Raw genomic sequence first — 72089 nt, forward strand, 5'->3', positions numbered from 1 at the left:
AGAAAATATTGCAAATCTATTTCTGTGGCAGCAGAGAAAGAGATTAAAAAAATACTAAATTCATATAATTTGGAATAAGAGAAAAGGAGAAAAAGTGTAGCTTCAATATTCTAAAGCTATATATACTTTTAAAGGAAGGGGTTCACCTAGCTAGCTACCTAGAGAACAAGATACATCTAATCATTGATCAATCAATTTATTTAATTAGACATCAATTTATTTATTTAATTAGACATCACATAAATATCTTTATTTTTATCATATATATATATATATAATATTGATAGAATGAATAAGAAGGATATAAGTGGCCAGGTTTAGTATTATCATCCGGTTGGAATAAGCTTGACTAATATATATATATATATATATATATATATATATATATATATATATATATATATATATATTGAAAGAGAGAATAAGAAGGATATATGTAAGTGGCCAGGTTTATTCTCATCAGATGGAATAAGTTTGACTAAGTCCACGTATATGCACTCCTTACCACAACTATACATATATATATATATGTTGTAATCTGAGCTAGCATATAATAATATTATTATTTCTTTGTAAAAGAGGATTGACGATAATAAAAGATGACAAGAGACATTTAAATACAATGACATAAATATATAAAATAAGAGAAAAAAAAATAAAAATTTCATAGAACACGAAAATTAAAACAATAACATATCGACATTCTCAAAATAAATTGATGATTTTCTTAATAATATTTATCCCTAAAAACTGAATAGTGAGGAAAGCTTAAAATTTTATTTTTTTATTTTCTAAAACTTTTGCATTAATTCCCTTATTTCTTATTAGTGGGAATCTAGTTATTTTGTGGTTCATAAGGAAACGAGTCATTGCTCTTTTCTTCTTTTTTTTCTTAGACAATCTCTATTCATTTTTTTTTTTATAGTATAGAATATGAAATTCTCATGCACACACCAACTTGCTTAGGTCCTGATGAATCCCACATTCTCTTCTCCAAATTAAGCATTATATAAACACCATTTTCCATGTCCAAATTCTTCACACCACCAATTACTCTATCCTTTTAATAATATAATCAATCTGTTTCTCGAGTTCATAGTCGAGTACTCAATATATACATCATGGCTTCGAGTTCAATGAGTTCAAGAAGGTCAACATGGACGGCCCAAGAGAACAAGCTCTTCGAGAGGGCCTTGGCACGTTACGATACCGAAACACCCGACAGGTGGCACAACATTGCTCGGGCCGTGGGCGGCGGCAAAACTGCAGAAGAGTGCAAATCTCACTTCCAGATTCTTCTAGAAGATCTCTACCAAATCGAGTCCGGCCGTGTTCCCTTCCCCAATTACATGCAGTCATCATGATCATGCTTAGTCAATTTTAATGAACAAGTCAATCCTGGTCATTGAGAAAAGCCCCCTAATTACTCCACCACTAATTCATCTCCTTTTATTTAATTAATCTCTATTTAATGATCTAAGTTGTGTGCGCAAACTGCATGAGCTTTCTCAATTTCTTAAATTATTAATCCCTTTCAACACTAAGAATCTGTCTTTCAGCACGATTTTTATTATCATTTTCTTAATTACAACATTTAATGTTATTGTTAGTTTATTCCATGAGATATATATATGTCAATCGGGTTGATTTGATAAATGATTTGTTTTTTCTTTTTAATTATAATAATTACTAGCTTTATGATAATCTTCACTCATTTTCTTCTTCTTAATATTGATATTGTAAATTTACCGAAATCTATGCAAGTTCATTTTAGTACGACTCTATGTAACTTTATTATGTGTTCCTTTTCTTTGTTCCTTAATTTTTCTTTTAAGAGATGAAACTTTCCTTTCTCACTTCGTCGTGGTGACGATAATGACTGAATGGATAGAAAACAATTTCATTACATAAACAAACAACTAAATAACCATATCCTAATAGATAACATTGTAAATTCTATATATGGAGGCTACCTCTTTTTTATTTATAATTTTTATTTTAAATCTTTATAATATAATAAAAATAGAAAATTTAAAAATAATGACCTCGTCTAGAATCAATATTATGGGCCAGAAAATATTATTACCGGCGCATAGTGGCTATTTACCGTCACAAAATTTTGTGTCAGTAAATAAGTTTATCGGCACAGTGGTAAATATTATTACCGACACATAATGACCTTTAACCGACACTGTTTTTATTTGTCAGTAAATATATTACCGAACATATTAGCCTTTCACCAGCACAATATTACGAGTCGGTAAATATTCTTACCAATGCAATTTTATGTGTCAGTAAATATGGTTACCGTCTCATAACAGCCTTTCTTGTCATATAAGAACCCATTACTGGCGCAATTTTATGTGTCAAAAAATATGTTAACCGCCACATAACAACTTTCCCGGCACATAATAACCTATTATCAACGTAGTTTTATGTATCAGTAATCATGTTTACTGTCATTTTACCGGCATATAGTAACCCATTTCCGGCACAAATATATGTGCCACTACATTCACTTACCCGTATATTGGCCCTTCTACCGACACAATATTATGAGCCATTAATTATTACTGGCGCATAATGGTTCTTTACCGGAGTAATGGTATATGTAGGAAACTTATTTTGCCGACTCTACTTCAAACGGCACTATGTTAAAAAACGGTAAGAATTTTGATACTGTCGCATATATGCGTCGGAAAACTATGTCTTGTGTGCCGGTAAAAATTCAGCCAGGTGTAGTGTGGTTGCACATGAAGGAGAAGAAATCCTCCTTTCTGTTTGTCTTCCTTGATTTGAACGAATTTTTAAATATTCACCATTTTGTCATGTCCGTACAGCATTTGTTAATATTATTGGCTAAATTATTCAACATCATATCTTTTATTTACTATCTTTTATTTACTATGAACACTTTAAAATTGCATGTCATCAAGATGCACCAATGAAGTTCTATGCAAAAACTGGACGCTCTTAATTTTTATCAATCAGTTTTAACACCAGGAATCAGTTGTCGGTCTCATTATGTCTTTGCTTAAAATAGAGCCGGTAAAAAAACATTATGTCCGTAAAATACTAGACAAAGTTAAAGCTGCTAGGCTAGTTCTTGGGGACAAAGAAGAAGAACTTATATAACACCACCACAAGTTGAAGAATGTTCTTAGGCATGGCTGGCTTCAAGGTAAGCCAACAAGCCTATGGGTTAGGGAAAAAATAATTAAATCTAAAGTCCATTAAATCTAAAGTCCACCTATTAGATAAAAACATTTTTTTTCTAATTTATTATTTAAATGATTTATAAATAATTTATCTATAGGTAAATCAACTTATAAATGTGAAATATTTGTTAAAATATTTTTTTTAACATGTCTAGGGCAACTAATAGCCAGGGCCAGCAACACTGTGCTTAGGAAGAGCACATATATAGCCGTTCTATTATTCCCTGTAAACTAATGTCACAAATTTGAAATCAGTATCAATCAAAGATAACAAGTGTTATAATTAACAAATAAAAGTCTTTCTTCAAATCTCTTTTTAAAAGATAAAAAATAGCATTATTTCATTATCTTTGTGAAGTACGCAAAAAGTTTTTTAAAATCAGTAAAAAAATTTCGGTACAAGTCATAACAGTATGTAATATAAATTATTCAGTTACAAACTCAACAAATATAATAAAATCGCAAACACTTGTGATTTATAAGGATAAATGCGACTCTGCACAAATAACAAAACATCAATCAACACATAAAAAATAGGATTGTTGAGCCGGAAGAGTCGTCATTGACTTCATTATAGGCTCGTCAACTTGTTTTTTAGGTGTACTTAACTTCTTTATGCATTTTGCACAGATCTCTTTCCGCACACAATTTTCTTTTTCTTTCCATCTTTTCTCAATCTTTTCGATTTGTTTAATTTGTTGGTCGACTAACTTTTTCAAGTGTTAGAATTGAACTCCATGACCAAGATTCTCAAATTGTCTGGCCTCAACCATCCACGTCATCCATTCTTGAGTTCCAGGTAATTGAAACATACAGTTGAAATGAGTCATTAATACGAGAATCAACTGTTATAAACCGTTGCTAATACTAAAGCCAGTTGCTAAAAGCGTTAGTAAAAACTCTCATATAGAACCTAAATCCTTCTTACATGTGCCATTAAAAGTTACCTACACAATTTTCTTTGAAATAACAAAAATAAAAAATAAAAATATGCAAATCTATCTATTTATGGGGTAGTATTCAAATATTCATCATTAATTTGGAATAAAAGAAAAGGAAGAGTGGACCCTAAATATTCCAAAGCTATACTTTCAAGGGGTTTACCTAGCTCCATAGCTATACCTTTTAGAACAAGATTCATCTAATCATATCATCAACTTAGTTTGGACATCACACAAATTTCTTTTATTGCTCATCTTTTATATATATATATATATATATGGTGAAACAAACCAATGCCACCAATCTAAAACAATAAAATCAAGTCACTATAAATATATATATAAACTAGTGCCACCAATCTAAAATAATAAAAAATAAGTTACAGTAAAAAATCAAAACAGACAAATGAAATACCGTAACTTAATATTTACGTGAACTATGAAGATTGGAAGAAAGAAAAACAGATTTCAGCACAAAGAAAATTATGATTAGTATCGATCTTGAGCTCTTTTGACATGCATGTATTGATTATGTTTTAATCTTTTGTTTTGTTTTTTTTTTAAGTTTTATATGTAAAAAAATCATGTCACAACTAGGTTTGTATTGGTGAATATTTTCCTTTCTTATTCTTGTAATTTTCACGAGACCGGGATGAATGAAAAAACGTCTTACTTTTTTTTAAAAATATCATAAAGTTACTATTATTAATTTGATAATTATTGATGAGAAAGGAGGAAAACTAAGGAAGGTTTTGGGTAGTTGTGAAGTTTAGATTGAAACGGATGATATGGAAAAAGTACATATTTGGGCTGTCATTTCGATTATTTTCTAATGCACTAACTAGTTGGAGAGAAATCGTGAAAACTTCAATGATCGTAGTCGTCCGATACATATTATTTTTAATATTATTATTATGACTATTTGTAATTTTCGTTTTGGAAAGCCATGCAGTAAAAACAGTCCGAGAGTTATTCGTTCTTCTTGAGGATCTAGGAGCTCGATAAGTTGTTAGGTAACATTTTTTTCTCATTAATATTTTGTCGTTGTGTGCTTAAATGATTCTTATAATTTTTATTATACATGGGTCATTTAAAAGAAAATTATGTATAAGGAAATCAAATATGAAGTAATGTAATAAAGGTTTAATCGGTCCAAACTTTGACTTAATTTGGAGTTGATTTATACACTATTATTTTTCAAAAACATTTAGCACAACATTTAAAAAAAATATATGTTTGTCAGTGAAAAGTGGAAGTATAATATGTTTCGTATTTGGATTCCAAAATCTGAAATGCTTGAAACAATCTACAAAACTGCAAGAAAATAAGAACACAAAAGACACAGATTTATATTGGTTCACTCAAAATGAGCTACACCACTTCAACCGCCACCTAATTTCATTACAAAGAATAAGGAATATAGAGGTTTGTATCATATTATTTATCTCTAGAATGATGTATTTTTATGTAAAATTCTTAACAATAACATAGTTATAAAGTAACATTCATGTAATAAAACTTAAATAACTCTTGGTCGGGTTAAGTCCAAACTCAAACACAAACCCAATAAAATTTAATTAACTTCGAATGAGTTTATTATATAGCCGACCTCATCCATCTTATATTTAGTTAGGTTTAAGGACCAGGGAGGGAGTCACTACAAAAAAAAAATTCAATTCTCCCTGTTTTTTAAATGTATTGGTGGGAATGTAGTGATTTTGTGTTCGGTAAGGAGACTATTCACTTTGATTCTATATATCCCTCATCTTATACTCTATATCTATTTAACTTTTTGGATCAAATTCTCTCGGTCGATCCCACTTGTTCAAATGAAGCACTATATATAGAAACACTTGTTGTCCAACTTCAATTCACAGCTACCACCAAATATCACTTAATTAAATCTTTATCTCTATTTCTTTCTTTCTTTCTTTAATTCTTTCAACTATATGGCTTTGTTGAGTTCGAGAAGGTCAACATGGACGGACCAAGAGAACAAGATATTCGAGAGGGCTTTGGCTTACTACGATAGTACCCAAACACCTGACATGTGGCACAACATTGCCAGGGCTGTGGGTGGTGACAAGACGGCAGAAGACTGCAAGTCTCACTTCCAGCTGCTTCTGGAAGATCTCTGTGAAATCGAGTCTGGCCGTGTTCCCTTTCCCAATTACATGTCATCATAATCCTAGGACTCAACCTTGCTTGATCTGAAGCATACACGAAAGAACATGTCTGGTGAAGGCTTACACTACTTTGCCCACCTCTAATATTCACCTACTTTTTTTAATGTCTATTTATTCTAAGTTGTATGCCCAAAATGCACCCTCTTAATTTCTTATATATTAACACATTGAACTAATCAGTCTTTCATCAATCCACATTACTTAATCATATTGTGAATAACATGTTTTCACTATCCATTTTAAGTCAAGTTGCCACTCAATATACTACATTGTTAGAATACTTTAAATTTTAAATTTTAGATAACTAGTAAAAAAAATTATATATTAATAATAAAAGAGGGGATAAGAGGAGCGAATTTGAGAGAGGGAATGATGTGTCACTATATCACTAGTTGGAAAAAGAATAAAGGGTGAGGATATAATGAAAAAAGAGAAATTTTGTTATTTTTTAGGCCAATCAGATTACGCCACGTCATTCCCTCTCCAAAATTCCTTCTCCCAATCATTTTTCATAAAAAAAATTAAAAAAATTAAAAAATTATAATAAACTAAAATTAATGTGTAATACAACTCTTCATATATTGACTTAATCTTTTTTATTTCAAAAATCACAATATAAATACGTAATGACCATTAAAATGATAAAAAAAATTAAAAGTGAAAACAATTTGTAAGAAGAAATGGCAATGAGAGTGCTCAACATATCATAAAACCATAGCATAATCAATTCAGACCCAAATCAATTTTTGTCAAATTTGTCTCCATGTTACTTTTAAAAAGAAAATTCTACTCTCCCACATGGTATTTTTATTAGATATAATTAAAAAAAATAGATAAAAAATTGAATTCGAACCGAAAATCAAATTCGTAAATATTTAATTTTATTCTAATTTGGTTTGGTTTTCGAATAAACTTAAAAAAATAAAAATTCAAAGAACCCGAACATTGAAACTCAAATAACTCGAAAATAGAACCGATAAACACTCTAGATATTGTGGGCTAATAAAGTCAATAATTACATACAAGAATTATAATTGTTTCCTAAATTTAACAAAAACAAACTACATATATAAAATGTATGGCATAAAAAATGAAGTCATAAACACTAAAAATAAATATCCATCTGTCTCATAGTGCTCAGATTTATCTTGCGATCATCATAATTCATACTGCAATTAAGTTTATGTTTCTTTTTCAAATTTGAAATTATTATTATTCGCCTATTCTGGCGCTCCTCTAAGAATTATCATTTCAATTATGTTGAGCTCTATTCTGTTCATATTAGTATAATTTCCGAACTTCTTTAGTAGATCCCTCCATGGGAGATTGGCCTTCCTAATCAAGCGAAAATTCACTCATTTTGTGTGCTTTCTATTGTACGTGGAGTATCATCGCAATCTTTATCATTACAATCTTCCATGGTCGCGTTCTCTCTTGCTCGAGAATCAATGGTTTAGTGGAAAAAAGGGAAATTGGGACTTCAACCCGACTCGCAACCTCTTCTGCCTCTCTAAAAACCTCCATCGGTGACTTTTCTTTAATTGTCTACATTTCCATACAACATTCCATTTTGACTCAACTCTAGTTTGATATTCCAAGCTACCCGTATTATCCACAATAAGGATTTTTGAGGGATCCATTTTAATATTGTAAGGACAACCTCAACTTGCAATTGTGGAAAAATCATTTCTGAAATAGAAGAGAAGTTGAAGAAAAAATGCCACTACAAGTTGAACAATATGTGTAGGGAGAGGTTATAGGCGTATTATCACTCCTTTAAAATGTTGGGCATTTGGGTCAAGCCCAATTAGGCATTTAATAAAACAAGCAAAAACATAAGAATGCTGCTCATTCTATTACTTCTAGAGAGAGAAGCCATTCTGCAAAGAAAAGAAGAAACAGAGGAAGAAGAAAAGAAGGAGGCAGTAGATCTCTTACATTTTCACCTTTAGGTTCCAATTTCTTGTTGTCTTATATCTAGACTAGCTTGAGTCTAAATGAAATTGGTTTTTCTCTGTTTGTATGCCTCAATTTTGGGTTTAAAGTTGAGAAGAACATTTGTATTTATTTCTTGCTTATAGTGAAATTTGCTAGTTGGCCCCGTGGTTTTTTTACCCTCCAGGTTGAGAGGGTTTTCCACGTAAATCTGGTATTGTTTTGTTCTGTGTTTGATCTTCTGTTTTAGACTTGAATAACCTGTGCATTTACCCATCTCACATTGCTAGATTACAATATAATAGTAATCTTCATTTCAAAATTCCCAACAAGTGGTATCAGAGCTGTTAGGTTTATTTTGAAGAGTGCTTTTGTAGGTTGAGATGGAAGGCAATAGCACAATGAATCGGTTGACAAATAATAACTGGCAGATTTGGAAATCCAAGATGGAGGATATCCTTTACTGTAAAGACTTGTATGAGCCGGTTGAAGGAGATAGTGCGAAGCCAAAAGATATGTCTGACAGTGATTGAACAAAATTGAACCGGAAAGTAGTCGACACAATTAGACAGTGGCTTGATGATAGCGTGTACCACCATGTAGCAAGTGAGAAAACTGCACATGAGTTGTGGAAGAAGTTGGAGTCATTGTATGAGCAGAAAACAGCAGGTAACAAAGCGTTTCTGATTCGAAAGTTAGTAAATCTGAAATTCAGAGAAGGTGCAGGTGTTGCTGAGCATTTAAATGAGTTCCAGAGCTTGATTAATCAATTGTCAGTGATGGAGATGACCTTAGAAGATGAGTTGCAAGCTTTATTGCTCTTGGGATCATTGCCCGACAGTTGGGAGACATTGGTTGTGACAGTCAGTAATGCAACTCCAAATGGTGTTCTTACTATGAGTATAGTTACTAGCAGCTTGTTCAATGAGGAGACAAGAAGGAAGTCAACTAATACAAATAGTGCACATGCCCTTGTCACAGAGAACAAGGGAAGAGCTGAATACCGATAACAATCAAGAGGCCATAGCAAGTCCAGAGGCAGATCAAAATCTAAGGGAAGACAGTGTTATCACTGTGGTAAAGAAGATCACATAAAGAAAAATTGTAAAGCCTGGAAAAGACTTCCTTTTGAAGACAAAAATCAGAAGAAAGATGATGAGATCAGAAATACCACAGCCATAGTGACTGTAGATGATGTAGTAATTCTTTCTTGTGAAAAAGAACAATATCTACATGTAGAAAGTCACAAAGGAGTTGAGTGGATACTTGATACAGGTGCTTGCTATCATGCTACACCAAATAGAGAGTTCTTCATGACTTACAAGGCTGGCGATCTTGGTACAGTGAAGATGGGTAATACTAGTCACTCGAGCATTGTGGGTATTGGTGATATTTATTTGCAGACAGAGCTGGGACATCAGTTAACACTGAAAGATGTGCGACATATTCCTGATTTGCGTCTAAACTTGATATCAGGTGATGCAATAGACAAAGATGGATTCAAGCATTATCTTGGTAGTGGAGAATGGAATCTCAGTAAGGGATCAATGATTGTAGCAAAAGGGAAATCGTGGAACTCCTTATACAGAACCCGTGTGAAGATACTCAAGAATGGGTTGAATGCAGTACAAGCTGAAAGCTCTTTAAATCTGTGGCATCAACGTCTCGGCCACATGAGTGAGAAAGGCTTACGAATTCTGATGAGGAAGCTTCACATTCCCTCAACCAAAGATGAGGTTTTGGATCTATGCGACTACTACCCTTTTGGTAAGCAACACAAAGTCTCTTTTAGTAAAACATCAGAAAGAAAACAGAATGTGCTGGACTTGGTTTATTCTGATGTGTGTGGTCCTTTTGAGGAGGAGTCATTGGGTGGCAATCGATACTTTCTAACATTTATTGATGATGCATCTAGAAAGGTGTGGGTTTATTTCATGAGAACGAAAGACTAGGTATTTAATTTCTTTCAAGAGTTCATGTCATGGTAGAAAGAGAGACAGACAATAAGCTGAAATGTCTTCGCTCTGATAACGGGGGAGAGTATATTTCCAAGGAGTTTAAAGCATATTGTGTAAAATATGAAATTCGACATGAGAAAACAGTGTCTGGAACTCCACAACACAATGGTGTGGCTGAGAGAATGAATCGCACCATTGTAGAAAAGGTGAGATGCATGTTGAAGATGACAAAGTTGCCAAAACAGTTTTGGGTAGAAGCAGTTCGCACAACTTGTTATCTCATAAACAGGTCACCCTTTGTTCCTTTGATGTTTGAAATACCAGAAAGAGTATGGTCTAAGAAGAATATTTCATACTCGCATCTAAGGGTGTTTGGATGCAAAGCATATGTGCATATTTCAAAGGAGCAAAGATCCAAGTTGGATGATAAAGAAATTCCATGTATTTTCCTTGGGTATGGAAATGAGGAATTTGGGTACAGATTATGGGACCCAGAAAAGAAGAGAATTGTTAGATGCAGAGATGTTGTGTTCTTCGAGGGTCAGAATGGGATAAATCCAGAAATCATTGAGAAGTCAGAGAGAGTTGATGAGTCCATAGAACTCATACCAATTCCTTCACATGTACAATCTACAATAACAGATGAAGATGAACATAATGAAGAAGCCACTGAGGAAACCTCTGACATGAATGGTAATAATGATGATGAGACTGTTTATGATGTTCCTGAGCAGGGGGAGTAGCATCATCATGAGGAGCCAGAAGAGACCCCATTAAGAAGGTCTGAAAGAGAGCACCAACCTTCTAAAAGGTACCCTTCTTCAGAGTATATACTACTGACAGAAGAAGGAGAGCCAAAAAGTTTTCAGGAGGCACAAGTTCAGAAAGACAAAGTTAAGTGGCAGAATGCAATGAAAGATGAGATGAAGTCATTGCAAGAGATGGGCACATATGAGCTGGTGGAACTTCCTAAGGGCCGAAAGGCATTGAGAAAAAAATGGGTGTTCAAGATAAAGAGAGATGAAAATGGAGAAATTATGAAGTACAAAGCTCAACTTGTTGTAAAGGGTTTTGCACAGAAACAGGGCATCGACTTTGAGGAGATTTTCTCACCATTGGTAAAGATGACTTCCATTCGTACAGTGTTAGGTCTAGTAGCTAACTTAGACCTTGAGCTTGAGTAACTTGATGTATAAACTGCATTTCTTCTTGGTAACTTGGAAGAAGAGATCTACATGGTGCAACCAGAGGGTTTTGAAGTGAAAGAAAATGAGAACATGGTTTGCAAATTGAAAAAGAGTCTACACGGTTTGAAACAAGCTCCGAGACAGTGGTACAAGAAATTTGACTATTTTATGATGAGTCATGGGTACCAGAGAACCAAGGCAGATCCGTGTGTTTACTTCAAAAGATTTTCTAATGGAAAGTTTTTGATCCTTTTACTTTATGTTGATGATATGTTGATTATAGGACATGATGTTGAGAAAATAGCAATGTTGAAGAAGGAGATGTCCAAGACATTTGATATGAAGGACATGGGCCAAGCACGTCAGATATTGGGAATGCAGATTACTCGTGACAGAAAGGCTAAGAGACTTTGGTTGTCACAAGAGAAGTACATTGAAAGGGTGCTTGAAAGATTCAACATGCAAGGAGCAAAGGAAGTAAGTTGTCCACTTCCTAGCCATTTTAAATTGAGCAAGAAGATGTGTCCATCAACAGAGAAAGAAAATGATGAAATGTCAAGTGTTCCATACTCCTCAGCTGTAGGGAGTTTGATGTATGCAATGGTTTGTACTAGGCCAGATATAGCGCATGCAGTCGGTGTGGTAAGTACGTTCCTCTCTAATCCAGGAAAACAACATTGGGAAGCAGTGAAGTGGATTCTTAGATATCTAAGAGACACTTCCAATTTGTGTTTGAGTTTTGGAAATGGTGAAGCTGTGTTAGAAGGTTCCACAGATGCTGATATGGCTGGAGATCTAGATCACAGAAAATCCACTTCGGGTTATGTGTTTACTTTTGTAGAGGGAGCCGTGTCATGGCAATCCAAGTTGCAGAAATGTGTGGCTTTATCAATAACAAAACAAAATACATTGCAGCAACTAAAGCTGGTAAGGAGTTATTGTGGATGATTAGATTTCTCCTAGAGCTTGGTATTCAACAAGAAGATGCAATTATTTTCTGTGATAGCCAGAGTGTCATAGATTTGAGCAAGAATGCTACATATCAATCCAGAACTAAGCATATTGATGTGAGGTTTCATTGGTTAAGAGATGTAATAGAAAACCAACAGATGAAACTGAAGAAAATCCACATGGATAAGAACCCATCAGACATGTTTACAAAGATTGTTCCAAAAGACAAGCTCGAGCTCTGTTGTCGGCTTGTCGGCATGAATACCAAGTGATGACTTGAAGATCGGTGTACCTCTCTCCGTGGGCTGGAGGGGGAGATTGTTGGGTCTTTGGGTCCAGCCCAATTAGGCATTTAATAAAACAAGCAAAACCTAAGAATGCTGCTCATTCTATTACTTCTAGAGAGAGAAGCCATTCTGCAAAGAAGAGAAGAAACAGAGGAGAAGAAACAGAGGAAGAAGAAGAGAAAGAGGCAGTAGATCTCTTACATTTTCACCTTCAGGTTCCAATTTCTTGTTGTCTTATATCTAGACTAGCTTGAGTCTAAATGAAATTGGCTTTTCTCTGTTTGTATGCCTCAACTTTGGGTTTAAAGTTGATAAGAACATTTGTATCTGTTTCTTGCTTATAGTGAAATTTGCTAGTTGGCCCCGTGGTTTTTTTACCCTCCAGGTTGAGAGGGTTTTCCACGTAAATCTGGTGTTGTTTTGTTCTGTGTTTGATCTTCTGTTTTAGACTTTGATAACCTGTGCATTTACCCATCTCACATTGCTAGATTACAGTATAAAAGTAATCTTCTTTTCAAAATCCCCAATAGAAAAATCATGTCACAAATTTGAAATCAATCAAAGATGACCTAATTGTCTTATAATTAACAAAATAAAAGTAATTCTTCACTGCGTATAACAAGCTAGATAACATGCACTTCAATCACACAAGTTTTAGTCCAAATATAAAGACATGGTAACTAAATGTTAACACAACCAACATAAGATTATATAATAAATCTTAAACCTACAGTGTCGCTAAGTATGTAAACGTACAGTCGCTAATACGAGAATTAACTACTAGAAAAACAGTCACTAATAATAAAATCGCTCAAATACTGCATAAATACTACATAATAAGCAAAATCTAATTCTGGGCAGCAGATAAAAGAGATATCTTCCTAATATTCAAATCATTTCATTAATTTGGAATAAAAGGTGCACCTCAATATTCCAAACCTACATATATACTTTAAAGGGGGTTCGCCTACTATACCTTTGGATATAGAACAAGATTCATCTAATCATGATCAATTTAATTACACATCAAACAAATACCTTTTTTGCATGGTTTCGTCATATATCTTTAACTGGAATAAATAAAAAGAAAAAGGTGCACCTCAATATTCCAAAGATATACTTTAGAGGGTTCACCTAGCTAGTCCCATTTTGAAAACAAGATTCATTTATTATCAACTTAATTAGACATCACACAAATTTCTCTTTTTCTCATCAAATATATAGAGAATATGAAGGATATGCCTCAATTAATTAATTGGACTAGCTAACTACGTATATGAACTTCTTACCACAACTATATATGCATATGCTAGTGCACATACCATTAAATATTTTAATCTGTTTCTCAAGATAAATAGATGGTTTCTACTTAAAAAATTTAATAAGAAAATAATTTTTTAATAATATTTAGCATGTCGGGATTGTTGTTCACACATTAAACATTATTATATATATATATATAATATATATAATATATTCTCTTTTGTTTATTTATATCATATTACATTAAACTTTTTCAAAAAAAATCTCTCTTATTCATTTATATCATATTGCATGAAACTTTTTCAAAAAATAAATTAAATGCCTATTGCATTAATTCCCTTATTTCAATTGTTGAGTTTTGTCCTCCTAATTAAAGAGACCCAACTTGGTGTGGGCTTTATTTAGGCCCATGGTATATAATGTAAATGATACTTATTTATTTATTTAGGTTAATTGGATTTTGTGAACAACAAGATAGATCAGAGCAAAAACAGATTTAAGAGTTTGAATTAGCCGCTGAAGAAGATTTCTATTTGCTAGAATTTGCACCGTTTGATCGGCTTCAAACGTTGACAATTTGTTGGTTATTTCTGAAGCTACTTTCTAAACCGTGAAGATCTGTTTTCTAGGTCTTCTAAATCAGTTGAAGTAAAACCAGAATTGCAAAATTGATAAGGTTGTGCTGCATAAAGCCGTCAAATACAAAAATATAAGAATATTAGTTATACTTATTTCATAAACTCTTGTGTCATGTAGATTTCTAAATTGTAAACCTCATGTACTAACTAAATAAGAATTCTTGATCAATTTATATAATACAAATTAAGTAATTTATGAGTGTTACATAAGTTATAACTTGCAGGCTTAAATTTAGGTGCCACTAGCTAATGGAGTCAGAGTTGGACAAGTTTGACAGTTCCAGTTAGCAATTTATTTAGACAGCTTCATTTGATTGAACCAAAATTCTCTTCGGACAACTTATAGATTAAATGACATTAATTTATTTTAGCTAATATCCCACATGTAGACCATTACCTTTCCACCTATAAATAGGTTTGATGTTTTTCTTTCTCAATCATCTCATCCAATCTTCTTTGAGTTAATTTGGATATATTGTGTTTTACTAGAGAAAGTAGAAACATGAATTCAACAATAATTACTTCTATCGGTTTTGTTATTTCTCTTTCTTTTCTCTTTCTATTGCCATTTCTAGCTATCCCAACCTATGGGGCACATTTGTCTCCAAAGTTTTACGCAAAAACATGTCCCAATGCCCTTAACACGATCAGAACGAGTATTCATCAAGAAATTTCACGTGAACGTCGCATGGCAGCATCTCTCGTTCGTCTTCATTTTCATGATTGTTTTGTTCAGGTTGCTAAAATTTTTAATGTGTTTTTGTCTTAAATAAAAAAATCCTTCCATGCAATATTCACATTCATTAATATTTATGTGATATGTTATCTTATAGGGTTGTGATGCATCAATCTTGCTGGATGAACAAGCAACCTCTACCAGCGAAAGAAATGCATTTCAAAACAAAGATTCTGCTAGAGGATATGAAGTTATTGATGCTGCGAAGGCCAAGGTTGAGAAGATATGCCCCGGAATTGTTTCTTGTGCTGACATTCTTGCCGTAGCAGCACGAGATGCTACTGTTGCTGTAAGTAAAGGCTTGACATTAATATATTTGATATAAATCATATAATACATATATGAAAGATTGATGTTGGTATTGATCATTTTTCCTCAATAACTAGGTGGGTGGCCCTTCATGGACGGTAAAACTAGGAAGAAGAGATTCCACTACAGCAAGTCGTATACTAGCCGAAAGAGATTTGCCACTTTTCACTAGTAGTCTCAAGGAGCATATTTCTAATTTTGACAAAAAGGGGCTCAGTGCTAGAGATTTGGTGGCATTATCAGGTTCACATACTATTGGTCAAGCACAATGTTTTACCTTCCGTGACAGAATATATAATAGTAGCCAAATAGACGTAGACTTTGCTCGAAAGCGTCAACAGAAATGCCCTCGTAGCGGGAACAACGGTGAAACAAACCTAGCCCCTCTTGATTTAGTTACACCTAATTCTTTTGACAATGCCTACTTTAAGAATTTGGTTCAAAAGAAAGGTCTTCTTCAATCAGACCAAGTACTCTTTAGTGGAGGATCAACTGACAAAATTGTTCTTAAATACATCAAGAATCCTTCGAAATTCAAAGCAGATTTCGCAAAGGCCATGATAAAAATGGGAGACATTAGTCCTCTCATGGCTCCGAAGGGTGTCATTAGAAGGATTTGTAATACACTAAACTAGATACTCATGTCCCTTTGCATAGTCCTTTATATATATATGCAATTTGCTTATCTTGTTAATTTATTTCATTTGATATAGTGATCCTTCATAAGTGTTCGATCATTCACACAAGTGTATATTCAATAATAAGTTTGTTTATGTGGTCTCTTTTCTTGTTATTCAATTCAGTGTAAATTGCAATACATAAACTATGAAGCAATTAGAATGTCTATATATCTATCATTTGAGAGTTACTTGAGTTGTAAAATGAATGGAGTTTAGGTCGTGTTTGTTCAATTATTAGTGGTTGTACATAATTCTTTTAAGTCAACATCATATTGTGATGGTTTGAGTGAAGATTTGGGTTCTTGTTAAGAGGTAATAACAAGTTAATGTTAGATTCTTTAATTTAGATAGTTATTCTAAGTCTATAATCTTAATACTCTATGTGGATAAATTTGTTGGGTTTCGTTTGGACTCCCAACTATGAAAAAGGCCCAATAGTGGTTCAAGTTCACTTTTAATTTATTAAGGGTATTATAGTATTTTAAAGGGTTATGTTATAACATAATTTCTCTAGTATTTAAAAAACGGCAGCTTTCATTAAAAGAAGAAGTCAAAAATTAAAAAAGAGGAAGAAAGAGGAAATCTTTTAGCAGATTTTTTCATTTACAGTCGCGCATGATTCATCAAACTGACGATCGGAGATTCAAACGTCGGATCAAGGTTTGGACGTCTCAAAGTTTGTTTTTTTGGGGCTTAAAGGTTCTGCCTAATTTGAGTTTTTTTATTTGACTTGTTTGGGACCAAAAAGTTGTATCTTTTTGGTTATGCCTTTTATCTTTCTACGCTATTAAAAGGTTGTTATACCTTGATTGTATTCCCGACTCTGATTATAGTGAAACTTGAATTGGACGTAAAATCTCGTGGTTTTACTCATTGATTTGAGGAGGTTTTCCACGTAAAAATATCGTGTGTCCATTGTGTTGTTTATTTTTGCTTTTACTTGTGCTTTATTTGCTCCTAAGTTTTTCAATTAAGTAGGGAATATAATATGTTTTTTTCCCAACAAGTGGTATCAGAGCTTAATTAGCTTCTTTGGACTTGATTGAATTATGGAGATAAACACAAGTAGAATGACTTTACTGAATGTCTCAAATTATCAAATTTGGAATGGAAAGATGAAGGATATGTTATTTGTTAAGGCTTTATACTTACCCATTTTTGGTAATGAGAAACATGCATCCAAATCTGATGAGGAATGAAATTTTGAGCAAGAACAAGTATATGGTTTTATTCGTCAGTTTGTTAAAGAGAATGTTTATAACCACATCCAACATGAGACAAATGCACAATCTTTATGGAATAAACTTGAAAATTTATATGCTTCAAAGACTAGAAGTCATAAATTAATCTTGCTTCAGAAATTAATTCATTTGAGATACAATGATAGAACTTCTATGGTTGATCATTTAAATGAAATTTAGGGTGTTCTTGATCAGATGGCATGCATGGGAATTAAGTTTGAAAATGATGTTTAAAGACTTTGGTTATTGACTACTCTACCCGATTCATGGGAAACGTTTAAGGTTTCTCTTTGTAATTTTGTTGCTAATGGTGCAGTAACTCCACAGATGGCCAAAGGTGGTGTCATGAATGAGGAATTGAGAAGAAAATTTCAAGAGTCTTCGATAAATTCAAATGTGTTGGTTACTGAAAATAGGGGGAGACAGGTGAACACGAGTGGAAAAGACAATGTGAGACATAAGACTCGAAGTAAGTTCCAAATCAAAGTACAAGTCAGGTGAATGTTATCATTGCGGTAAAAAGGAGCACATTAAGAAAGAATGTTTTAAGCTGAAACGCAAAATGAGCGGATCTAATCAAAATAAAGACGTTGGTGAAGATTGCATGTTAATAGCGACTTCAAATGATCTCGTCATTGTCCACGACGAGAATACAATTAACCTTGTATGTAATGAGTTGAGTTGGGTGTTTGACACTGGAGCTTCCTTGCATGTTACGCCAAAGAAAGACTATTTTACGTCTTATAATTTAGGAGATTTTGGAGTATTGAAGATGGGTAACGACGACTTAAGTAAGGTTATTGGTATTGGTGATGTTTTCTTGGATTCTGATAATGGGTCGAAATTATTACTTAAGGATGTTCGACATGCTCCAGATATTAGGCTGAATTTGATATCAACTGGAAAACTTGATGATGATAGTTTCACGAGTAGTTTTGGTTCTGGAAAATGGAAACTTTCTAAAGTTAACTTGATTATAGATCGAGGAGAGAAATATTCTAATTTATATTTGATACAAACTTTGATATGCAAGGATAATGTGAATGTTGTACGGAGTAAAGATGCTTCCAAATTATGGCACTGAAGACTTGTTCACATTAATGAAAAGGGGTTGAATTTGTTGGTTAAGAAAAATGCTATTTCTGGTTTGAGTGAGACTGATTTGGAGAAATGTTCTCATTGTGTTGCTGGAAAACAAACTAGAGTATCGTTCAAGCATAATCTTTCTTCAAGAAAGTCAAAAGTCTTAGAGTTGTTGCATTCAAACGTTTATGGTCCTTAAGGGTACGAATTATTAGTGGTGCTCTTTATTTTATAACGTTTATTGATGATCATTCCAAGAAACTTTGGGTATATGTTTTGAAGTCTAAAGATGAGATTTTAGACAAGTTCAAAGAGTTTCATGCTCTCTTGTTGAAAGAGAGACCGGGAAGAAGATCAAGTGCATTCATAGTGATAATGGTGGTGAGTATTGTGGTCCATTTGATGCATACTACATACAACAAGGGATCAGACATCAGAAAACATCTCCAAAGACTCCTTAGTTAAATGGCCTTGCAGAAAGGATGAACAGAACAATTGTGGAGAGGATTAAATGTTTGTTTTCCGAAGCAAAGTTATCTCAAACGTTTTGGGATAAAATATTACTCATAGTAGTACATGTTATTAAGTTGAGTCATACAGTCGTTTTGGACGGTGAAGTTCCAAATAAGGTATGGACTCGTAAAAATATTTTGTATGATCATTTACGAGTATTTGGATGTAGGTGTTATGTTCATATTTAAAAGGATGAAAGATCAAAGCTGGATGTGAAGAGTCGAGAATGCATTTTCTTGGGTTATGGCCAAGATGAATTTGGTTACAGATTATACAATCCAGTTGCAAAGAAGTTTGTCAGAAGTCGTGATGTCATATTTTATGAAGATGAGACTATTGAAAACATTGATAAAGCTCAAAATAGTGAGTTGTAGGGAAAAAGTGAGTGGATAGATTCAGATCTAGTTCAATTATCTGTTTCACCTAGTTCAACAGAAAATCAACTACAACAAGATGATTCTCAAGATGAACATGACGTTCAAATGGAGAATATTAGTAACGAGCAAGAGGAATTATCTACAATTCCATTTAGAAGATCGACAAGAGATAGACAACCTTCTACGAAATATTCTATTAATGAATATATTCTAGTGATCGATGGGGGAGAGCTAGAGTCATATGAAAAAGCTATGGATATTGAATCTAAGCATAAATGGGTTGATGCTATGAAAGATGAGATGTAATCTCTACATGATAATCATACTTTTGAGTTGATAGAATTACCAAAATGAAAGAAAGCTTTGAAGAATAGGTGGATATACAGACTAAAGCAAAATGATCATACTTCAGCTCCATGCTACAAAGCTCGTTTGGTTGTCAAAGGGTTTAGTCAAATAAAGGGAATTGACTTTGACGAAATTTTCTCTCATGTTGTTAAGATGACTTCAATCAGAACTATATTGAGTTTGGCAGCTAGTCTTGATTTGGAAGTTGAAGAGGTGGACGTGAAGACAACTTTTCTTCACGATGATTTAGAGGAAGAGATTTATATGGATCAACCTGATTGTTTTGAGGTCAAGGATAAAGATAATTGTGTTTGCAAGTTAAATAAGAGTTTGTATGATTTGAAGCAGGCTCTACGATAATGGTACAAGAAGTTTGAGTTATTTATGAAACAACACGGATATATTTACATTTCAATTATTATTTATATAATATAATAAATATTCTTTTTAGCATTCTAATAAATAATTGATAAATATTAATAAATTTAAAATATCTTAACCATAATAATATAATAATTAACCATTCATAAAAATAATTACAATCAGATACCGTTGTAATTGTGAAATTGCTTAGGATATCGTTGGATTGTGAAATTGTTGTTAGATTGTGAAATTGTTGTTAGATTGTGATATGTATCAATGTATTGAACCCAATTTTTGAGATGTGTCAGTATGATTTTCACTCTATACCTAACGAGTCATATTGGACGTTCCCAATAGCACATGATTGGAAGAAATATGATAATCTTATTTCCAATAAAAAGTTTGAGAAAGAAGAAAACCAACGATGTTAAATCCAACATATTCTAACCGAAATGGATAACTCACGAAGGACCATTATTTGTGGGAGGCCTAAGCAAAATCGTCAATAATTTAGATAAATGATTATTGTAATTGTATTTATGAATGATTAATTATTATATTATTATGGTTAAGATATTTTAAATTTATTAGTTTTTTATCAATTATTTATTAAAATGCTAAAAGGAATATTTTTTATTTTATACAAATAATAATTGAAATATAAATATATATAATCAAATTTATAAAAAATAATAATTTAAAATATATATCAAAATATAAATAATTAAATTTATAAAAATAATAATTTAAAATATATATCAGATTATAAATAATTTAATTTATATAAATAATAATTTAAATATATCAAATTTATAAAAAATAATAATTTAAATATATAATGAATTTAAATGTAATAAATAAAAAAATAAAAATTTGAATAGTAAACTAGGTTAGTTTGAAAATGAATAAAAAAAGTAGGTTAATTTGGAAAGTTAAACCGATTAATTTGGAAATTTGAACCTTGTGGGGTTTGATATTATTTGACATGGATTTGTTCTTTCAATTGTTAGTATCAAATATGTTGATTTGCAGTAAAGTCAAATGTTTGAGGTTGTTGTTCAATCTTTAATCAAAAAAACATTTATAATTTTCTCAACAATAAAAATAAATCGATTTTATATATTGTTCAACCTACAAATTACAAAAAAAAAAAAAATGATTTCATTGATATGCTATGATACAAATTTTCTCTGAAATCATGGTTTCAGTCACCTACACCCTATCAATTGTTGCAAATAATAAAATATTAACGAGTGTAGAATATTGAGAAAATACTTTAATAAATGGGCTTCTTCAGGTTTTGCATTATGTAGACAAAATATTCAAAACTTGGGAAAGAAAATAAGAAATTAATTCTGAAAGAACCTTGTTTGTGTACAATGAGAATAGTGTTCATAAATCACTTTAAGTAATATTTGTAATAAATTTTGTATACATAGTTAAGTGAAGAAGTTAACATAATAAGGTATTAAAAAACACAGTATATACAATATGTTCAAATAATCATTCTTGAATTTAATAATTCATCATAAGTATCGTACTACTGTGCTAACATTATTCACATTAAAAATAAACAATTCATAATCTACAACAATTAACCTAATAATACCTTATTATGTATAAAAAAAAGGATAGCACAAATAAATCATATACATATTCTTCAAACAGCATTTCCTGAGATGCCCACTCCTGCAGCAAATAAGGTACACTAAAATAAGTATATTTGAAAACATTTTGTATATGTATTATACAAAAATGACCAATCAATTTAATGTCACCTTCAATTTCCTGTAGATGGTCTAACCGTCCGTCATTTGGATAACTTGTATATATCTTCAGAACAAATATTTTGAGCCGATCAGACAAGGATTTGGGCGAGATTCTATGGCTCCGAACGAGCACCTATATGAAAAATTAGGTTGAAAGAGTTTTCTAAATAAGCCCAATTATATCAAACCCACAAGATACTAGGTAAATAAAAACCACCAAAATTGTAGAAAATATACCGGAGATGCTGGTTTTTGTTGTATCGAATTAATATATGATAAGAAGCACTAAATGAACTGCAACTAGAGTCAAGTTTACACTGAATCATTAAAATGCACATCAAGAAATCGTTTTACACATGCATTTATAGTTTCCAATCCATTAGAGAGCAACATTTCCTAATTTACAAATCAGCTCATATCTCATATTCTTTTATGACCAAACAACTGCCCCTCCCTTGCTAAGCCCATTAAGAACTTTCAACCCCATGTTTTGACTTCTGAAGAGTATAATTATCATATAGATAAATTCTTTTTGTTTAATTGCAAGAAAAGTAAAAAAGAAAAGAAAAGAAGAAGCTATTAAATACAAGAAAACACACCTGGGATTTTGCCTTCAACAAACATCATCATGCATTCATAAACAATTATAGCCTCTCAACCCACAGAAGTGGCCAAATCGAGATGGATATTGGATTCTGATGCATTACTATCTATCAAAGAAGGTTCAAATAGGCCTTTACTTCTTTCGTCTAGATCAGTTTGAGGATGAATTTCTTGACCAAGAAGTTCCACCGTCACTTCTTTGGACACCAAACCTGAATAACACATTTTAAAGAGTAGTCTAACAACCGAATAAGAAGATTGTGATCTATGCATCGGATTTCTTATCTTCTGATAAGTATTGTTGTTAAGTGGAATCCCAGCACCAAGCATTTCTTGCAATAGCCATTCAACCTTCTCATTATCTTTGACTGTGCAGAAACCCGATACCATTATGTTATATGTATACACATTTGGATCTACACCAGAATTCTTCATCAAAAGATACAAATTATAAGCCTCATCGGTTCTTCCACTTGAGAGAAGTCCATGAATGGCAACAGTGTAAGAGACTACATCTAGTTGCTGTTTCTCTGCAGCAGCATTCCTAAACAAAGTATTAGCCTTGTGAAATTTACCTAATCGTATAAGTCCATTCATAGCGATAGTATGAATATGAGGATCTGCACCGTACTGATTCACAATAGCCGAATATTCATTAACCGCCCTAGAGATCCATCCCATTCCAAATAAACCTCTCAACAATCCTGCATAAGTATATGCATCTGGAACAAAGCCTGTGAAAATCATGTCGTCATAAAATTCAACAGCATTAGATGGAAAACCCGATTTGCAAAGGTAGCCCAAAACGGAGTTGTAAACTGGAAGATCATAGTGTAAGGGAATGTCATGAATTAGTTTGGGTAGAAGAGTGAAGTTTCGAGATAAGCATACAGTTGATATTATAGAAGATAGTGTATAGGAATCTGGTACAAGGTTTTCCTTTCGCATACTAAAGAAAATATCGAGTGCTGCATCAAACATATGCATCTTAGAGAGACAATCTATTAACACATTGCAGAGTACTAAATCGGGCATCAATCCTCTTGATTCCATGTTATGAAGAACATCAAGTGCATTTGAAAGTTTTTGTGATTTCATTAAACCCTTAATAAGAGGTGTGAATGTTACTACATTAGGAGTATATCCACACTCAACCATCTTATCCAATAACCCACTTGCAATATTCATTTCTCCATGTTTACAGAAACCATCAACCAAAATACTCCAAATGTTAACAGAAATTGGAATGCCCAGTGCAATCATAAGTCCTAGCAATTGTAAGGTCTCGGTTAGCCTACCCTTTTTGCAATAACAACTTAAAACCATTGAAAAGTTTCCAGCATTAGGATAATACCTTCTCATCAACATCTCTCTCAGAACATACTGAATATTTGCTAGATCGTTGAGCTTGCACAAATTGCACAATGCCACATTGAAAGTCAAGAAATTTGGGTCCTGTGTCTCCTTTAACACTCTCATTGCTACCTCAATGCGCTCAATTTTGAACAATGAATCCATGACGATATTTCTGCATAATGTATTTGGGGTGCAACCATAATGAATCATTTCCTCGACTACTTCAAAGACATGTTTGTAATGTTTACCGTGCCAAACAATTCTCAATAGAAGAAGAAAAACTTGTGGCTTTACTACACATCCAACTTTCTCTAACTGATGAAGAATTCCTTTGGTTGTATCGAAGTTCTGAAAGAGTCTCTTTACAACATTTGCCATATGGTCAAAAGCAGTTCTATCATGAAAATAATCTTTTTGACGAGCGCACCAAAAGAAAAGGCTTAAAGCAATCAGGTCAGAAGGAGATTTCTTAAGAGTGGAGAGTACAAGACAATGGGAGAGGCCAATTCCATAATTTTTCGAATGATCTTGTATATGTTCAATGCACATCTTGTATCTGCTCAATTCCAAAACATTACTTATTTTAGTAGATTTTACCTTTCCGTCGAACCTCCTGCCAGTTTTCTGAAAAAGATGGAGGGTTAACAAATTACAAGAAAACAAATATGAGAATCACATACCACAAATGAATTCATCTTCTAACCTCTAAAATGACATTATCTTGGCTCCTTTTATTGTTATTCAGTTCCTTTGGCTGGGAAGCTCCATTGATATCATGGTCTTCTACATCATTATAAAAAGTAGTAGAACAAGTCGTCAACTCATCCTTGTTTTTCCAGTTAGATTTCTCCACATTGCTAGCATTACCCAACAATGAACTTGAGAATGCGGATTCCATAAGCAAATCAAAATTCCCATCTTCATATGGCTGTGATGCTTCAGACTTTGAAATGTTCCTCACCCTATTCAAGGCTACACTCAACTTACCCAAAGTTGAAGTCCCACTTCTCATATCATTTCTATTTGTGGAAAATGTCTTCTTAACTGAATTAGTCTTGTAATTTGAGCTCAATCTTATTATACCTTGCAGGGAACCAGGATAAAAAACATTCATGGGGTTTGGAAACCGAGGGTGTTGAATGTGGAAACTGGACATACAAGAGGATCGTTCAGTGATGAGAGAGAGACCAGTGGCATAAAGTCTAACCTTTCCATGACCAACGTAAGACCAAGACCCAGACGAATCAGCAGTGTACTTTTGCAAGACTCTGTTCTGCCACTGCAATACCGATTTCACATAAGAACAGCAAGAAAAGGAAGATTATAAGGGATAGAAACTTTGGAAAATTAATGAATTCAACATAGAAGAGTCATAAACGGATGAAAGAGAGAAAATTCGAAAAAGAATAGCAGAGATTTTAAAATCAATTTGGAGTTTTCCAAGGAGGGCGAGAGAATTCACCTTCTTGGCTTGTCGTAGCTTCTGTAGAAACATCTACGGCAATATACTGCCGAAGAAAAATTGAGATTTGAAGACAACCCAAATAAGCTTTTGTACCGGCGATGAACAACCGTCATAAGAGTTGTCCAACAAAGGGCTCACCTGAGAAAATTTACGCCGGTGTGTGTGCGATAACCAAGCAGCAGCAGCAGCAGCAGCAGCAGGGCTTCCATCTTCTCCTTCTTCAAGTCGCAGCAGTGCTCCAAGCGGGTCTCCAAATCGCCAGGGCTCTCCCTCTCCAGAGGGCTTCCAAATCGCAAGGGCTCTCCAGCGGGCCGGCCTCCTTCGGGAAATTTGATAATATAACCCTAAAAAGAAGGAAAATTTGATATTTAACCTCCATAATAAAATTTTTGTTTTTTAACCTTTTTTTTAAATTTTTTCCAATTTTATCCTTAATAACCTTTTTACTTTTTTACTTTTTTATTTTTATTTTTTTTATTTTTTTCTTTCTTTTCTTTTCTTTTCTTTTCCTTTCCTCTTCCCCGCTTTCCCTTTCCCCCTCCCCCGACCGAGTTACACTTCCCCTTCTTCTTCTTCTCCCAAGCCGGGATCCGCTGCGCACGACAACACTCGAATCCCACGATCGCCGACTCCCCCTCGAGCCCAAGCCCCAGCCGGACGATCGCCAACCCCGGCGACGCTCAGCTTCCTCAGGTTTTTCACATTCTATTCTTCCTTTCTCGTTCTATTCCTAAATGCCGAACAAACCTGAATGTTTAGTTAGGGTTCACCTGAACAAACCTAAATGCTTAAAACCTGATTACTTTTAGAGTTTTAGTTTAGGGTTTAGTGTGGCGTGGGGGGTTGGCGTGGGGGGTGGGCGTGGGGCGTGGGGCGTGGGGCGTGGGGCGTGGGGCGTGGGGCGTGGGGCGTGGGGCATGGGCGTGGGCGTGGGGGGTGGGCGTGGGGCGTGGGGCGTGGGGCGTGGGGGGTGGGCGTTGGGGGTGGGCGTTGGGCGTGGGGGGTGGGCGTTGGGCGTGGGATAGGCGTGGGAGTTGAGCGTGGGGAGTGGTTTTGAGTGTACAAGCATTTTGAGAAGTCTTTGGCTATCTGTCCTTTATGCATTGTGAGAATTTGTTGATTATCATTGCTTTCTTATTTAAGAGTGATAATAATTTCAATTTTTTCCCTCTCCCTAAAACTATGTTTGCCTTATGATTATTTTATAGGATCCATCTGAGGATGCGGTTTTCAATAATTTTCTTACCAATCAATATTTTGATGTCTGTGAAATAGATATTCAATCGTATGCATTCAATTGTTACATTGTAGATAACGGTAATGGTGATGTCACTAAAGGCTGGAAACCTTGGGTTGAATATGGTGTCTGCTTGTCAAGTTATCCTTTTGGATTTGTGGTGGAATCCAGCTACAGAAGACCAGGCAATTGAAAGAGCTCATAGAATTGGACAGACGCTGCCAGTTACATTATTTCGCCTAACTATTAAAGACACGGTTGAAGATCGGATTTTGACTCTCCAGGTAACTTCTTATATGTGCTTTCTTAACCCATCATATTTGAGATTTTTGCCTATTTGGGATTGTTTTGGTTTGGAAGTTCAAATAATTTGCTTCTTAACCTATTATTTCACAGGACGAGAAGAGGAAAATGGTTGCATCTGCCTTTGGTGAAGATCAAGTTGGTGCATCTGCAACTCGGCTAACAGTGGAAGATCTCAATTACATTTTCCTTGGCAGAACGTAATATTATTCAACTGTCTTCACTTATCATATTTTGAATGTGTTATTTTGGCAGAAAAAAAGAAGTCGAAAGCACATTAGTCATGTTGTCTTGAAAGTTAATTATAATGGCTACACTTGATGCTTAGAATTGTTTTTTAGTCCCCATCAAATGCACCTTAAAAGATGTATATAGCAAGGTACTCATGTTTAAGTTATTATTTTTTTCTTGTTGCTCAATATACATAGTTCAAACTTATATTATTTTACTCGTATGCCAATTTCCTTATTGAATGGGAAAAGCTGTGATATTATCTGTAGGTTTTAAATAAATGCTGTCAATTTTGTTAAAATGTTAACCATTAATATTAATAGAGTAAAAAAGTTATCATTTTCATAAAATCAATGAACTCACATACATTCTTTCTTCTTCAATAAATAAGAATACAAATTGCTTACATAAAAATAAGTATCAAGTCTTCAAAGTTTTACAGCCAATGATGAATGATAGTGTACCTGTTTTATCCTACAAACATTTTTCAAATTCTAGAGAAGACCAAAGTTCTGTCGGTGTCGTGTGAAGACTAGCGAAACTCGTCATGATTCTCAAAGTCGTCTTCCTCTTCCTCGCTGAATATAGCACTATAAAACACATAGGGGTTATCTATCATTTCTGTCAAGCTTAACTTTCCATCCTTATCCGAATCAGCCTGCAATCATTTCTGTTGTTTTGCATAATAACGCTCTGATGGATAAAGTTTTCCAATGACCGGTACCAATTCAATGTCCGACAAGTATCTACACCAAAAATAGTAAGTTTATTATGTAAGATTCTTACGGTTTTAATAACAGCACAATGATGAAAGAAATGAACAAGAAAGATCAGACAACCTGTTTGCGTCCTTATCAAGCTGTGCAAACAACTTTCTGGCAGGGGCCTCTCTTGCATCTTCAGATTCTTGTTACTCAAAATTTACAAGTTTCCTAAAACTGGAGGATACAAAGTTTGAGAGATTTGGCTCTAAATAAATTCAAACTACTGTATGAATAGTGAAAAAATTTATATAATCGAGTCTAGAAGTATCCAGAGTCGAAACTTGCCCCATCAAACGACCCCTGAGGAAAGACGTAATACAAGCTGTCTTCCAATAACACTGCAAATTAAAGAATGTCACAGACAAATAATGAATCAAGCAAGACTTAACCAATTTGGAAGAAAATAAGGAGTATTCTGGCGGAGATCAAACCTTTTGGCATAGTAATATCATAAGTTCGGCTAATATGAATGTTTGGACAATCTCTGAAATAAGAACCATAGAAGGCCATAATCCATAACCAAAAGCTGTCAATAGCCGACCTCGAGTATCCAAAACCTGTTAAACAAAATATTATCCTTCTAATTGCAACACAAAGACTTCAAATCAACCATTTTACTTCAATTCATGTCAGGCATATTCCATTTTTTTTACAGAAATTGTTAAATTTATAACGACAGGTTAATGCTTCCTGCCTAAAAGTCTCAAATTGACATATTTTAAGGTAGGTCAACTAACAAATTATCAGAGGACACAAAAGATAGAGATGACAACATAATACAATATTACTATCCATTGCACGATAATCACACATTTGGATTTTGATTAACTCAGCATATACAAAAAAAGAGTTCAAGGCAAACCTAGAGAACCCAATGAGCACAACTCAAGAACCTTGCAACTCCCAGGGCAAACACATAGTGAGCAGTAAAAGGCTCAACAATCTGTGGAGTCAAACACGCAAACAAGAATTAGCCTACTCTCTGCAGAACTCAACGATAACAGTAAAAAATTATTGTAAGATCATTCTTGCCTTATATTTTGCATCACCCAGAGCTGAAGAAGAACAGAAACAGCTTCTAAGTATACACAAAATGCATAAAGGACAAACAGCTTCTAAGAACATAGTTTTAGGGAGAGGGAAAAAATTGAAATTATTATCACTCTTAAATAAGAAAGCAATGATAATCAACAAATTCTCACAATGCATAAAGGACAGATAGCCAAAGACTTCTCAAAATGCTTGTACACTCAAAACCACTCCCCACGCTCAACTCCCACGCCTACCCCACGCCTACCCCACGCCCAACGCCCAACGCCCACCCCCCACGCCCACCCTCCACGCCCAACGCCCACCCTCCACGCCCCACGCCCACCCTCCACGCCCCACGCCCACGCCCACCCCCCACGCCCCACGCCCCACGCCCCACGCCCCACGCCCCACGCCCCACGCCCCACGCCCACCCCCCACGCCCACCCCCACGCCACACTAAACCCTAAACTAAAACTCTAAAAGTAATCAGGTTTTAAGCATTTAGGTTTGTTCAGGTGAACCCTAACTAAACATTCAGGTTTGTTCGGCATTTAGGAATAGAACGAGAAAGGAAGAATAGAATGTGAAAAACCTGAGGAAGCTCAGCGTCGCCGGGGTTGGCGATCGTCCGGCTGGGGCTTGGGCTCGAGGGGGAGTCGGCGATCGTGGGATTCGAGTGTTGTCGTGCGCAGCGGATCCCGGCTTGGGAGAAGAAGAAGAAGAAGGGGAAGTGTAACTCGGTCGGGGGAGGGGGAAAGGGAAAGCGGGGAAGAGGAAAGGAAAAGAAAAGAAAAGAAAGAAAAAAAAAATAATAAAAAAAAAAAATAAAAAATAAAAAGGTTATTAAGGGTAAATTTGGAAAAAATTTAAAAAAAAGGTTAAAAAACAAAAACTTTATTATGGAGGTTAAATATCAAATTTTCCTTCTTTTTAAGGTTATATTATCAAATTTCCCCCTCCTTCCATCTCTTTCAGTATAGACGGTAAAATTTGATATTTAACCTCCATAATAAAATTTTTGTTTTTTAACCTTTTTTTTTAAATTTTTTCCAATTTTACCCTTAATAACCTTTTTACTTTTTTTTTTTTTTCTTTTTCTTTCTTTTCTTTTCTTCTCTTTTCTTTTCCTCTTCCCCGCTTTCCCTTTCCCCCTACCGAGTTACACTTCCCCTTCTTCTTCTCCCAAGCCGGGATCCGCTGCGCACGACAACACTCGACTCCCACGATCGCCGACTCCCCCTCGAGCCCAAGCCCCAGCCGGACGATCGCCAACCCCGGCGACGCTGAGCTTCCTCGGGTTTTTCACATTCTATTCTTCCTTTCTCGTTCTATTCCTAAATGCCGAACAAACCTGAATGTTTAGTTAGGGTTCACCTGAACAAACCTGAATGCTTAAAACCTGATTACTTTTAGAGTTTTAGTTTAGGGTTTAGTGTGGCGTGTGGCGTGGGGGGTGGGCGTGGGGGGTGGGCGGTGGGCGTTGGGGTTGGGCGTTGGGCGTGGGGGGTGGGCGTTGGGCGTGGGGGGTGGGCGTTGGGCGTTGGGCGTGGGGGGTGGGCGTGGGGGGTGGGTGTTGGGCGTTGGGCGTGGGTAGGCGTGGGAGTTGAGCGTGGGGAGTGGTTTTGAGTGTACAAGCATTTTGAGAAGTCTTTGGCTATCTGTCCTTTATGCATTGTGAGAATTTGTTGATTATCATTGCTTTCTTATTTAAGAGTGATAATAATTTCAATTTTTTCCCTCTCCCTAAAACTATGTTTGCCTTATGATTATTTTATAGGATTCACCTGAGGATGCGGTTGTAACAGTATGCGGGCATATATTTTGCTATCAATGTGTTTCAGAATATTTAACTGGAGATGACAACACATGTCCTGCCCCTAGATGCAAAAAGCAACTTAGTACCGACAGAGTATTCTCCAAAGCTACCTTAATTAATTGTATTTCAGAAAAAACTGAGAGAGATTCTGTGGACAAATCCCATTTTCGAGAGACATCTAATGTCATGAAGAACGATTTCACTTCAGCTAAAATGGAATATGCCTGACATGAATTGAAGTAAAATGGTTGATTTGAAGTCTTTGTGTTGCAATTAGAAGGATAATATTTTGTTTAACAGGTTTTGGATACTCGAGGTCGGCTATTGACAGCTCTTGGTTATGGATTATGGCCTTCTATGGTTCTTATTTCAGAGATTGTCCAAACATTCATGATATTACTATGCCAAAAGGTTTGATCTCCGCCAGAATACTCCTTATTTTCTTCCAAATTGGTTAAGTCTTGCTTGATTCATTATTTGTCTGTGACATTCTTTAATTTGCAGTGTTATTGGAAGACAGCTTGTATTACGTCTTTCCTCAGGGGTCGTTTGATGGGGGCAAGTTTCGACTCTGGATACATCTAGACTCGATTATATAAATTTTTTCACTATTCATACAGTAGTTTGAATTTATTTAGAGCCAAATCTCTCAAACTTTGTATCCTCCAGTTTTAGGAAACTTGTAAATTTTGAGTAACAAGAATCTGAAGATGCAAGAGAGGCCCCTGCCAGAAAGTTGTTTGCACAGCTTGATAAGGACGCAAACAGGTTGTCTGATCTTTCTTGTTCATTTCTTTCATCATTGTGCTGTTATTAAAACCGTAAGAATCTTACATAATAAACTTACTATTTTTGGTGTAGATACTTGTCGGACATTGAATTGGTACCGGTCATTGGAAAACTTCATCCATCAGAGCGTTATTATGCAAAACAACAGAAATGATTGCAGGCTGATTCGGATAAGGATGGAAAGTTAAGCTTGACAGAAATGATAGATAACCCCTATGTGTTTTATAGTGCTATATTCAGCGAGGAAGAGGAAGACGACTTTGAGAATCATGACGAGTTTCGCTAGTCTTCACACGACACCGACAGAACTTTGGTCTTCTCTAGAATTTGAAAAATGTTTGTAGGATAAAACAGGTACACTATCATTCATCATTGGCTGTAAAACTTTGAAGACTTGATACTTATTTTTATGTAAGCAATTTGTATTCTTATTTATTGAAGAAGAAAGCATGTATGTGAGTTCATTGATTTTATGAAAATGATAACTTTTTTACTCTATTAATATTAATGGTTAACATTTTAACAAAATTGACAGCATTTATTTAAAACCTACAGATAATATCACAGCTTTTCCCATTCAATAAGGAAATTGGCATACGAGTAAAATAATATAAGTTTGAACTATGTATATTGAGCAACAAGAAAAAAATAATAACTTAAACATGACTACCTTGCTATATACATCTTTTAAGGTGCATTTGATGGGGACTAAAAAACAATTCTAAGCATCAAATGTAGCCATTATAATTAACTTTCAAGACAACATGACTAATGTGCTTTCGACTTCTTTTTTTCTGCCAAAATAACACATTCAAAATATGATAAGTGAAGACAGTTGAATAATATTACGTTCTGCCAAGGAAAATGTAATTGAGATCTTCCACTGTTAGCCGAGTTGCAGATGCACCAACTTGATCTTCACCAAAGGCAGATGCAACCATTTTCCTCTTCTCGTCCTGTGAAATAATAGGTTAAGAAGCAAATTATTTGAACTTCCAAACCAAAACAATCCCAAATAGGAAAAAATCTCAAATATGATGGGTTAAGAAAGCACATATAAGAAGTTACCTGGAGAGTCAAAATCCGATCTTCAACCGTGTCTTTAATAGTTAGGCGAAATACTGTAACTGGCAGCGTCTGTCCAATTCTATGAGCTCTTTCAATTGCCTGGTCTTCTGTAGCTGGATTCCACCACAAATCCAAAATGATAACTTGACAAGCAGACACCATATTCAACCCAAGGTTTCCAGCCTTTAGTGACATCACCATTACCACCATTACCGTTATCTACAATGTAACAATTGAATGCATACGATTGAATATCTATTTCACAGACATCAAAATATTGATTGGTAAGAAAATTATTGAAAATTGTTCAGAAACCTCAGCCCTATCTCTTGAAACCTCCCATAAAGCCTCCTGAATTCTATATCAGACTGGTCCAGTGCATGGCCAACCAAATCCAACATGCTTGTCCACTGAGAGAAAATTATTGTCTTTATTGGTCTTCCAGCATCAGAAGAAGAACTACCCAGGTATTGGATCTTCGGATCATCAATCATTTCAGAAGGCTCTGTCTTATGACGTGATTGAAGAATGTCGAGAACAACCTTTATTTTAGCTGAAGTGAAATCGTTCTTCATGACATTAGATGTCTCTCGAAAATGGGATTTGTCCACAGAATCTCTCTCAGTTTTTTCTGAAATACAATTAATTAAGGTAGCTTTGGAGAATACTCTGTCGGTACTAAGTTGCTTTTTGCATCTAGGGGCAGGACATGTGTTGTCATCTCCAGTTAAATATTCTGAAACACATTGATAGCAAAATATATGCCCGCATACTGTTACAACCGCATCCTCAGGTGAATCCTATAAAATAATCATAAGGCAAACATAGTTTTAGGGAGAGGGAAAAAATTGAAATTATTATCACTCTTAAATAAGAAAGCAATGATAATCAACAAATTCTCACAATGCATAAAGGACAGATAGCCAAAGACTTCTCAAAATGCTTGTACACTCAAAACCACTCCCCACGCTCAACTCCCACGCCTACCCACGCCCAACGCCCAACACCCACCCCCCACGCCCACCCCCCACGCCCAACGCCCAACGCCCACCCGCCACGCCCACCGCCCACCCCCCACGCCCACCCCCCACGCCACACGCCACACTAAACCCTAAACTAAAACTCTAAAAGTAATCAGGTTTTAAGCATTCAGGTTTGTTCAGGTGAACCCTAACTAAACATTCAGGTTTGTTCGGCATTTAGGAATAGAACGAGAAAGGAAGAATAGAATGTGAAAAACCTGAGGAAGCTCAGCGTCGCCGGGGTTGGCGATCGTCCGGCTGGGGCTTGGGCTCGAGGGGGAGTCGGCGATCGTGGGAGTCGAGTGTTGTCGTGCGCAGCGGATCCCGGCTTGGGAGAAGAAGAAGGGGAAGTGTAACTCGGTCGGGGGAAAGGGAAAGCGGGGAAGAGGAAAAGAAAAGAGAAGAAAAGAAAAGAAAGAAAAAGAAAAAAAAAAAGAAAAAAAAATAAAAAGGTTATTAAGGGTAAAATTGGAAAAAATTTAAAAAAAAGGTTAAAAAACAAAAATTTTATTATGGAGGTTAAATATCAAATTTTCCTTCTTTTTAGGGTTATATTATCAAATTTCCCGAGTTTAAACTTGACTAGGGTTTAGATTTATTTAGTTTTCTTTAAAAAATCAAGTTTATTAATATTTGTTATTAAAAATAATAAAATGCCAACAACAATCACGATAATAAAATAACATTTTTTTAGGCTTAGTTCTTGGTTCGTTATTTAAATAACTTAGGGGGAGAAAATAATAATTATGGGTGATGATTTTAAAAAAATAATGATTTTTTTTTGGTAAAAAGACCTAAAGAGTATTCATATATATAAATAAAATAAATAATAATAATTTAAAATAGAGTGTATTTTAGTATTTTGGTTAATGAATTGATTGATTTGATGGATGAGAGAGGGAGTGATGTGATAATTGATTTTGTTGGGTTATTTGAAAAACCTAAATAAGAACAAGGCCTTAATTGACTACATGTTATTCTTATGAAGAAAAAAAAAAAAAGATGAGAATATGGTTTGTTTTAGGGCTGCAAATGAGTCAAGCCTACTTGCGAACTGATTGGTTAAAGTTTGACCTTGATTGATCTCGAGCCTATATTTTTATTTATTTATTATTAAAATTTAAAATAATTTTTTTTTGTTTTCTTTCTCTTTTCAAATGCATAACAGGCTCAATCATATTATTATATTATATTATTTAAAGCAAAACTTTAATTTTTAATGTATCAATCTAAGTGACCTTTAGTCTCTTTTTCTTTTTTCTCTTTTCGTCTTCACAATTTCTTCTCCATTACATCTTCTTCTTCACCATTTTATCTTCTTCTTCACCATTTCATCTTCTTGTTAATTTTCTTATTCTTTTTCACCATTTCATCTTCTTCTTCTTTTTTCTTCACTATTTTTCTTTCACTTATTGATAATAGATTGATTCAATTTTTCATATTATATTTCATTTACAATATTTCTCTCATTCATTCATAAGACTTATAGGTAAATTAAAATCTATCTATTTTCACTTCTATTATAGATAACTTTTGTATTATGAGAAATTTATACTTATATGATGAATATAGAAAAACATTATTATTATTATTATTATTATTATTATATATATATATATATATAAAAGCTTAAAACTATATTAGAGAATGGATAAATATAGAAATATTATTATATATAATGATTTTCAATTTATGTTAGAGTTGGATTAATGATAAAAAAAATGCGTAAATAAGGATATAATAATTATTATATTATATATAAGATTATATAATATTGAAGGAGATAAAAAAGATTATATATTATATAATATTGAAAAAGATAAAAAAAATTAATATATTATATATATTAAAAAGTAAAAAAAAAAAAAAAAAAGGTTAGTATATATATATTATATATAGAGAAATGATTAGGTAAGGGAATTTGGTGATGAATGTGGTGAGGGAATGACTTGGCATAATCTCGCTGAAAAAATCAAATAATTTCTCTCTTTCCTCCCACTTTTATATTTTCCAACCAATGAATGAAGGTGATGCCAAATCATTCCCTCACCAAATTCCCTCCCTCTATCACTCTTGATTATATATAATATGTTGAGAGAAAAAATGAATTTATAAGATTAATTATATATTATAATATATATATATATATATATATAATTAATAGATTTTAGTAGTTAATAAATTCTTGTTATATTGCACTCAAATAATTTAAATATATATAATAATATTTAATATAAAACATGTCTAATATTTTTTTTGGGCAATATTTACATCTTAATGTATAAATTAAATTTTAGATATTTTTTTAACATATATTTTTATATTAATTATTTATAAGCTTAAACATTTCATATTATTCACTTCATGTAAATACGTACATATTATACTTAAAGAACAGATTTATAAAATATTAATATATTGAATGTTCAAACAATTTATATTATTTTGTATTTTAATTTTGAAATTTTATATTTTATAATTTTGATTAGGAATGGTGGTTTGATGTTTTTGGAGTTTAGACTATTATTTTTGAAATTTGGATATTTACAATTGTTTCATATTTTTATTTTAAAATATTATGTTTTAATGTTAAATATGTATAAAAGTTTGATATTTTTATTTTAAAAATAAATTTTGGTTTGAATTCGAGCTTGAGTTTGAAAATTTAATTTTAGTTTAAACTTTTCGAGTCGAGCGAGCTTGTAGGTTAATAGTCGAGCTCGAGCTCAAATTTATAAACTCGTTTGAACTCGAGTTCAAGTCGAACTAATAAATACTAATTCGAGTGGAGCTCGACTTGACTCATTTGACGCATTAGTTTGTTTTCTTAAACTATTCTAACAAATTTCCACTTACATCACAACCAATAATATATTATCCAACATGCTCTTGTTTAAAACCATCTTTGGTCCACTCAGAAATCAATTTATATATGCATTTTTTTTATATTTTATTTTTAATTTATAAATTTTATTTTTAATTTATAAGGTTAGTTGATATATATATTAATTTTATATTTATTATATTAATACAATATTATTTTAATTAAATATATTAAATTTTATGAAACTAAAAAAATGTAATTAAGTTAAAAATAAAAAATGTTATTAATGATATTTTATAATTCATTATAAAAAGATCCATGACAATTTTTAAAATATACTTCTTTTTTTTATGAATATTTGAATAAACGATTTGATTGTCCTTCTAAATAAAAAAGTGTATTGGTTACTTGAATTCTATTTAAATTTTTATATGAAACTAAATAACTAATTGTATAATTTTGTTGAATTAAACTATATATATATTTATTTATTTTAAATTATAAAATAAGATCTTTATATACAAATATATTTTATTATAAATTAAATTTCAAAGACAATTTTTAAAATATATAAATTTATGCTTTATGTTTTATTATTAACATAGGATCTAACAAATAAAAATATTTATATCTCTACACAAAATTTTATGATTTAAAAAATAATTAAAAATTAATAAACATGATGATTATTACAATTATTATTCCGTCCCTGGTTTGGGTTATTTGTGCAATTTTTTTAAACATTTTTAATAAATATATTTGTAACATCTAAAAATTGACTTTTGAAAAATAATTCAATCTTATACTTGTATTCCCATAATTTATCTTACTCTCAAATTTCGAGTGAGATTAAAACCAAAATGATAGGCACGACAAGAGTAATTTTTTGATCGTCGATTTCATTGAACTTTCTTTAATTTATTCTCAAATTTCGTAAAATAACAAAAAAAACGATTTTCTTGAAAGTCGTCTAGTCTAAAATGAGGCGAGGTGAGGAATTTAAAATAGGGTTCAATGAAATTAATAGACTATATTAAACTTTTTTTTAGAGTCGTCACTTATATACACTCATTTTTTACATCCGAATTTATAACTATTAAAAACTCCGAGCCAATGAAATTATTGAATAAAAATTTTTTACAAGCTCATTGCACATGATTAAAAATAAATAATTATTTCAGAAATAAAATTTTATCAACTAGTGTAGACACTCATTTTCACTCCCTAATTTTATAGTTTATCTTTTTAATAAATCTCGAGTCTATTGTCATTTTAAAATTCATATACGGATTCACTGCACATATTTTTAAATTATGTTTTGAACAACTGAGATTTCAAGCATAATTAATTTTGGAATTTTAATAAGTTAAGGTGATAACTAAGTTACAAATACTTAGGACTATTATTATACTTAGTATATTTTAAGTGTTTTAATTAATTAAAATTACCTTAATATTAAATAATAATAATAAAAATGTTTATTATATATATATATATATAAATTCGTTAATTAGCTTTTTTTTTTAATTAGATTAATTAGTTAGCTTAGAAAGTTAGTTAGTTTAAGGATTAATTAATTAGTTTTTTTTGCAAATTAATATATTAGTTAGTTAGTTTTTAGTTTGTTAGTTAGGATGGTTAATCTGGATTAATTTTAATAATTAATTTATCATTTAACAATTTCCATTTTGTACGGATTCTTGGAAAACCGTGGGTGAGGAGGAGAGTTCAACCGAAATTAAGAAAGGCCAAGATTCATTTCAAAATCAAGAAAAGGCTAATACAATTCAAGAAGGACCATTTCGAAATCAAGAAGGTGATTCCAGCTCATTTCAAAATCAATGTCAAATTAAGGTATAAGTCAAAGTCAAGTCAAGATTAAGGCATGAATCCAATCGAGGAATCCAACCGGTGACTCAATGAAAGACCCGATCGAGAATGAAAATGGACCTCCTAAAAACTTCTAGCCATGAATCATGAAGAAAGGAGGGAAATGACTTAGCTATTTTGAATTCAAATTCAAATGGCTAAGTAATGAGTGGTAAACCAAAACAAAGCCAAGTCATGATGTCATTCTCAATTCTCATTGGCCCGAAAATGACACCACATCTCACTTTGATGACATGTCAAATGAAGAGCTACGCCACATCATAAAACCAAGAGTTTTCTCTAAGTTTTCACATAAATTATTTAGATAAAACTCTTGATAAACCTCCCTTTTGACTAGGTAGGTAGTTATAAGTGGCATGGGTCTTAGATTTTCTCTTAGTCTCCTCTACATAAACTAACCTTAGATCATTCTAGAGACACACTTGATCTTTCATTCTCCACGCCCCTAGGCTGCCCAACTACACTTGAAGTGCCTCCATTTTCATCCTTAAGCAAGAACACCAAATTAGTTAGGTTTTTGTTTCAAAAGCTTTTTGCTTAAGCATCCTTGGCATATGAATTTCGATCAAGAACTCCATTCCAATGTAAGGATTCTTGATCCCTTTTGTTTTTGTCTATTACATTTTGCAGTTCAATAAAAAATAAATGCATGCTTTGTCTTTCAATTTCTTCAATTGTTTATGATTCTTGATTTTCAGTTCTTGGTTTAATTTCTGCATAATAACATTGCATAATATGTAAATAATGTAAATAAACTAAGAAAAATAGAAACTTAAACAAAAAATCAAAATCATTTAACCAAAGATCATTTAAAACTAAAAAATGACCCAAGAATGGTCATTTCAATCATGATTGGTCATATTCTATCGAACATTATGATTGATCATGCCACATGTCACAAGTTGTTATCCTTCATGAACAGATTTTCCAGGTATTTGTTACAAACTGTAATTACAAATTATCCGACGAATATTATGAAGCCACGTGGATGCTAGAGGATAATTGGATGAATTATTTTAGGTTTAGTTATTAATTTCTCTTTTATCTGTAATAGCCCTTGAACTTACTTTACCTTTTCATTTTGGCCCTTGTCTGTTATGCCAGCTATCAATAAGTTGTAACTGAATCTATCTGGGTATTTATACTCGGTAGATTCCTCACATTAGGCATGTATGTTGAATGAAAGAGCTTTTGGCTCACTTTTCTACCTTTCATCTCCTTCATTAGTTATCTGGCGATTGTTCTCCATCCTTCTTTCTCTCATCTCGATCTAAAAACGTATCATTGGTATCAGAGTTTACGTTCCTCACGATGGTCGATATAGGACATCAATCGAAAAACAACTCCCTGCGTGCATCCATAGCTTTTATTAATGAAACTTTAGACAAGATGCGGAAATGGATGAAAAGTAAAGACGAAGAACAATCGCACTTACTATATAGTAAGGGAAGATCTGAACGTCAAGAAGATTCAGCTAAAGCATCCAGAATAGACACAGTAAGGGAAGACAACCTAGAAAATCTGCAAAAGAAGCTACAAGGTGAGACAAAATGTTGTATTCCTCGATTTGAAGGTGCTGATGTTCAAAAATGGATCATTAAAACAGAAGAGCATTTTAGATCTAATCAAACTCCTGCAGAAAATATGATTCAAATGGCAAAAGAGAAACTCATGGGAGAAACACGTAAGTGGTTTATCTCTTATATATTTTCTAGAAATGCAGGTATTGCCCTAACTTGGACAGAGTTCAAAATAGCTATTCATAATCGTTATAATCCAACAATACAGTCAGAGAATACGTTAACAGAATCGCGAGCTAATGAAAAGGTCAGTGAAATTTATGCTGAATTTGAAAGTGAAAGGTTGGAATCAGATTTGAATCGACAACTATTTAGAGTTGAGAATTTAAACAAACAAGTTGAACTCGTTTCAGATTTTCTGAGAGTAGATGAATCTGATCTGCTTAATAGGGAACTAAATGTCCAACAAAAAGGAGAGAAAATTGTCATGCATAAGCTCAATCTTAACCTAGAGCTAAAACAGAAAACAATTGGCATTCTAAGGTGTTATGAGGACGAATACATCAATGAGGCAAAACTACCGGAGGTTAACTTTACTTACCAAGGTGATTTGATTGAAGCTGAATGTCAAACTATTATATCCGTTCAGAAGTTTTTTCAAGTGAGACATCGTCACAAAATGAAGCCGAAAAACAACAAACGAACTAGACGAAACAGCAGGATTAAATTGCAGCGATGGAGCCTTACAGTAGAGAAAGATGTTTGTTCAAAAGCGATGAAAACTTTGAAGGCTAAAGGACTTAGCCTAGAGACAAAGATTTGGGATCCATTTGAGAAGAAATAGGAATGAAGAGAGTGAGGATAACTGGATAACCCGCAAGAGATATGAAGAAGATGATTAGCTTGGAATTATTAGATCTCAATTTGAGGTTAAAAGGCAAAAGAAATGGTGAATGGTAGGGTCTATGTCGTGCTCAAGTGGTACTGCAGAAGAAATTTATACACTTACACGTCATGGAAATTGAATGAGGGCAGAGAAATTGATAGCAGCAGGGCAGGGGATTTGACAACACAAGCTAGCTGTCAATTTAGGGCATCATATATTTTTTATTTTATTTTGTTTAGCTTTGCAGGCTAGTGACTCCATTTTGAGGGCTTATTTAAAATTAAAACAATTTTAGCCGAAGAACAGATTGTTACATGAATTCGCCGGGACGTCGAATTTCAGATGGAGAAGGTATTGTTACAAATTGTAATTACAAATTATCCGACGAATATTATGAAGCCACGTGGATGCTAGAGGACAATTGGATGAATTATTTTAGGTTTAGTTATTAATTTCTCTTTTATCTGTAATAGCCCTTGAACTTACTTTACCTTTTCATTTTAGTCCTTGTCTGTTATGCCAACTATCAATAAGTTGTAACTGAATCTATCTGGGTATTTATACTCGGTAGATTCCTCATATTAGGCATGTATGTTGAATGAAAGAGCTTTTGGCTCACTTTTCTACCTCTCATCTCCTTCATTAGTTATCTGGCGATTGTTCGCCATCCTTCTTTCTCTCATCTCGATCTAAAAACGTATCAGTATTATAAGGTGTGTATGGATCCTGAAGACAAGGAAAATATCATGTTCATTATCGGTATTGGTACGTTTTTCTATAAGGTCATGCCCTTTGACCTTAAGAATGTCGGAGCCACATACCAACGGGCTGCAACTATGATTTTACAACATGATTTACAAAGAAGTCAAAGTGTATATAAATGACATGATTGTGAAGTCAAGAGATCGAGAAGGGCATCTCCAAAATATCGAAAAATTCTTACAATAAATTAGAAAATTTCAACTACGATTGAACCCAAAGAAGTGTACATTTAATGTAACAGCTAGGAAAATGCTGAGTTTGCTAATCACTTAGCGAGGAATTGAGATTGATCCTAGTAAAGTAGAGGTGATCACAACAATGCCTACACCCAAAAAGAAGAAGGAAGTTACAGGGTTCATGGGAAAGATCCAATATATCAATCTCTTTATTAGCAAACTAACATCTACATGTGATTCATAGTTCAAATTGCTTAGAATTGAGAGTTCATTGAGAATGAAGCATGTGAGCATGCATTCAAAGAGGTGAAAAGTTGTTTGGAGTCATATTTTATTATAGTTTATATATTATAATAGGCTCTAAGCTTTTATTGGGCTTAAGAATAGTAGTTTAGTTTTTTTGGCTTTTGATGTATTCCTATAAATAGAGATATTGTAACCTAGGGTTACTTGGACCATTATTCATTGGAAAATTAATAGAATAGACGACTCCCCTAGGATGTAGGAATTGTTGGTCAAACCTCGTTATATCTTGTGTTGTCTATTATTCTGTACCTCTTTATCTCTCTATATTTTTTTATCGTTTGTTTAAATTAGATCTTTTCTCAACAAGTGGTATCGGAGTATGTTTTGAGAATATTTATTCATTCTATTTATGAAGATATGATGGAAAATTTAACCACCATTAAAAAAGTTATAGCAAATTTATGATTTTGTTGAAGATTATTGTTTGTTTGAGAAAACGATATTGGTTGTAGAATAATTAGTCGTTGTGAAGATTTGAGTAGAAATCTTCAGTTGATAAGGATATGTCAACGGTCGTTAAAATATTTCTTAGTTTCGGGTGACGATGTCTTGAGAAGAAGAGAGAAAAAGACAATGGGTCTTTTGTTCTTCTCGAAAGCGTCAATGAGTTATGCAACGACACCAGAATGAAGAAGATGAGTTATATTATTTTGACTTATTTTAATTTGGGACATATGATCTATTAAAATATAAAAAAGGAAAAAAATATATATCCATATATATATAGATATTATATTATGATATAATATAATATATAAAGAGAATGAGCCAAGAATCTTTAAAGCGGTCAACAATTAAAACTTTTTCAATTAAGACTTTTTTTAAAGTCTCATTTGATTTTACAAAATAGGTTTAAGGCTTATTTGATTCCAATTTTTACAAGTAAAGTATGGTTTGCTTTTAATCAAGTTCTTAAAACTTTGTTTGTTTTGATCTTGGATTTGTTTGACTTGAATTTCTCAAAGATGGAGATTTGTGATTTATCTTCTAAGAGATTTGATTAAGGGTGTGAAAAATTACCGATATTATAGATATACCGAAAATACCGTACCGCAATATATTGAAAATATCGAATTTTTAGGTATATAGAAAAATGTAAGGTATGATACCGATATCAAAATTATTTGTAAGGAAAAGGAAAAATAATATTTACAAATATATATATATATATAATATATATAAGGAAATAAATATGATATTAATTTAATTATAAAATATTATTTTTGAAAATAAAATCAAAATATAATTATATTATAATATTATTTAATATATATATAATCTTTAGGCTTTTTATTTTACAAGATACAAAATTAATTTTATTTCACTATAGTGTTTTTTGTTTTTTCAAAATAAATTTAATGCAATCAAATATGTTAGCAAGTTAATCTCAAATACAAAACATTATTTCGGCTCCATTTTAGTCTAACTTGAAAATTTTACTTATATTTATTTTTTAACTCCAATTTTTTTAACAAATTTAATTCTTAATATTTGTTGGTTTCTGAAAATATTAAATTTTAAAAAGAATATTTTATGTTATGATAAATATCTTTAGTTTTTAGTTTTGTGTAATGTTTATGTAGTAACCATATTAAATTATTTTTTTTGTTTAAGTTAATACAATTTTTAGGTATCAAAGGTATAATACCGATACCGTACATAAATTAAGGTATACCAAAATCAAGATAAGATAAATGTATGAATTTTTATATATAGAAACTTTAAGTAATATATAAGGTATGGATAAAAAAAAAAGGTATCTTGTATCGACCCACCCCTAGATTGATATTCATCAATATGGAAAGAAAATTTGAGTTGAAAAAGAAGGTGGAGTATATCCTATGTTGTATATTGTAGAAGACAATTGATGCAACCTATAAATGGTTTTCTAATTAAAGTGGTGGCTTTAAAGTTTGTTTGTAAGAGTGTGGTGTGATATGTGTGTATAAGGACGGGATTTGGATTTACATCAAACCTTGTGAGTTGATTTGTTTGGCAATCTCTAGTAAGTGCTGGTGCGAAGTTGTCAAGTGGGTTGGGTGTTGATGCCTCAAGAGTTCTACCGAGAATGATAATTTATAAGGTATGAGTTGAGAGTGCACTAATTATATACACGGTTTGTTAAATTCTTTCTATATTGACTAGAAGAATGTAGAGAACAAACGATACATCTTCATGCTTGTATAAAAATAGTTGAAGGTTTTATAATCGATTGTTGTCTTAGTATGACTTAAAGAAATTCTTGGTTAAAATGAGCTTGGAGAGATTTTTCTTTGGAAAATGTTATTGAATAAGTAAAAAAAAGGTAGAGAGGAAAAATCTAGTAATAGATATTTGTTTATTGTCGCGTAGGGTTTATCAAATTGACGATAGGAGATTTAAATGAAGTCCGATTGAGCTAAGATTTTGTTGAAAGGTTGATAACTCATTCCTCTACATTTTCAACGATCGGATTAAGGTTGGACGTCTCAAAGTTTGATTTTCTGGGACTTAAAGTTTCTGCCTAGTTTGAATTTTATATTATTTATTTGGGACCAAAAAATTGTATCTTTTTGATTATGACCTTTTATCTTTTTGAAGAAACATATTGGAAGAGCTAATCAAGATGAAGATGATGGTAAAATTATGTGCTTTACACTTAACAAAAACATGATTGAGTATGGAAAATTGTTATCAATAAGGTGTTTATCAATGACAACATTGTCGACATGTTAATAGAGCAATCATTCGCGTCAAATTGTAATATTGCATTAAGTTGATGGGTTATTAAGGATTGACACAATTTCAGTTAACACATAATATGAATGAAAGACTAAGAAGAAGAATAGTGAAAGATACTTATAAATTGAGGTGGAGACATTTTGAGAGAAACTCTCAAACGAACAAAAAAAATCATTGCATTATCTTCTAATGTGAGAAGATAAATAAAACCTTAAGTGAGATTCTAATCAGGAAAATGGGCTAGATGGGAGACTCGATTAATTCAAAGGTGATGATTTTATTACTTATTTTGTTCTATCTTAATTGTCTATTTATTGTGAATCTTAGTTTAGATGAATGAGATTATTCATTTGTCATCTTATTGAGGAGATGATTGAGAAATTGAATATAATTCCTAGTCATGAAAAATTGGATAAATAAGAGGTTCGATCAATTCAAATGGATGATATTTGCGATTTTTTTCTGAGAAACTATAGGTGATCATTTGAAGCATTTATGAAGACAATTGAATAGAGATAGTGAATCTTGAAATAATATTTTGAATTGCTAGTCATTTTGGTTTAAAAAACTAGTAGATTGCAAGTTAATTTGTTCAAGAAGAAGTATGAGGTTCAAGTTGGTTGAGTGTGCAACATTTAAGGCAAGATTGGTGATAAATATTTTGTCAGATCTTGAGCTTGAGAAAAAAGATGTCGTGATAACTTAATTTATTTGTTATAAAGTAGATGATAAATGTTCGTCTTGGGTCTTCTCGTTTTCGATCGATAACTTACTTTGAAGTAAACGATGGAAGTTTGTTTTGTGTGTCCTTAGTTTTTGATAGATATCTGATTTTATAAAAGTAGACCATTAAAGTTCGTCTTGGGTTTAATCGGTATTTTGGTTTCAGTCAATTTTTGGACTTGAAAAATAAGACACTCAGTTTGTGGCAAACATGGGCAAAAATTATTTTGACATAATAAAGAATTGTTAATTCTAGTTTCCGCATATGTCAACGAGTATGAACAAAGATTGAGAAGAGTTGTTAATGTCTCTCGTCGTTGAAATAACGTGGTTACCCAAATTTATTGGTGTTATAAACTATATGATTTTATCTTCTAAAGACTTTTGAGCGGAAGTGGAGGTATAACAATTTACCTCGTGAATGGCTCAAATAGTGAAGATTGATGTGTGACTCATAACCTTTTGATGACGCGATATACGTGATGGTGGAAATTTTTATTCTTCTAAGGACTCTTGAGTGAAAGTGAATGTACAAAATGTTAGATTTATTGGACTAATATATATAAATAATGTGTTTGGGCTATTGTCTATTCAGAACCCAATTGATAAAGTGATCCACTAAAGTATTTTGGTTATTGGGCTAAGTCATGTTTGGTTATTAGTATGGTACGATTTATTATGTGTAGAAACCGTCAATTTATTTATTATTTATGATGGTTAAATAATAAATAAATAAATAAATATAAAAGGGTTGTGGTTCCCACAGTTTTCATTTTCTCAACCTCCATCGTAAAAGAGAAGAAGGGAGAAGAGCAAACCCAAACTCAAAGATCTTCATCATGAATTTTCCGCTTGTTTAATCAACTTATGAACATAGAGAAATTTATGTATTAGGATTGTGATTCATCTATGTTAGATATTATCGATCTATAAGATTATAGATTAAAGTATGAAAGAAAGGAAATCTAATATATGTATTTGTTTAGAATCATGAATTTAGGACTAAAGAAAATTCCTACGATTGGTATCAGAGCCTTATCTCTATGTTAGTTTATTGATATTAAGATTTTTTTGATATCATATTATGATTAAATCATGAATTAAGATATCGTGGTAAAGATTATTTGAAGAAGAATGATTTTTAGGGTTATCGTAGTAAAGATGAATTGAAAAAGAATGATTTTTTGGGTTATTATTATTATTATTTTTTTTTTAAAATAAATAATTAATTAAGGACTAAGTCTAACCATTATTATTTAAATAATAAATTAAAGATTAAGTTTTGAAAAGTTCAAAAATTTAATTATTTATTTAATAAATAAAGATTTTATTATAAATAAATCATATAACCTTAATTAAAGATATATATATAACCTCTAATTAAGGATATATATATTATTAAATATATGTATTTACAGAAAACTGTAACCGATATATATTATTGAGATATATATTATTGAACTCTAATTAAGGGATATATATATTATTAAATATATGTATTTACAGAAAACTGTAACCAATATATATTATTGAATATATATAAAATAGTTAATTATTTTATAACATCTAATTAAGGATATATATATTATTGAATATATATATAAAATAGTTAATTATTTTATAACATCTAATTAAGGATATATATTATTAAATATATGTATTTACAGAAAACTGTAACCGATATATATTATTGAACTCTAATTAAGGATATATATATTATTAAATATATATTTACATAAAACTGTAACCGATATATATTATTGAATATATTTAAAATAGTTAATTATTATGTGATATATATTTATTTATTTGGAACATAAAAAATATAATTAAAGAATTATATATATATATATATATATTTTTTTTAAAGAATTATATTTAAAATATATATACGGGTTATATACCTCTTTCATAATATTATGAAGTAAATAAAATAATATTAAGAAAATAATTAAGAATTTAAGGAATTAAGAATTTAATTAATAAATTCAATTCGGCTTTTGAGATTTAAGGAGTTTATTATTCTAACTAATCAATTGAAACAACATATTACCAAAGTAATCTATCTTGTGAATGTTGATTCGGTATATAGATTTTAAATGATAAATACGTCTGTAATTCATGCGGATATTATATCGGTCCAAAGATAGATTAATATTGTCGGACCGAAATACAGAAGTACTTGTGATGATGAATATGTGACGATTATTCGGTTCCATGTGAACAATAATTCAATCCAAAGATAGAATCATTGTTTGACAGGATTTATTGTCAGTATTTGATCATTGCACAAAATATCACTTACAAGTTAATATTTCTGTCCAAAGACTAAATATTAATGTTGTGCTAGATATTTTTTTTTTTGTTGATGGAAAAATCTCAATGTGAATTTATTAATCAAGATGTGAAAAATGTGTTCATAGTATTTTTTGTTTAATTTCAGTTAATGTTTCCGCATCTACAATATCTGCCAATGTCAATTCTATTCCTATACTGAATGGAAATAACTTTAAGGATTGGAAGGATAATGTTTTGATTATCCTCGGGTGTTTGGATCTAGACCTTGCGCTTAGGATTGATCGACCCATTATTACGGATCAAGGTTCCCTTGTTGAAAAACAGGACCTTGAAAAATGGGAAAGATCAAATCGCATGTGTCTAATGATCATTAAGCGAGGAATTTCAGAAACGTTTAGGGGTGATATCTCTGAAGTCACTAATGCTAAGGAATTCATTGAGGAAATTGAGAAACGTTTTGCAAAAAACGATAAGGCTGAAACAAGCACGCTTCTTGCGAGTTTGACCTCAATGAAGTATAAGGGAAAAGGAAACATAAGGGAGTACATAATGGAAATGTCTCACCTTGCTTCAAAACTAAAAGCACTAAAGTTAGAGCTTTCTGATGAATTGCTCGTGCATTTGGTTTTGATCTCTCTTCCTGCACAATTTAATCAGTTTAAGGTCAGTTATAACTGTCAGAAGGAGAAATGGACTCTTAATGAGTTAATTTAATATTGTGTGCAAGAAGAAGAGAGATTGAAGCAAGATCAGACTGAAAGTGCTCATTTGGCTTTAGGAAGTATATTCAGAGATAAAAAGAATAAAAGGAAGAACCCTAAAGAAGCTGCAGGTGGTCCCGTGCAAAAGAAACAACAAACTAAAGAAAATGAGGAATTTAGTTGTTTCTTTTGTCGGCAATCCACACACTTGAAGAGGGACTGCACTAAATATCACGCATGGCGTGCAAAGAAAGGTGAATCTCTTACTTTAGTTTGCTCTGAGGTTAATTTAACTTCAGTACCGAGTCACACTTGGTGGGTAGATTCCGGTGCTACTACTCACATTAGTGTTTCTATGCAGGGTTCCCTGAGCTGCCGAAAGCCAAGTGATGATGAAAGATTCATTTTTGTGGGCAATGGCAAATCAGTTGAAGTTGAGGCTATTGGGAATTTTAGATTATTATTAAGAACTGGTTTTTATTTGGATTTGAAAGACACTTTTGTTGTACCGTCTTTTAGACGGAATTTGGTTTCTATTTCTGTTTTGGACAAATTTGGCTATTATTGTTCATTTGGAAATGGTCAGTTTAGTCTTTCTTTAAATTCAAATATTATTGCAAATGGTTCTTTGTCAGTTTATGATAATCTATATTTACTTGATACAATTGCCTCATATAATGAAACTTTGCATACAAGTAATCGCGGTACTAAAAGAAAATTAACAACTGAAAATTCTGCATCAATTTGGCACAAGCGTTTAGGTCATATATCTAAACACAGAATTGAAAGGCTTGTAAATGATGGAATTCTTGATTCTCTTGATTTTTCCAATTTTGAGGTTTGTATTGGATGTATTAAGGGAAAGCAAACAAACGTAAGGAAATTGGGTGCCAACAGAACTACAGACGTCTTAGAACTCATTCATACTGATATTTGTGGGCCATTCCCTACGGCTTCTTGGAATGGTCAACGATATTTTATTTTGTTCATAGATGATTATTCAAGATATGGCTACCTTTATCTCATTAGTGAGAAGTCCCAAGCATTGGACGTGTTTAAGGCATACAAAGCTGAAGTAGAAAATCAGCTTGGTAAAAGAATTAAAGCTATCAGATCTGACCGTGGTGGTGAATACTATGGTCGATATGATGGATCAGGAGAACAACGTCCAGGACCATTTGCTAAATTCCTAGAGGAATGTGGAATTGTACCTCAATACACTATGCCAGGTTCTCCTCGCATGAATGGTGTATCTGAGAGACGAAACAGAACTCTTAAAGATATGGTAAGAAGCATGATTTCTCATTCTACTTTACCGGAATCTCTCTGGGGAGAAGCAATAAAGACTGCAGCATATATTCTCAATAGAGTTCCAACTAAAGCAACAACTAAAACTCCTTATGAGCTTTGGACCGGTAAAAAGCCAGTCCTAAAGCATTTTCATATTTGGGGATGTCCAGCAGAAGCAAGGCCTTATAAGCCTCATGAAAAGAAATTGGACTCCAAAACAGTTAGTTGTTACTTTATTGGATATTCTGAGAAATCAAGGGGTTATAAGTTTTTTGTTCCCACGAACAGAACTATTTTTGAGACGGGAAATGCAGTGTTCTTTGAGGATATTGAGTTTGAGGGGAGAAATACTAAGGAATTTGTATTTGAAGAGGAATTTGTTCAAATTCCTATAATTGCTACTGATGATAATCATGAATTTATTTATGATATTAATCAAGAAGCAATTCCAGAACTTCAAGACAATAATACAAATCTTCCCATTGAAAATGAGGTAAACATTCCTGAAGAACAAACTCAACAACCTCAAGAACAAATGCCATTACGGAGATCCACGAGAGAAAGGAGAAATGCTATTTCGGATGACTATATTGTATTTCTCCAAGAACATGAGGATAGCGTTGAAATGATGGAAGATGATCCTATCAACTTACATCAAGCAATGCATAATTCTAATTCTCATAAATGGATTATTGCCATGAATGAAGAAATTAAGTCTATGGAAGACAATGACGTTTGGGATCTAGTCTCATTACCTGAAGGTGCGAAACCTATTGGTTGTAAATGGATATTTAAAACCAAAAAGGATTCAAAGGGTGATGTAGAAAGATATAAGGCACGTCTTGTTGCAAAGGGTTTCACTCAGAGGGAAGGTATTGATTTTACAGAAACCTTTTCCCCTGTTTCGACAAAGGACTCTTTTAGGACGATCATGACATTAGTGGCGCATTTTGATCTTGAGTTACACCAAATGGATGTTAAGACTGCGTTTCTAAATGGAAACATTGATGAAACAATTTTTATGAACCAACCAGAAAATTTTGTGGTGGGAGATCCAAACAAAATGGTTTGTAAACTAAAGAAATCCATATATGGTCTCAAGCAAGCTTCTCGTCAATGGTATCACAAATTTCATGAAATTATTATCTCGTTTGGTTTTGAGAGTAATTTAATTGATGATTGTGTATACCACAAATTCAGTGGGAGCAGACATATTTTTCTGATTTTATATGTTGATGATATATTGCTCGCTAGCAATGATACAGGCTTACTGCATGAAACTAAAAGATTTCTTTCAACTAAGTTTGAAATGAAAGATCTTGGTGATGCCTCTTTTGTATTAGGAATTCAGATACATCGAGATCGTTCTCGAGGTATACTTGGATTGTCACAAAAGAGTTACATTGAAAATGTACTAAAGAGATATGGCATGCAGGATTGTAAATCAGGAAACACCCTCGTTGTTAAAGGAGACAAATTTTGTCTTCAACAATGTCCTAAGAATGATCTTGAAGTTAAAGAAATGCAGAAAATTCCTTATGCATTTGCAGTAGGAAGTTTAATGTATGCACAAGTCTGTACTCGACCAGATTTGGCATACATTGTCGGAATGTTAGGCAGATATCTGAGTAACCCTGGTATGGATCACTGGGTAGCAGTCAAGCGGGTTATGCGTTATTTGAAAAGAACTAAAGACTACATGCTCACATATAAGAAATCGGACCAACTGGAGATCGTTGGATATTCAGATTCGGATTTTGCTGGATGCCAAGACAGTCAGAGATCCACTTCAGGTTATATCTTCATGCTTGCTGGAGGAGCAATCTCATAGAAAAGTGTTAAACAAACACTCATTGCTTCTTCCACTATGGCCGCTGAATTTATAGCATGTCATGAAGCATCCAATCATGGAATGTGGCTGTGGAATTTTGTCACTGGGCTAAAGATTGTGAAAGGAATTGAAAGACCACTAAAGTTATTCTGTGACAATAAATCAGCAGTCATGTATTCGAACAACAATAGGAGTTCAACTAAGTCAAAGCACATTGACATCAAGTTCCTAGTTGTTAAAGAAAGAGTTCAGAGTGGTCATTTATATATAGAACATATTGGTACAAACTCTATGATTGCGGATCCGCTAACTAAGGGATTACCACCCAAGGTCTTTTTGGAGCATACTGCTCAAATGAGTGTTATGTTATTTGAAGATATTCAGATTTAGTGGGAGTTTGTTTCTATATATATGTATGTTATAAAGACTTATTGATTACTGCAGTTTATGGATAATAAAGAATTTTGTTACACTCTGTTTATAGAAAATTTTGATCTCATTAGGGACCAGTTAGAAGTTGACATGATGGATCACACTGGATGTCATTTCTATGCTACACATCCGTACTATGATCTATGTCATTTAATTATATTGATATTCGTGATCATTGATGGGTTGAATTACGAACTAATGTAATTAAACCGCTTTGGTTCAATGTTGATATGATTAATGGACGAGATTGATTTGGAGTGACTTTAAATTATGGTAGCCACATTATTTGCGCATAAAGATGAACACATGTAATTATATATATTGTCCAAGTGGGAGATTGTTAGATTTATTGGACTAATATATATAAATAATGTGTTTGGGCTATTGTCTATTCAGAACCCAATTGATAAAGTGATCCACTAAAGTATTTTGGTTATTGGGCTAAGTCATGTTTGGTTATTAGTATGGTACGATTTATTATGTCTAGAAACCGTCAATTTATTTATTATTTATGATGGTTAAATAATAAATAAATAAATAAATATAAAAGGGTTGTGGTTCCCCGATTCACAAGTAGCCAGTTTTCATTTTCTCATTAACCTCCATCGTAAGAGAGAAGAAGGGAGAAACCGCTTGTAGAATCGGAAGAGCAAACCCAAACTCAAAGATCTTCATCATGAATTCAGGTACGCTTCCGCTTGTTTAATCAACTTATGGACATAGAGAAATTTATGTATTAGGATTGTGATTCATCTATGTTAGATATTATCGATCTATAAGATTATAGATTAAAGTATGAAAGAAAGGAAATCTAATATATGTATTTGTTTGGAATCATAAATTTAGGACTAAAGAAAATTCCTACACAAAAAATTATCTCATGAATGGCTCGAACAAAGACAAAGATTAAAGTGTTAAACCCACTTATTTCTTGATGGCTTGACTTTTGTCAATGTGGAGATTGATGGGTACGACTCGGGTATTTCCTAAGGGACGTGAAATTGGTCAATGTAGAGATTATAGAATTTGTAATTTATTCATTACATCTCAATAAGCGCGATATTCGCTCAATGTGGAGATTGTTGAGTTTTGAGCTCATATTTGATTAAAGTTTATGGATTATACGCTTTTATTGAGCTTATGGGTATTAATTTTTATTTTTATTTTATTTTTAAAGTACACTTAAATTATTATTCCATAGAAAATCAATAAAATAGACGACTCCCCAAAGATATATCCCAAAGATATATGCATTTTTTATCGAATCTCGTTATATCTTTGTTTTATTATTCTTTACCCATTAATCTTTATATTTTCTTTCATCTAATTTCTCAACACGATTTGAGTTGGTACTGAATGATTAGCTTTAGTTTGCAACTTAATTTAAAATTGCAAATTCAACCTAACAAAAATAAAAATAGGATATAAAATATATAGGATCTTCTTTACTTCCTTCCATATAAGAACGACCAAGAATAAGAATCCGCATTCAATTGAATGAGTTTGAATGAGTAATTGAAGAAAAGAATTTTCCTATTTTGTAAACTAATAAAAAAAAATATTGGACCTAGTCTAAAATTTAAGCAACTTCCATTATCAAATTATACAGTCAAAAAGTCCCTAACCCTTGAAGAAAGTCAGCATAGAAAGAGAAAGAACATGTCTGTCGACTACATATGGCACGATCATCCCCTTCAGCTCCGATCTATCACTCGAAGCACCGCCGGTAACTGTTTTGTGTGCTCTGAATCTGTAAATGGATACAATTACCGCTGTCCAGATTGTGATTTCTTTCTCCACATCTCCTGCCTCTTCTTCCCCCTTGAATCTCTCCACCCACTTCATCCAACCCATCCTCTTTCTCTCCAAATCATTAGATCTAACCAAACCTCCATCTGCAATCACTGTAATCTTTCTTGCTCTCGACTCGCTTACCGTTGCTCCCCTTGTAATTTCACTCTCCACCTTCCCTGCGCCTCACGCCCCCGTGAGTTTAACCTCCAGATTCACAAGCACCCTCTTTCCTGCTTCGCCTCCCCACCCAATCAATCGTCTTCTTTCCTCTGTTACATTTGTGGGGAATCCGGTTATGGGTTTAATCTAGCTTGTTTGGGTTGTCATTTTATTATACACGTTGAGTGTGCTTCTTATCCTGTTACTGTAACCACTGATCGCCATCGTCACCCGTTTACTCTCACCTCTGTCTCCTCCGTGGACGATGGATCAGGGGAGTTTTATTGCGATATTGTCTGTGAAACATCTGTAAATCCTAAAGGTTGTGTATATTTCTGCGATGAATCTGAATGTCAGTATATGGCTCATTTGGGTTGCCTCACCTATGCTCCGAAGCCTCACATCAGATTATGCTACAAATCCAATGATTTCCCATCGGCGGAAGCGAAAAAAGAAAAGAGATTGAAACCTGTTAAAGGTATAATTAAAGATGGGTTTGTGGATTCCGATGATGACATGAGAAACCGCGTGAGTTGGATTGATATACCAATTGAAGATGGAGATGCGGAAATGGTATCTGGGAAAGGAGAAATTGAAATTAATCATTTCAGTCATCAACATCCTCTAATCCTTAGTTATAATAAGCATGATAGATTAAAAGCAAGATGTTTCGGATGTCTTGACAGAATAAAGGCTGACATAGCCTACACTTGCAGCGATAATAAATGCAACTTCTGGGGTCTTCACAAATGGTGCGGTGATCTTCCTACAGAAATCCGGCACCCACTTCACTCCAACCATCCTCTATCCCTCCTCAAAAGAGCACCGGATAATCGACACCCATGTATCGCCTGCAATAACCTTCTATTCTCCTACTCCTTCGTGTACAATTGCAAATTGTGCTACATCAACATCCACGCTATCTGCGCATCAATTTCGACTAACCTGAAGAGCGAGGTTCACGATCACCCTCTTCAGCTCCGGCAAAGAAGCTCAAGTAATCGGGTATGGTGTTACGTATGTGGGTTCGAACCAGATGGTGCTCATTTCATCTGTGAATTGTGCGGATTCGCGGTGGATTTCTCGTGCGCGCTTTTGCCGAAGAAGGTGAGTAATGATTGTCATGTGCATCCTCTGACGCTAACGAATGTTGTTGCGCCAGAGGATGAGACCGAATTCATCTGCGACGCGTGTGAGGGAGTGAGGAATGGGTTTTCTTGGGTTTACTATTGTGAAGACTGTGAATACAGCGCTCATACGAGTTGCGCCTTGTATGAGGTGCCCGGAACCAAACAGAGCCCTATTGATTTCGAACGCCATGAACATATTCTCAGTCTGATTACCAATTCTTCCTCTTCATCTTCTTCAAGCTGAATGGGGATTTTAACGAGGAAACAAAGAAAACAATTTATATATATATGCGTTGAATTGCAACCTTAAGTTCTTCTCTTTCTATATTGATGAGTCGATCTTGCATAAATCTTATAGATTATACTGTCTGTATGTCGATGAATATGTTTTGTATTTCTAAAATAAAGGGAGAAAGAAGTGAATGATGGTTTAGAGTTTTCAGTTCAGATCTTCTGCTACCGATTGCCGTGTTCCCCTGTGGCGCACCAATCAGATTGCAGCATTATTAATTTAATAATAAATAAATCTGGGCAGGAGACGGAGGGAGGGAGAATCCGGAATCCGGGTTTAGGCCCGGGTTCACACAAGACGCCGTTAACGGAAGCGCCCGTTAACGCCAGGAAATAATATAATATTCAGATAATACCCAGATAAGATATCTTCGCTCCGGGCAACGTGTCCCAGGGAAGGGTGAGATGCGATTGGAGCGAAGATCTACACGCCCTTTTAAATGACCCTCATGTAAACCCCCCACACCCACCCATGAGAAGAACGCCTGCCGTTCATGAAAATACACTTAGACGTCCATGTAAAGACCGAATTGACAGTCATATTATATTTACGTTTTTTAAATATTAATTTAATTTATTAAATAACACAGGCAGCGATATAATATTCGCTTCAAGTAATTCAATCTTTTATTTTTTCTTGGATTTTTTTTTTATTTTTTTTATTTCATTTTTTTTGCCTCGAGACTCTCTGGAGCGAAGATATATTTGCTTCAATTCATTCTAATAAAAACCTCATGTAAAACCCACCTACCCACCCATGAGAAGACCCCTTGACTACCATGTAAAGACACTTACCCGTCTATGTGAAGACCAAAATTACATGGATTTTATATTTCCGTTTATTAAATATTAATTCAATTAATTGAAGATGACATGCAGCAACCGAACAAATCTTCGCCTCAATTACCGGCTAGGTTTTTTTTCATATTTTTTTTTTATTTTTTTTTTTTGCCTGGAGACTCTCTGGAGCGAAGATATATTTGCTTCAATTCATTCTAATAAAAACCTCATGTAAAACCCACCTACCCACCCATGAGAAGACCGCTTGACTACCATGTAAAGACACTTACCCGTCTATGTGAAGACCAAAATTACATGGATTTTATATTTCCGTTTATTAAATATTAATTCAATTAATTGAAGATGACATGCAGCAACCGAACAAATCTTCGCCTCAATTACCGGCTAGGTTTTTTTTCATATTTTTTTTTTATTTTTTTTTTTTGCCTGGAGACTCTCTGGAGCGAAGATATATTTGCTTCAATTCATTCTAATAAAAACCTCATGTAAAACCCCCCTACCCACCCATGAGAAGACCGCTTGACTACCATGTAAAGACACTTACCCGTTTATGTGAAGACCAAAATTACATGGATTTTATATTTCCGTTTATTAAATATTAATTCAATTAATTGAAGATGACATGCAGCAACCGAACAAATCTTCGCCTCAATTACCGGCTATTTTTGTTTTCCTATTTTTTTTTTATTTCTTTTTTTTTGCCTGAAGACTCTCTGGAGCGAAGATATATTTGCTTCAATTAATTCATTACTTTTTTTTCTTTATTTCAATTTTTTCGCTGGAAAAGAACATTTGTTCGCCTAGACCATGTTCCATGTAAAATGGATTGAATAGTCGCTTCTCGAGAGAACACTTATTCGCCCCTAGTCCCTGTGTCATGTTACATGGAATGAATAGTCTCTTTTCAAAAGAAGACATGTTCGCCCCGGTTACATGAATATATATACCCCCTAATATGATTATTTTATTATCATTTCCGCCCGATTCATCTCTCTCTCTTCCTGCCTCCTTTTCACGGCGATTCGTAACCGGCTCCCCGTCGACCGAACCTGAATCCACATCTTCACGACTCCACAATGGTACGTATTCCTGACTAGTAGCTTTTAATATTTAGGATTATGGAACTACTACACTAGATTCTGTTATGTGATGTTGTTGTCTCTTTAATCTTTAGGAAACCCTACTCTCAAAATGTTACCTTGACTGTAAATCAATGTTATTTAGGAAAACTTACCTAGTGTTGTGTTTTGTGATATTATTTCCCTGAAACCCTAGTACATACTCACAAAGACCGTTTTTTTTTTCATGTACGTGCAGGCTGCCTCAGCATCCGTCCAAAACTTTGGCAAAGATTGGATTTTATGCCCAAATCAATTAACAAGTGAAGAGATAGTACTCTTCGTTACATTTCTCCCTTTTTTTTCCATATTGTTTAAGTTTTCATCCTGTTTAACTGAAATATTTATGATTGTTCTTAAACAGCACTTGATGCAACAATATGCTAACACATGTGGTGCCACGGTGTCAATGAGGTGGCGAGACGATGTTACCCACGTCATAGCATCCACCGATTCTAATGGTGGATGCGGTCGCACTATCAAAGTATTGAAGGGCATATTGAACGGGAGTTGGATCCTTACCATTGATTGTGAGACTCTGTTATTCTTAACCCTTTACTATTAACTCAATATTCATTTTCACATATATGAAACTAAAAACACCTATTGCTTTTATACAGGGATAAAATCATCAATCAGATTTAACTGTTACGTGGACGAGGAACCATACGAGGTGCAGCGAGATAATCATGGGACTGTGGGCGGTCCAAGAGCTGGCAGAATGCGGTATTTGAACAATGTAAGTTTTGTCTTATTCCCTCCTCCATATGATATTCAATTGTCCATCATTATTAATAATGTATTGTATTTTCTTTCAGCTGCCCAAACTCTTCGACAGTTACACCTTCATATTTGCAGGGGAATTCATCCCGGCTTACAAACTTGATCTTATGGGGTTTGTAATTGCTGGAGGAGGTACAACTAAAGAAATGGAGAATCCATTTGTCGAGCCCGAGGACGACAACACTATAGTTGTATACGACAAGTCTAGGCACGATGTTAATGAACTTGTTTGGGTATTTGAGGCAGAGAATCCTCTGAAGACATATTTGGATGTGTTTGGTGTTCCTCACACAAGCTTGCTAGAATCCATTGCTGCTTGTGATTTGCAGCCTTTGTTTTTGTAATAGACATGTGTTGGTTTAATTTGTTACTTAATATTTGAATATTTTGCATTCTTGAAAATTCAATGTCATATTTGATTTCAGAATTATGTTTTTTGTTCTTCGAATTGTTTTTTTTTAAACATCAGCCTTATATTTAACTAAATCTTGAAACATTAACAAATACTGTATAACTTGAAGTATAAATTTGATAAATAATTAATATTTTTTAAAACTACTGTCAAAATAATATTTGTAAAACAATTGTCAAAACAATAATGTGAAGAAATCTTCGCTTACTGATTGATTGATTGATTTATTAATTTAATTTCATAATAATTTTTGTCATTTAATTATTAAAATGAAATAATTTTTTTTAACAAGTCACCTCACCGCCACCTAACACCTGCCACCTTTTCATTAAATGCTGCATGCAGCAAGCCATGCTGCTAAGCTAGACAACTTTGTACTCTTCTCTCTCTCTACTGTACGACCATTTCTTCGCCGGAGTTATACTACATTGTCTACCATCGACCTCTCCTTCGCCGGAGACTTCATTATAATATCAATCCGTCTTCCTAAATTATAAAATGGTTTGTTTTTGAATGTCATCTATACCTCCTTTACTTTTCTTCCCAACCTTTTCTATGTTTTTTGAATCATCGACATGAAAAGGTCATGTTCTTTTTGATTATCAGGAAGGAATACGTATCAGCGAGAATGATATGGACGAGAATGATATTATTGATTTAAGGTAACATTTTTTAACTTCTCCAATTTTTGTAGTGCACATGTAAGCGAAGATCTCTTCACTACTACATTATGAGATAATATCTTATGAAGCGAAACTATATTCGCCTAATATTACATTCTTCATACTGTTGAAGTGAAGCATTCTTCGCTTATATTGTTTTCATTTTCCAATAATCTACAAACCTTTATTTTCCACTTGTTCAAACTGAACAGCGAATCTGCTACTTGTCGTCGTCAATTGAATTTCGATGGAAACGGCCAACCTTTGGAGGACATCGAATCCAACTTAATTCCACTTTTAGGTAGAGAATTTGAGAGTGAAGAAGAAGGCTACGTATTCTACTTAGCATACGCTAAACTAATAGGATTTGGTATAAGGCGCAGTTCAAAACATGTAGACAAGGAGGGTAAAATACTGGATAGAGTCTTTTGTTGTAGTGCACAGGGTGAACGGGGAAAGGACAAACGTGATGTGTATGTGAAACGTAGACGTTCTGTGACTCGGTTCTGTTGTGAAGCGAAATTGAGGATAAAGCGTGCAGACAATGGAAAGTTCCAAGTGGTAAATTTTATTAGTGATCATAGTCATCCTCTTGCAAGTCCAAAGAAAACTCACCTGTATAGATGCCATAGGAATATTTCTGCAGTTGCAGGCTTACATATCGAGATGGCCACTAACGTGGGAATTCCTCCTAAGTCATCACATGCTCTAATGTCTAAACAAATCGGTGGAAGGGAGAATCTAGGTTTTCTTCCTGAGGATTACAAAAATTACCTGCGCACGAAAAGAACCAGAGAGTGTAATTTTGGGGAAACAGGGGGTGTATTAGAGTATTTGCAGAACAAACAATCCAATGATCCTGGTTTTTATAATGCTTTTCAACTTGATGCGGACGATTTGATAACGAATATTTTTTGGTGTGATTCCAACATGCGGTCCGATTATTCATACTTCGGAGACGTGGTCAGTTTTGACACCACATACAAGAAGAATAATGAAGGTCGTCCAGTTGCGTTTTTTGTCGGTGTCAATCATCACAAACAATCAATTCTTTTTGGAGCAGCTCTATTATACGATGAAACTGCGATGACTTTTGATTGGTTGTTTGAGACTTTCACCAAAGCTATGCATGGGAAAAAACCAAAAACCATTCTTACAGATCAAGACGCGGCCATGGCTAAGGCCTTGGCGTCTCAATGGCCCGAAACAAATCATCGTCTCTGTATTTGGCACATATTTCAAAATGCAGCCATACATCTTAGCTCGGTGTTCCATAATTTCAGAGATTTTTCTAAGGATTTTTCTTCGTGTATATATGATTTTGAAGAAGAGATAGAGTTTGTTGAAGCTTGGAATCAAATGTTGACAAACTACGGGCTTGAAAACAACGATTGGTTGAAACGCATGTTTAGCATCAGGCGAAAGTGGGCATTAGTGTATGGACGACAAATGTTTTGTGCTGATATGACGACAACACAGAGAAGTGAGAGTATGAACAGTATGTTGAAAAGGTACTGCTCCTACAAACACAAGTTTTTAGAATTTTTCAAACACTTTGAAAGACTACTTGATGAAAGAAGATATGATGTGTTGAAGGCTGATTTCAAATCAATTACCAGCCAACCAAGTCTTAACTATCCAGTTTTGATCTTAAAGGATGCCTGCAAAGTTTACACCCCAGAGGTCTTTAAGTGCTTTGAACAACAATGGTTTATGTCTCATGATTGTGGTGTTGAAATGTTAGAGGATGTTGACACACACAGAAAATACAAGGTAACACCCCACACTAGGAGATGCTCTCATACAGTTACAGTTCATAAGAATGACGATAAGAATATCGAGTGTAGCTGCTGTAAATTTGAATTTGGAGGGATTTTGTGTGCTCACATCCTAAAGATTTTCACAACGATTGACGTGTTGAAGATTCCTCCGGCGTTGATATTGAAGAGGTGGACAAGAACAGCCAAAGATGGAATATTTGGAACTGATCCAACCGTGGACAGTACTAATGTTGATCCGAGTGAGCTTCATAACATAAGATACAGAGATTTGTGTGGGTTGTCCATACATTTATTTAACAAGGCAGCCGAAAGAGATGACACTTACAATCATGTCAAAGAAATCATGCTGAGCCAGTGCACGTTTGTGGATAAAAAATTGCAGGAGAGTTTAAATATGCAAACTCCACCAACCGGTTTATCACGTTCGGCCGAGGGTGCCCCTGTGCAAGCAAAAGGAATGAAAACTAAGAAGCCAACAAAGTCGGGTAAGAGAAGGAAAGGTGGACTGGAGAAGAACTCAAGAAAACGAAAATCAGCAAGAATAACTAGTGAATCACATATTCCGGTATGAAATTGCTGACTTACCCTTCTTTACTAATAATTGTGTTATTAATATTCATATAATAACATACTTTTAAATAAATTTGATCTTCCTTTCCAGCCATCAAGTGCAATGCCAACGACAACTCCTCAGTTCTCAACTCCTCAACAATGGGACGAAAGTTTCAGCATGGACGCCAATACTCCGTTCACTGTTCTTTTGTCATCTCAACTATCGAATTCCAGTTTCATGTGAAATCTGATATGTATATAGTATTGTATGTACGTTGGATTTGAAACAAAGAATAAGGTCGAATGTATGCATGCGAAGTTTTATGAAATACCAAATGAATGACCACACTAATTCATTTCTAAAAAATTACAAACACCTATATGAATCGAATATTTATTCGCCCCAAGTCAACTAATATTAAGTATCCTTTTAGTTGCAAATTGAGAAAATGAAACATAATACTGAGGCGAAGATGTTTTCGCTTGAACCTAACCATCTTTGTCTGATGAAATTGATCTTTATGTTGAAACTGGTATTTACATGTCGTGGTAAGTGCAGTGACATGACAAGTCATCCCGCTTCTCATGGATGAGATGGTGGCTTTACATTATCAGTAACGTGAGGCGAATATGTATTCGCTTCATCGAAAATATGTATTAGAGGCGAATATTTATTCTCTTCATATTTCTTTCATGAAATTAGAGGCTTCACATACATATTTTATGAAGAGAAGGTGTTTGAAGCGAATATTTATGCGGCTCATGTTTATTTCACTTAATTTATTCATTTAACACATAATTGAACAAGTATTTGAAAATCAAATTTCATAAAAAAAACACTTCATGTAAACACGTTCCTAAGTGTGAGGATGTGAAGTAACAATTTTTTAGAATTGAAATTACACAACATATTCTTTATTGTAACAATAAATCATTACAATTATAGGAATAGTTTAATTACCCCATCTGTCTATGAATAATGTACTCATGTGAACTAAAATTATTTGTAAAATTTAATTACACAATATGTATACAGTTCCTAAATCATTGACTTATCCATTTACGGCAGGAATTGTAGACCTCGCTCCTGGCCTTGTTGAGCTCCGAGCCAATGACACGCCAACAGTATTCCATCCTCAATGTCCTTATTTGGTTCCTTACATTTCTTTTAACTCCAAAGCCAGTTTTCCACCCCTTCACCTCACCTTCATACGTCTCCATGTGTCTCATGCAATAAATGCCGCAGTCAGTGTAATTCTTTGAATCCTGCCATGGCAATTTCAGACATGTCTTTTCCAAACCGCCATACTTTTTAGCAAGAACGGGGTCTACGTCGTTCATATATTGTTGAATGTAGTCATCCTGATACATCATTACAAACAACATTATGTAATGTATTTTAGTGCTACTAGAATTCCAAAATTGAACTGTTTTAAATTTTAATTGTAGTGTCATACCAAGATTTGTGCATTCTTATATCTTCTTTCAAAGGGCGATTGCATAGGTGACTCGCGGTTATCAATTACTTGAAATTGCCTTTGTATGAAGTTATAGCAAACAAGGTAGAAATGTCTGTCGTCAATGATTGGGAAAAACAACTGTGGATAGAATTAGAAAAGATTAGATTTGAACTGAGTGGTAAATGATATTATAAGGTATGACAGCCAAAGATGTACTTACGAGGTCCACTTCCCAGAGGTCCATTTTTGAAATTTGGAAAGCACGACCTTCTAGACAGAACCTGTCATTGAATTTTTCTCGCGTAGTTATCCCACCTTCACGAAAAATCTGTTTACAGCAGTCTTTAGTCTCACAAGAATAACATAATTGATAAATAACAGTGCTAGTACAACTTACGGTGAGCACGGTTGTGTAGAAAATCTTCTTGTAACGAGATTTGACATTTTTCCTACAAAGGTTGTGCAAAATGTATGACCAAACATCAATAATCATACTGTCTACCCAGGTTTCATTAGCCATTGTGAGCATGTCCCCGCGCGTCACGTGTAGACATAGGTGTTCCGCAATAAATAACATTTCACTGCATGGAAACAGCAAAACATTTTTGAAGATGGTGTGCAATTCCTATTTTTTATGAATAATTAAGCATTTGCAGCAAACATTACCTTGGATCAAGTCCTCCAGCAAATACGAAACCCACAAAAATCTTCTGAAAGTTTGTTAGTTTCTTGTCATCCCTAAACATTTTATTGAATTGTGGTGTTTTCAAAGCTGCAGGCAATTCCAATGCTTTAACCCATTCTGTCGTTCGCATGTTTGGACGAGAAGAGCCAGTTTGAAGTGGCGGTAGTACACTGGAGATGCCTTCTTCCGGTTCATTCTTTACTCTCTCCAAAGAATAGGCGGTGTGAAATGGCGTTAGTAGACTGGAGATGCCTTCTTCAGGTTCATTCTTCACTGTCTCCAATGACGAGGCGGTTTGAAGTGGCTGTGGTAGACTGGAGATGCATTCTTCAGGTTCCTTTTTAACTATCGCCAAAGAAGGGGAGTTTTTGTTGGTTTCGGTTTTGATGACATCGGTTAACCAATCAGTTTTCAAATTTCGTGGGGCTTTTCTTTGGACATTTAAGGCCTTTGAAGGTCCTGCTTCCTCATTTTTTTGGATAATTAGGGTAGGAGGCAAGGCTGGGGTGGTTGTAGTGCTGGGGTTCGTGTTGGTTTCTGTTTTGGGAGTAATTGGGTTGGCTTTGGTTTTGGCTTGTGCCATTGGAGGGGTTGTGGTTTGGAGTGGAGGAATGGGGTTTGCTTTGGGCTTGTCTTGTGCCATTGGAGGGGGTGTGGTTTTGAGTGGAGGAATGGGGTTTGCTGAGGGCTTGTCTTGTGCCAATGTAGGGGGTGTGGTTTTGAGTGGAGGAATGGGGTTGGCTTTAGGCTTGTCTTGTGCCAATGGAGGGGGTGTGGTTTTGAGTGGAGGAATGGGGTTGGTTTTGGGCTTGGCTTGTGCCACTGGAGGGGGTGTGGTTATGATTGGAGGAATGGGGTTGGCTTTGGCTTGTGCCATTGGAGGGGGTGTGGTTTTGAGTGGAGGAATGGGGTTTGTTTTGGGCTTGGCTTGTGCCAATGGAGGGGGTGTGGTTTTGAGTGGAGGAATGGGGTTGGCTTTGGCTTGTGCCACTGGAGGGGGTGGGGTTATGATTGGAGGAAGGGGGTTGGCGTTGGCTTGTGCCATTGGAGGGGGTGTGGTTTTGAGTGGAGGAATGGGGTTGGCTTTGGCTTGTGCCACTGGAGTGGGTGTGGTTATGATTGGAGGAAGGGGGTTGGCGTTGGCTTGTGCCATTGGAGGGGGTGGGGCTGGGGTTTGGGTAACTGTTTTGAGTGGAAGGGGGTTCTTGTGGGATTGGGGTGTTGGTGTGAGGGTGGGTTGTGTGTGGTCTAGGGTGTTTAGAGGATGGGTGTTGGATTTGGCTTGGTTGTCTGCGTTGATATTTTTTTGGATGTTGGGAGAAAGTGTGCTCTTGTTGGATGGGGCCGTTGGTGGGTGGTTGGCTTTTGTCTTCGTTTCGGTGGAGGGGGTGAATGTGTTCTTGTTCGATGGTGCCGTTGGATTGGTGTTGGCATGGTTGTTGGTAGGAAGGGTGTTGCCTTTCGCTTGGGTGGTGGCTTCCGTGTGGGGGTTAATGCCACTTCCTCTGGGCTGCTGCTTTTTGTTTTGGTCCAGACTCCGCTGTAAGCCTTCCCTCAGGATTGCATTGGAGTTTAGCACCGTGGCCAAGGGCTCAAACGCAGACTGTACAAGTTCCATGGCGTTTATCTGGTGCATCTCATTCAGATATTTAGCCCCTTGTGCCAATTCTTCGGCAGCGGCAGCAACCTTCCTCAAACATGACGCCAGGTTTTGTGTAATTGGAGCATGCTCAGTTGGATGGTCATCTCCAGTTTGTGGTGGTGTTGGCTGCACATTTTGTTGCATCGGTGGTTGCTCATTCGGCATGGCTATGCGAGCAACCACCCTACCATGTCCAAACCCCCCCTGTGCAGCCTCATACTCAACCCTTTCGTACATCTTCTTCTCGTCCCAGCATCCTAGAATAGGAAAACTCCTTGAGATCTTACTGTTTACCTTGAACTCAACCACACGGTCCAAGTAGCACAACTGATACATTAGCATGAACAAATATATGTTACGTTCAAAGTCATCAAAAAATTATGAATGGACAACCTCCAGCAAATAGATTTCTACACTCACCAAAAGAAAGGTTAATGGTCCATGGAAATAGGATGTCTTCTTTGCTTTCCACTTATAAACACTGTCGACTAGCCCGTCTAACGTGAACTTGCACCAGTTGTAGTCTTTGATTTTAGATACATCCTGGAGGGATTTCAGTACTTTGAATCTGAAAATAAAAAAGTAGTGACTCAAGCCATGTAAAATGATATTGAAGTTCTAAATGAGATCACAGAATTAATGCTAGGTTCTTTGGGTTTACCTGCACTGTGGATTTTGGGATGTCCACAAAAAACTGGATACAACAAACACCACGAAGTCCATCTTGAAGTTACTGTCTCCTTCTGTGTTCTGTAGAATTTTGTCAGGCATGTGGTAGGTTGAAGGACCTCCACTGTTCTCGAATCCCCATCTCCTTCTCCACGCCGTGAGATGTTCCTTGTACACCTTGTCGTCCGTGTGATTTCCTAAACACTCTGCCACAACTAATTCACCTCTGGGTATGTTCAATACACATTGAACATCCTCTTCATCAATCTGCATCTCCTCTCCACTGTGTAGGACGATGCTCCTCCTTCTGGGATTGAATAGACTCACAATGCACCGTGAGAATTGAAGTGGGCATTTTGATATGCCAAGTGACAGAAGGGAACCAAATCCGATGTCCTTCACAGCCTGCTTCTGTTCTTCAGATAACCTGTTAATCAGGTGATGAAGGCCCGATGGAGAGGTTCTGCTCTTGAAATCGACATCAGGGTCACGAGTCCTTCTTCTTTTCTTCTGAACCTGGTTCTCACTAAGTGCTTCATTCGCCGCGTTGGCCAGAATATCCAGTGGTGTCGTGGGCGTGCCTGATGCATCGGGTTTTCGTTTCCTTTGTTGAACACTACATTATCATTAGCAAATTGGATTACTTACCTAATCCAAATAGAGTCAAATTTTAACAATTGTAACATTCGCGTAATTACCTTAGTGTGTTCACTTCAGTCGTGGATTCAGTATATGGAACTAATTGCATATCGGAATCCTGATTCTGAGATGTTAAAGTCACATTTAGATTCTAACGACCTAAACTAAGAAAACGAAATAGACACAAGCATGCAACCGTAAATACTTCTTACCATTTTCGCTGGAGCCGAAGATACTAACCGGAAGACAAATGGGTTCGTAGTCGAAATGCCGGAGACGACAGCGCTAGGTCAGATGGTAGAATAACCTGGGTGTCTTACGGCCGAATTCGGGCTTCAGATGTTTTACAGTTTTACTATGCAAAGTGCACTCTTAGTGTGAATGTATTTTCATGAGGCCGTATCGGTTTTCACAAACATGAATAAGGAGTTTCTCATGAACTTCGTACGAGTCGAAGCGATATTCGCTTTTGTAGTGTGAAAGGTAATTATGCATTATGAAAAGTAACATACGACAATAGACGAGGATGTATTCGTGCAGAACTCCGCACTGTACGAATATATCTTCGCTTAGTACATGTCTTTCATGTTTCACATTATTTGAAAAAAAATTCCCACAAAAGAAACAACTATTTGATTCTCAATGCTGAATAAGCGAACAAATCTTCGATCTGCCAATCTAACAGATCGTATCCAATCTAAAGGAATGACGTTTGATTCGATGGTAGCGATTCACTGACCGGCGTCACAAAGTCTGAGACTTTGTGACAGTTGACTTGACATGTGGTAATTTTTTTGGCGCTTCATTGTACTAATTTCCTTTTTAATTGAGCTGTCAATTAAATTTTTTTATAATTTTTTTTGGAATATAAATGACATTGTATATATTTTACTTTGACGCTCATGTAATAAATATAAGGTTTGTTATGTATGAATAATTTAATATTTCATATAATGTTAATTATAGTAAATGTAATATTTTAATTTATGACCGTAGTCTTCAGCATTTTTTAATATAAATTTTTGAAATGTGATCCAGGGGATAGAAATTGAGAAATGGTTTGTAGCGAAGATTTATTCGCGTTAGTGTGTTTGCCACCCACATTCATTCATAATTTAGGTATTCACATACAAGCTTTGTTGTACTTACATAAGGTGTAAAGGGTATTCTCATGTAGGGGTTGTGTGTTTCACATGTAAGTCAACCTAGAATCCATTCAAGCGAATATTTATTCGCTTCAGATTAGTTTCTCATAATTTGCAAGTTTCACTGAACACGGATATATGTTCGCTTCTTTTCTTGTATAATTAGATGATTGCATGTGTTTAAAAATAGAAAAATGTTGTGCAATTGGAAACTGTATTAAAATATACTATTTCTTACTTTTTGTGATGTGACAACAATACTGCACCCTGTTCCGATTTGACATGTCATGACATGCATAATACTTTTACTGAATCCATAGATATGAAATGATTTCTTTATAGGGTTTTATACAAAAACACACCTCTTTTTCAATGATGACATCTAATTTCTGCACGATGTGACAAAACAAAGGATTAATGTTAATATTAAAAGAATAAGATTAACAAATATTAAATATAATTAAACTTAAATTAAAAATAATAAAAGCTTAATAATTAAACTTTAATTAAAACTTAATAAAAAGAATTAATGTTAATATTAAAAGAATAAGATTAAAAAATATTACAAATAAATTTAAATAATTACTATACATATAAAACCAGTTCAACCAAACACCCTTATAATTTTACTATTGGGATAAATATACTTTTATAATTATATTGAAATAATTATAACAGTGTACTACTGTCTACCAAACACATCCTACGTATTATATTGAATATAATTTTATAATTATTCATGAAAATGTGTTTATTCATGTTGAAATAATTTTTTATCTAATATAATGTGAATGACAATATTGAATAATGTATTATTTTTAATATTATTAAGTGTTATTACATTTTCGTGAATGAAATTACTTTTTCATGATGTGACAAAGTGACTACACACTGTTCGGATTTGATATTTCATCACGGGAAATTTACTTTTTCTGAATCAATAGATCTAAATAATTTATGAAGAAAACAGATTTTCTTTTTGCTATAAATGTAGGGATTACATGAACAATCTTCGTCGGCAGCATGAAATATCTATTGAGCGTTTTTGTTGAGAGTGTGTGTTTTTTTCATATAGTTTGTTGGGATGTATCATTTGGGAGATTCTCTGTGATGGAAAACTTGTACAATCAAGATCAAGTGGTGGAAAACATCTTCAGTGTACACGAATGCTTGGTAACTCAAGTAGAAACTACCGATCAAATGAAGATCATTCGTGTACACTGCTGTGGTTGCTTCCCTAGGATGTATCATTTGGGAGATTCCCTGGGATGGAAAACATCTCAAGAGATAACTCAACAGGTGTAGGACCCCAGTTATGCGTGAGAGATCCGCTGTGGTTGCTTCAATGGAGATGCCTTGAAGCTGGAGATGCAGATGAATATTGTTAAAATGTACAAATGTTTATGAAACGGGGAAATGTTTATGAAACTTGTAATGAAAATTTGTACGTCGAATGATAATATTTATTTGTTATTTATATTTTCATGCAAATGTCATTAAACAAAAATAAAATAACGAAATTGTTAAAAATAATAAAGTATTATCATATCATTGCCATAATTTTAAATGTAAGTTTTGGTCCGATTCGATGTGTAATGATTATAAATAAAAATTATATGTGATTAACGGAAAGAAATTGGAAAATGGTTTGTAGCGAAGATTTATTCGCGGCGTGTAATGTCCTCCCACATTCGTTCATCATTTTGGTCTTCACATACAAGCGTTGGTGTACTTACATCAGGTGTAAAGGGTATTCTCATGTAGGGGTTGTGGGTTTCACATGTAAGTCAACCTAGAATTCATTCAAGCGAATATTTATTCGCTTCAAATTAGTTCTGCACACGAATATATGTTCGCTTCTTTTCAAATATAATTAGATGAAGTCATGTGCTTAAAAATTGAAAAAAAAACATCATTTGCAACTTCATTAAAATACAATATTTATTAATTTTTTTGATGTGACAACAATACGGCACACTGTTCCGATTTGATATGTCATTACAGGCTACATACAGTAATCCATAGATATGAAATGATTTCTTTATAGGGTTTTATACGAAAACAATCTTCTTTTCTTTTTTGAATGATGAAAGATATTTTCAATACATTTCCGTTGAATGTGGTCGACCTGAAATATGAAGATCAAGCGAATATTATGTCGTTTCGTAACAATATTTTGTTTAATATAGAAACTTACAGGCGAATGAATCTTCGTTTTCCAATTCATTACAGCATGACATGAAAGTGTCAACAATAATATGTAACTTCAAAGATTGGATGCGACATCATCTTCGTTTTTAAGGGTTTTACAGGCGAAGAAATGTCCGTTCGATTTACTGAATAGATATGGTGTAAGGAAGCGAGCAACCAATCGATTGATCAATCGAAGGGGTTTACATGAACAGATCAGTTGTTTTACATTATACTTTGAATTGATCATGACATCCAAATTGCAATCAAAGAATGAATCAAAGCTAACGACAATGAGTCGATTTATATCACTACAGAATAAACGAACTACATAATGTAAAATTTAACTTCAGACTATAATCAAACATAACTTCATAATATTGATGAATACACAAAAACATTCCATAATCCGTTTACATAAGTACTGCACAGATTAACCAAAAATAGAGATGTTCAACAATACAAATGAAGCTCTAGTCTGATTCATGAGAGGATGACTCGTCTATCGGTCCTGTCAGCGACACGACCTCATGTTCGATGACGGGTGGAATGTATAGCTGAATGGCTTCGTTCACAGCATTGATCCATCGGTTGGGGATGAAAACCGTCAAAGAATTTTCAATTATTGATGCGTACTCTAAGTAAAGATGTTGAGGAGTAAACATGAAGTCCTCCGGAGGATTGTCTCCATTTGAAGGTAGGGGATTCCGTAGGCCAAATTGTCTGTATATGACACTTGTGCAGTAGGAGGTAGTTCCCTGAAGGCCCAACAAAATGATGAATGGAGAACCCCTCATCTCGTACATCATTTCAGTAAACAGATACCACGGAACAATGAACCTAATTGGGTGAATATCCGAAATAAAATTCGGAGGCACGAGTCCATTGACCCTTTGCACTTGTAGATTGGCAAAGGAAGTGTAGGGAATTGAAGGACGGGGCAACCAATGCAACTTGTCTAACAACCAGAGGTATAGAACCAAAGGTGATCCACGGCGAGAATAGTTGTTTTCCTCGGGAACAAATTCGTTAAGACCAAGTAATGTCTCAGCAAGTACCAGGCTAGCCAGGTTTGGGGCGTTTCCCATCAGTGCAGGAACTACACGCAGGAGCCTTTCCGAAGGCCGGCGTCCTGCAGCCGGACATAAAAAAAAATGAGCCAGAACCACAAGCATGATCAGTTTGCTTTGTGTGTGGCTGATGGTCCTCTCAGCTCCCTGGACACGCCAAATGTACTCGTCTATGTTTGTCATATTCAGAAATCCATGTTGGAGGGTAAACAAGAGAGCATCAAGCATTGTACATCCATAGAAGCTGTCGCAAATGTGGACGGCCATATGAGGATCTTGATGGACAGGCAAGATCATGAGTGCATTTGTACCACACCTAAGGATTGAAGCAAAGTCTTCTAGCGTCGGGCATATGTGCATTTCCCCAATAACAAAAGAACGAGAGTCCGTATCCCATCTGCTTTGCATGTGGGCCATCAGTCCGTCGTTAACGTTTATTCGTAATAGAGGAAGAATCTCATCTACATGATAGACACTAAAAGGGACAGGGTCATCGTTGATCAGACTTAAGTATCGCTCCAGTTGTTGCTGCGATAAAACCAGCATGTCTGGGTCCATCTCTACATCCATCTTATGAGTTTTACGCTTAAGGAAAGACAACGGTAGATAGAGATTCGGGAAGGAGTAAGAGTGTAATGTGAGAGTGAGAGTGAGAGTGAGGGTATGAGAGTGATGATCTTGATACAGCAGTAGTTGAAGTTAATAAATGAGTTTTCATTCTTGAATTGAAATCAATACATACCACAGGTGGTTGCATTACATGTTGCGAGGATATCTTCGTTTATGAATTGGCAAACATATAGTGAAGAAGACATCTTCGTCTCGGATATTAAAAATATGGATTGCACCAAAAATTAACATAAGAAGATATCTTCGTTTATGATTTACGAAATGTATAGTTGCGAGGATATCTTCGTTTATGAATTTAAAAACATATAGTGAAGAAGATATCTTCGTCTCGGATTTCCAAAATATGGATTTCACCAAAAATTAACATAAGAAGATATCTTCGTTTAAGAATTTCAAAATTTTCAGTGAAGAAGATATTACGGTTGCAAGTTTTTCAGTTTCATGATG

General features: G+C 34.1%; 6 protein-coding genes and 2 long non-coding RNA genes across 9 annotated transcripts; 4 read left to right on the forward strand and 4 right to left on the reverse strand.

Moving 5' to 3' along the window:
• The first annotated feature begins 1044 nt into the window (after nucleotides 1-1044).
• On the forward strand, nucleotides 1045-1595 carry LOC124917221 (protein RADIALIS-like 3). The gene has a single exon (XM_047457695.1). It carries the CDS (start codon nucleotides 1122-1124, stop codon nucleotides 1362-1364), a length of 243 nt encoding a protein of 80 aa, XP_047313651.1. The 5' UTR covers nucleotides 1045-1121; the 3' UTR covers nucleotides 1365-1595.
• Nucleotides 1596-9059: 7464 nt separating this feature from the next.
• On the forward strand, nucleotides 9060-16244 carry LOC124917219 (lignin-forming anionic peroxidase-like). Its single transcript, XM_047457692.1, has 5 exons — nucleotides 9060-9180; nucleotides 9556-9633; nucleotides 15140-15300; nucleotides 15398-15589; nucleotides 15687-16244. Exons 1-5 carry the CDS (start codon nucleotides 9060-9062, stop codon nucleotides 16242-16244), a joined length of 1110 nt encoding a protein of 369 aa, XP_047313648.1.
• A 5462-nt stretch (nucleotides 16245-21706) lies between these two features.
• Nucleotides 21707-25743, reverse strand: LOC124917214 (putative pentatricopeptide repeat-containing protein At1g16830). The gene is made up of 6 exons (XM_047457686.1): nucleotides 25546-25743; nucleotides 25405-25450; nucleotides 24646-25221; nucleotides 22583-24566; nucleotides 21993-22116; nucleotides 21707-21903 (listed from the first exon to the last, which is right to left on the reverse strand). The coding sequence occupies exons 2-4, from the start codon at nucleotides 25435-25437 to the stop codon at nucleotides 22638-22640; spliced, it is 2538 nt and encodes an 845-aa protein (XP_047313642.1). The 5' UTR covers nucleotides 25438-25450; nucleotides 25546-25743; the 3' UTR covers nucleotides 21707-21903; nucleotides 21993-22116; nucleotides 22583-22637.
• A 200-nt stretch (nucleotides 25744-25943) lies between these two features.
• On the forward strand, nucleotides 25944-27390 carry LOC124917223 (helicase-like transcription factor CHR28). The gene is made up of 3 exons (XM_047457698.1): nucleotides 25944-26100; nucleotides 26719-26928; nucleotides 27041-27390. The coding sequence occupies exons 2-3, from the start codon at nucleotides 26728-26730 to the stop codon at nucleotides 27149-27151; spliced, it is 312 nt and encodes a 103-aa protein (XP_047313654.1). The 5' UTR covers nucleotides 25944-26100; nucleotides 26719-26727; the 3' UTR covers nucleotides 27152-27390.
• Nucleotides 27391-27548: 158 nt separating this feature from the next.
• Nucleotides 27549-28218, reverse strand: LOC124917225. Its single transcript, XR_007097091.1, has 2 exons — nucleotides 28018-28218; nucleotides 27549-27924 (listed from the first exon to the last, which is right to left on the reverse strand). It is a non-coding gene; the product is annotated as an uncharacterized LOC124917225 (long non-coding RNA).
• Nucleotides 28219-28225: 7 nt separating this feature from the next.
• Nucleotides 28226-29698, reverse strand: LOC124917224. Its single transcript, XR_007097090.1, has 4 exons — nucleotides 29567-29698; nucleotides 28805-28885; nucleotides 28374-28499; nucleotides 28226-28280 (listed from the first exon to the last, which is right to left on the reverse strand). It is a non-coding gene; the product is annotated as an uncharacterized LOC124917224 (long non-coding RNA).
• Nucleotides 29699-32274: 2576 nt separating this feature from the next.
• Nucleotides 32275-34038, reverse strand: LOC124917222 (helicase-like transcription factor CHR28). 2 transcript variants are annotated; one of them, XM_047457696.1, is made up of 4 exons: nucleotides 33888-34038; nucleotides 32963-33447; nucleotides 32648-32866; nucleotides 32275-32535 (listed from the first exon to the last, which is right to left on the reverse strand). In XM_047457696.1, exons 3-4 carry the CDS (start codon nucleotides 32855-32857, stop codon nucleotides 32425-32427), a joined length of 321 nt encoding a protein of 106 aa, XP_047313652.1. In that variant the 5' UTR covers nucleotides 32858-32866; nucleotides 32963-33447; nucleotides 33888-34038; the 3' UTR covers nucleotides 32275-32424. The 2 variants fall into 2 exon arrangements, with proteins under 2 accessions (XP_047313652.1, XP_047313653.1); XM_047457697.1 differs by lacking the exon at nucleotides 33888-34038 and adding an exon at nucleotides 33551-33647.
• A 19607-nt stretch (nucleotides 34039-53645) lies between these two features.
• LOC124917212 lies at nucleotides 53646-55507 on the forward strand. Its single transcript, XM_047457685.1, has one exon. The coding sequence runs from the start codon at nucleotides 53689-53691 to the stop codon at nucleotides 55354-55356; it is 1668 nt and encodes a 555-aa protein (XP_047313641.1). The 5' UTR covers nucleotides 53646-53688; the 3' UTR covers nucleotides 55357-55507.
• The last annotated feature ends 16582 nt before the right edge of the window (nucleotides 55508-72089 follow it).

The sequence above is a fragment of the Impatiens glandulifera genome, unplaced genomic scaffold, assembly GCF_907164915.1.
Source record: "Impatiens glandulifera unplaced genomic scaffold, dImpGla2.1, whole genome shotgun sequence".
Taxonomy (NCBI): domain Eukaryota; kingdom Viridiplantae; phylum Streptophyta; class Magnoliopsida; order Ericales; family Balsaminaceae; genus Impatiens; species Impatiens glandulifera.

Excerpts from the sequence above, each read along its gene's own strand:
- LOC124917219 (XM_047457692.1), top strand. The coding sequence starts at position 9,060 with ATGGAGATGACCTTAGAAGATGAGTTGCAAGCTTTATTGCTCTTGGGA. Across the intron at positions 9,181-9,555 it reads AAATGGTGTTCTTACTATGA|GTGCTTGCTATCATGCTACA; the intron begins GTATAGTTACTA and ends TACTTGATACAG. Across the intron at positions 15,590-15,686 it reads CACGAGATGCTACTGTTGCT|GTGGGTGGCCCTTCATGGAC; the intron begins GTAAGTAAAGGC and ends CTCAATAACTAG.
- LOC124917223 (XM_047457698.1), top strand. The coding sequence starts at position 26,728 with ATGGTGATGTCACTAAAGGCTGGAAACCTTGGGTTGAATATGGTGTCT. Across the intron at positions 26,929-27,040 it reads ATCGGATTTTGACTCTCCAG|GACGAGAAGAGGAAAATGGT; the intron begins GTAACTTCTTAT and ends ATTATTTCACAG.
- LOC124917212 (XM_047457685.1), top strand. The coding sequence starts at position 53,689 with ATGTCTGTCGACTACATATGGCACGATCATCCCCTTCAGCTCCGATCT.
- LOC124917222 (XM_047457696.1), bottom strand. The coding sequence starts at position 32,857 with ATGGTGGTAATGGTGATGTCACTAAAGGCTGGAAACCTTGGGTTGAAT. Across the intron at positions 32,536-32,647 it reads ATCGGATTTTGACTCTCCAG|GACGAGAAGAGGAAAATGGT; the intron begins GTAACTTCTTAT and ends ATTATTTCACAG.
- LOC124917221 (XM_047457695.1), top strand. The coding sequence starts at position 1,122 with ATGGCTTCGAGTTCAATGAGTTCAAGAAGGTCAACATGGACGGCCCAA.
- LOC124917214 (XM_047457686.1), bottom strand. The coding sequence starts at position 25,437 with ATGTTTCTACAGAAGCTACGACAAGCCAAGAAG. Across the intron at positions 25,222-25,404 it reads AGCTACGACAAGCCAAGAAG|TGGCAGAACAGAGTCTTGCA; the intron begins GTGAATTCTCTC and ends TCGGTATTGCAG. Across the intron at positions 24,567-24,645 it reads AAGATAATGTCATTTTAGAG|AAAACTGGCAGGAGGTTCGA; the intron begins GTTAGAAGATGA and ends CATCTTTTTCAG.